The 72,089-nt window shown below is 44.7% G+C and overlaps 1 protein-coding gene and 1 long non-coding RNA gene across 2 annotated transcripts; one reads left to right on the top strand and one right to left on the bottom strand.

Moving 5' to 3' along the window:
• Positions 1–49,097: 49,097 nt before the first annotated feature.
• Positions 49,098–52,786, bottom strand: LOC140720154 (nuclear factor 7, brain-like). Its single transcript, XM_073035039.1, has 5 exons — positions 52,783–52,786; positions 52,132–52,286; positions 51,353–51,448; positions 50,703–50,936; positions 49,098–49,124 (listed from the first exon to the last, which is right to left on the bottom strand). The coding sequence occupies exons 1-5, from the start codon at positions 52,784–52,786 to the stop codon at positions 49,098–49,100; spliced, it is 516 nt and encodes a 171-aa protein (XP_072891140.1).
• Positions 52,787–54,616: 1,830 nt separating this feature from the next.
• On the top strand, positions 54,617–69,414 carry LOC140720132 (uncharacterized). Its single transcript, XR_012097114.1, has 2 exons — positions 54,617–54,854; positions 68,059–69,414. It is a non-coding gene; the product is annotated as an uncharacterized lncRNA (long non-coding RNA).
• The last annotated feature ends 2,675 nt before the right edge of the window (positions 69,415–72,089 follow it).

Genomic DNA, 72,089 nt, shown 5'->3' with positions numbered 1-72,089 from the left:
GAGTATCCACAGCAGCCAGAAACACGGAATCCATGAATATCCCAGCAAAGTCAATATGCACATCCATCCACAATGAAGACGGCCATTCCCACAAGCGTAATGGAGCCTGTAGGGGTGCATTTTAAACTTCGTGGCATCCCAAACAGCTTTTGTCCAAGTCTTCAATCTATCTCCCATTCCTGGCCAACACATGTAACTCCCGACGAGACTCTTCATCTTCACTGTATCCAGTTGTCTTTCCTGCAGAGTTTCTAACACCCTGGTGCACAGTTTAGAGGGAACCACGAGGCACATCAGCTTTCTTTGACATACCAACAGTTGGTCTCATCTCTCTGAGAGCGCTGCAAACATAGGGCTGCCTATGAGCTGGCCATCCTTGCATGGTGATTTCATAGACTTCCGACAATCCTTGTTTCTCTTTCTGTTACTGAATGTGTTACTGGAGTTGATACACCAATGAAGTCCCAAAACATCAACTGCACTCTTTTCCATAGATGCTGCCTGGCCTGATGAGTTCCTCCAGCATTTTGTGTGTGTCGCTTGGACTTCCAGCATCTGCAGATTCTCTCATTTTCCTTTAAAAAGGGAGTATGCCTTATGAAAAGGGAGCTTTGCATATGAGAATAGGATTGAGTGAACACGGCTTTTCCTCCTTGGAGCGACAGAGGATGAGAGGTGACCTGATGGAGGTGTACAAGATTATTATGGGTGATGAACAGACCTGATGGACAATGGGGTACAGAGTTAATCATCCCCCCCCATGAGAAACACGAACTATTACTGTTGCTATGCTGACCATGAGAAAGAGAGATGGAAAAACAAGCAAGAACATCGGCGACAGGTAAGAGAGAGGGGGAAATTGCTGATTAACCGTATTGTGACTCCTTTTTGAATTATTTACTGTTTCGCTGCAAGGACAATAGTTTGCTCATAAACATTCCTCAGTGGACTGAAGGAGTGGCCTTATTTGGTGGACAGAGTCATTCAGGAGTGATGGACAGCTGAGTCCCCGTGCGTAGGGATAAAAGACAGGTCTGGAGAGACACCCTCCAGACCCGCCAGTGGACACTGATTGAGTGTTGGAACCCACAAGAAAGGTGGGGGCTTCGGAGACCGAACCAGGAGGTCGGTCAGTAAAGCTCACAGTGTTAAAACAGGGCCGGTGGGGACTTGTGTGTGTGTGTGTCCACTCATGCCAGAGCGACGAGTCCACCACAGAAGAACGGTCTAGCAGAAAGACGGAGAGGTCATAACTGAATGACCACATCGATACGACGGATTAAGAAAGCAAAGGAAGGTTTGCCTGACTGTAGCTGTTACATCTCGCTCGCTCGCTCTCTCTCTCTCTCTCTCTCTCTCTCTCCGATGACAATACAACAACCATAATTACATCAGCACTCGTGAACTGAACTGAACTTTATACTTTTCTATGACAATTTATTTACCCCTAGACATCGATAGAGCTTGTTTATTATTGATTATTATTATTCCTACACTTTTAGGTTTGTTACTGCTAACTTGTTTTATATGTATATTTGCATTATTGATATGGTCTTTGCTTATTTTTATTAATAAACACCTTTAGTTTGTTACCACCAGACTCCAACCAATTCTTCTTTCTCTGCTGGTTAGACACCCAGTTACGGGGCAGGTAACAAGATAATGAGAGTCATTTATCGTGTGGATAGTCAGAGGCTTTTTCCCCAGGGCTGAAATGGCTAGCACGAGAGGGCATAGATTTAAGATGCTTGTAAGTAGGTACAGAGGAGATGTCAGGGGTAAATTTGTTTACGCAGATTGTGGTGAGTGCTTGGAATGGGCTGCCGGCGGCAGTGGTGGAGGCGGAAACAATAGGGTATTTTAAGAGACTCCTGGATGGGTATATGTAGCTTAGAAAAATAGAGCGCTATGGGTAAGCCTAGTTTGTTCTAAGGTAGGGACATGTTCGGAACAGCTTTGTGGGCCGAAGCGCTTGCATGGAGCTGTAGGGTTTCTGTGTTTCTATGTTACATACCTCGAGCAGACTAAGCAAACACACAGGCCGGTATCCTAGCAACAGTAAGGACTTGCAGCCGAAGCAGACAGACAGGTTTGGTAAAACAATGCCGAGCACTGTTGGGGGTTGGGCAGAACACTCCGGGAGGGGGAGGCACAGAATCCCAACTTTAAACGGAGCCCGTCTGAGGATCAAACAGCAGATTTCCTTCAGAAAGCCTCAGGACAGGGCGGCACTGTGTTGTCTCTCCCAGTCCATCAGTAATAACCGCACTAGCTGAACGTACAGGTAACTTCAAACATTAAAATGAGGTCAATGAGGAGAAAGATCCCAATAAAGACTCTTGGGGGACCTGGATAATGAAGACGTGTATCCACGAGGAGGTTGACAAACCTAGAGGGATATTCTCCCTGCTGCCCACATCATCACATCCTTACAATGTAGCTGGTCGGGTGTTTAAGAATGTGTATGGAGTTTTGGACTTCATTAGTCGGGACATTAATCTCAAGGGCCATGTGACTGTACTTCCTTCGAAGGTTGGCGTCATTCAATGTTTGTAGTGAGATGCTGAAGATGTTCTATAGGTCAGTTGTGGAGAGTGCCCTCTTCTTTGTGGTGGCGTGTTGGGGAGGCAGCATTAAGAAGAGGGACGCCTCACGTCTTAATAAGCTGGTAAGGAAGGCGGGCTCTGTCGTGGGCAAAGGACTGGAGAGTATAACATCGGTAGCAGAGCGAAGGGCGCTGAGTAGGCTACGGTCAATTATGGAAAACCCTGAACATCCTCTACATAGCACCATCCAGAGACAGAGAAGCAGTTTCAGCGACAGGTTGCTATCGATGCAATGCTCCTCAGACAGGATGAAGAGATCAATACTCCCCAATGCCATTCGGCTTTACAATTCAACTGCCAGGAGTAAGATAGGTTAAAGTGCCGGGGTTAGGACTCAATGTATTTAAGTAAACTACTTAAGAACTTTTTAAAAGCTATTATTAATGCTTTTTGAGAGGGTGATTTTAGATGCATATCATATTTTTACTGAGTTCTATCTATCTATCTAGTTAGACAACACTGAGAGTTTTGTGTCAGTTCTGGTCTCCTCCTGATAGGAAAGTCGTGGAGGTTTTAGAGAGGGAGAGTAGGAAATTTACCCAGGGCATTGTTTTGTTTCAGCCAGTATGCGGGTGTACGGCTGAATCACGGCAAACTGGAACTTGAACTTGAAGCGGTCGGGGAAAGGCTGTAAACATCCCTCACCATAGACGAGCCAGTTCTACATTAACCCTCCATCTCCCTCGGCAGATTCCAACACTTCTGAATGTGAGGACATTGGAGGATTCCCTCAAAGCAGCTGCACAGGTTGATAGAGCGAAAGGCCATGATAGAAAGGATCACAATGGGAACATTAGGCCCATCGAGTCTGCCTGCCATCCCACCATGACTGATTTCTTCTTCTGTGCACATTCTGTTTGATTTCTGATCCTCAGGGTTCTTCCGGGCCCGTGTCCGTATGTTTACGCAGTGGACAGAAGCTTCTGGAATGATGAGCTCGATTGTTGTTACCTGTGAGACTGGCCACACTCAGGGGGGAGGACTGATCATCAGCAGACACCCTCCCATCGTGATGTAGGAGCCACGAGCCATATTTAAATGAAAAAAACACAAATTTTATACAAACAAATAAAAATAGCCGTATCACACTGAATCGTTGGTCACTGATTCCTACCCGCTTTACCCTGGCCAAAGCAGCGTGAGGGAGAGAAATGTGGGACACACCGTTAAAGAGTCGCTACTGACCGTGAACATAGAATTATAGAACCAAAAACAGGCCATTCATCCCACCTATCAGACGCCAAACTACCGTGCTGCCTCGACTCATCGACCGGATGTGTCGCTCCCCAAATCCCAGCCCTCATTACCTGTGCAGATCACTCTGAAATGTGGAAACCGAAGCCGCATCCACCACTTGCGCTGGCAGCCCGTTCCACACTCTCACCCCCTGAGTGAATGTTCCCCACCTCACCTTCCCCTTCGGCACTTCAATGGAAAAACGTCTGAAATAGCCTCTCACATTTTTGCAAGAGCGACCAGCCCCATTTATTTGGCAGCAGGACAGACCATCTTTGATTACCTAGAACATATATGTCAAACTCAAGGCCCGCGGGCCGGATGGAATTATCTTTGGCCCGCGAGATAATATCTAATTACTATTAAAGCTGGCCCCAGTAATCGAAGCGCCTATGGCGTATTATATGGCTAATGCTAAGTTTATTCAGGTACCAGGTTTACGACACTATGAAATGAAACACCACAACAAATACAAGCATCTGGACAAGAAACAGAAACTCCAGAAGGTAGAAGAGTTGAAAAGAAGTCTGGCGTCACAGCAGGCTATGTTCACAAAAGCCAAAACACAAAGTGAGGCTGCTGTAAAGGCTAGTTTTATTGTGGCAGCAGAGATGGCTAAATCAGCCCGGCCCTTTACCGAGGGAGAGTTTCTGAAGAGCTGCATGATGAAGGTGTGTGACGTCGTGTGTCCAGACAAAAAGCCGATGTTGGCTAATGTAAGCCTGAGTAGAAATACGGTTGCTGATCGCGTTTGTGAGATAGCCACTGATTTAAGAACACAGTTGATTGAAAGAAGCAAAGACTTTATTGCATACTCGCTTGCTGTGGATGAAAGTGCTGATATGACGGACACTGCACAGCTGGCTATCTTCATCCGAGGAGTGGACTCCAATTTGTGCGTTACAGAGGAAATATTGAACATTAAATCGATGCACGGGACAACATTAGGTCTACATTTGTGTTTGCTAATGCTTGATTTCAAACGGTTTATTAATGGAAAAGGTATGGCTCCCAAAACAATCTTAGCCGAAATAGCATCTTTTCTTTCTCGTTGCCTACTTTCTTGTAATCTACGACTGTAAGTTAATACCAATCATAAAAAGAATGCTTGCTAGGCAATCTGCTTCACAAAAAACGAAATTCGTAAAGTGAATCAATTTTAGATATAGCAGAGACTGAGACACATGAGAGCAGGTTGAAAAAATGAAGGCAACGAAAGCTGTGGGAGCACGCGCGCGTGCACAACTGATCCGGCCCGCATGAAGTTGCATTTTTCTCAATCCGGCCCGTGACCTAAAATGAGTTTGACACCCCTGACCTAGAAAGTTTATTCTAGACTGCACCTAAATTGCGTGTGTAAGGAGTGTGTTGATCGAGCGCTGCCCGTCACAAGCCGAATGGCCGAATCCTGCTCCTGCACCTTATGGTCTCCCATCGTCGTGGAGCCTCAAATGCAGCTGCACGTGTTGATAGACCGAAGGGCCATGAGATAAAGGAGCAAAATTAGAACATTAGGCCCTTCCAGTCTGCCTGCTATCCCATCATGACTGATTTCTTCTCCTGTGGAAACTATTTAATTTCTGATCCTTAGAGTTCTCCCGGGAGTTAAAAATAACTAGTGACCTTAATTCCAAAATTTTAGTTTATCTTAGAGTACAAACAAACATACAAATTCTCAGCAAACTAAACAAAGAGCTGAGAACGATGGCAAGAAGTGTAAGGCAAAAAAGTCAGTGCTTCTGAAAAATCTATCCCTTCTATAATAAGATAAAGGAACTCACCTTTGATTCACTGACGATGAATTAATTAATTAAATTCTTCTCCTGCTTCCAGCCGGGTACAGGTGTCAACTTTAACCGATGTTTCCATTACAAACTCTGCCATCTTCATCGGGGATGATGCCTGGGCATGTCTATTCCAGTGGTATATATATTTCCGTCAGCCGCCCCTATTAGACATGCCCAGGCGTCGTCCCTGACGAAGATGCAGAGTTTGGTATTGGCATGTTGATTGAAATAGACACCTGTACCTGGTTGGAAGCCTGAGAAGAGTTTAAACGTCATCTACGCCGGGAAAGCACTGGGTCCTTTATTTTAAATTAATACGCTGCATAATTTCAGTAAATGTAGCACATGTGTAATGTGCTCATCCTTAAACAACGAAAAGTGAGAATGGTGATATATCAGTATGGAGAGGCCACTGCACAGGATTGGAAAATGTTGCAGAAAGTTGTAAACTCAGCCAGTTCCTTCATGGGCACTGGACTCCACAGCATCCAGGACACATTCAAAAGATGATGCCACAAAAAGGTGGCATCCATCATTAAGGACCCCCATCACCCAGGACATGCCTTCCTCTAATTGCTACCATCAAGGAGGACGTACAGGGTCCTAAAGAGCCACTCACTGTTTCAGGTACAGCATTTTTTCCCTCTGCTATAAGATTTCTGAATGGACAATGAGCCCATGAACAGTTGCTCAGTATTTTCCCTCTCTTTTGCACTACTTTTTAAATATAATGTTGTACATAGTTGTTGTAATTTATACTTTTTATTACTATGTATTGCAATGTACTGCTGTCACAAAACAACAAATTTCACACATATGCTGCTGATATTAAACCTGATTCTGATTCACAAACACACACAGCTGGGCTCAGACATACAACACTCCCACATTCCTCCCTTTGTGACACCCTGCTTGCTCCGTGGCCCCCGGTATGAAGCTCAAACTGTTGCAACACCTGCCCTTTAAATTCATGGCTGAGGCTGTGTTGTGTCTGTTCGCTGTTTGAGTTTGATATTAAATGAAGAGCATTGAATGGAAAGAAAGGGTTGAATACACGAATAAAGATCTCCTCTGAAGGTATATGGGGTCCTGGTGAGAGCGTACATGGAACACTGTGTACAGGTCTGGTCTCTCTCCCAGAGAGTCAGTCTGTGGGATGAAGGGAATGAAGAGAAGGTTTCCCAGATTGATTTGGGGGAAGAGGAAGATGAGGAGGTGTCCTTGGAGAGATTATATGGACAGGATAGCGGTAAGAATGATGTTTCCGGGTTGTGGTTTGGAACCAGGGATCCAGACTCAAAATCAGAGGTCAGCTCAGCAGGACAGAGATGAGGAGAAAGTTTCTCACCCAGAGTGCGGTAAATATTTTTGAATTTTCCCCACAAGGTTTCTGAATTGAAAAGGCAAATTTGGTGTCTCAGCGATGTTGGGAACTTTGCATGAAAGTGGCGCTGAGGTGAAAGGTCAGGCATGTTCCGAATGGCGATGCATCCTCCTGTTTCTTATTTTCTAAAGCACATGTTTGCCTTTGCGGTCAGAGCACCTCAGAACCATCAGCAGCCGCTGCAGTTATTTCATGTTCTCGTTGTTTATTTCCCGAGAAAGATAATAAAAAAAAACCGCTGGAGGAACTCAACGGGTCAGGCAGCAACTGCAGCGATCTGTGGGGGGAAGTGGACAATAGACATTTTGGGTTGAGACATTCCAGATGAAGGATCTCGACCAGGAAGGGCGACTGTACATTTCTCACCACAATTCTTCCAGGATGATGTTTCTTACTGCAGGTTCCAGCATGTGCAGTCTCTTGGGCCTCTCTTTTCAGAACTTGTCCCTTTCAGTCCTGCCTCAGACTGAACCAGGCTCTTCTCTCCGGCTTCATTTCTGTTCTGCTTCTTCTTTAGCCCATCACGCCTACGGGTCGCCAACAGCAGCTCGCCAGAGACCCCAATCCAGGGCCTGGGTTGATCGGCCCTGTGGCTTCTTTTTTCAGCACATGACTTCAGTTGTCTTCCAGGGGATGGTCCTTCCGATCCCGGGGATGGTCGTTCTGATCCCGGGGATGGTCCTTCTGATCCCAGGGGTGGTCCTTCTGATCCCAGGGGTGGTCCGTCTGATCCCAGGGGTGGTCCTTCTGATCACGGGGATGGTCCTTCTGATCCCAGGGGTGGTCCTTCTGATCCCGGGGATGGTCCTTCTGATCCCAGGGGTGGTCCGTCTGATCCCAGGGATGGTCCTTCTGATCCCAGGGGTGAGGCCTTTGGAGATTCAGTTGATGCTTCTGTCGCACTGATTTTTTTTCACAAGCCCAACCCTCCTCTTTTCACAGCCGGGATTAGGCAGTCCAGGGCTACGTTTTCTTTACTGTTCCCACCTGTTAAACATTTTTCTGATCCCACCCTGATACGGAAATAGCCACGTTTTTCCCCAATGAACACATCCAGCAAAACCACTGTCAGTGCCCGACACTGCAGCGTGCAGGGGATCAGCAGCTCCCCGAAAGTGAAAGCATTCTGAATCAGGAAAGTGCTGGAGTTAACATGGCTTCAAAAGGACAGGCCAACAGTTGGAACAAGGAGGAAATTTGTCCCGTCTGTCTGGATTTCTTCACCGATCCGGTGTCACTGGAGTGTGGACACAACTTCGGTCACTCTTGTATCATACGGTGTTGGGAAAGGGAGCAGAGAAACTCCTGCCCGGAATGTAGAGAGGTGTTTGCTGACTGTACCCTCAGGGTGAATCGGGCCTTAGCAAATCTGGCTGAAAAAGCTCAAAATCTAAACCTGAATCTGAAAGGGAAGGAAAGTAAACGTCACTGTGAGGAACATGAGGAAGAACTGAAGCTGTTTTGTGAAACGGACAAGACACTGATCTGTCTGATCTGTAGAGATGCGCAGGAACACAGAGAGCACCGCTTCATGCCGATTAAAGAAGCTGTTAAAATCTACAAGGTAAAATCAACCTGAATTCAATACTGACCCCATCGTCAAGTGAATCTCCAAAGTCCGACCTACCGCAACACGAGCCTCTATATCCAACTTATCCTGACATCTTTCACCATCTCCAGCCGGATTCTACCACCAAACACATCTCTCCCTACACCCAGCCCACTCAGAATCGCTGTCTACGTCACTCCTTTATCCACTCGCTCCTCTCCCTCCTGGCACTGACACCTGCAAGCGGGACAAGTGCTACACCTGTCTCCTGCTGCTGTTATGTATTGAACCAGAGGTGATTAGGTAAAATAACCCTTAGGAGACAGTGCTCACAACATGACTGAGCTCAACTTGAAATTTGATAAGGAGAAAGTAAAGTCTGATGTTGTAGTATTTCACTGGAGTAAAGGAAATTACAGTGGTCTGAAAGAGGAATTGGCCAAAGCAAACTGGAAGAAGATGCTGGCAATGATGACAACAGAGCAGAAATGGTGTCAGCTTCTGGGAAAATGAGGAAGGTGCAGGATCGATGTATTCCAAAAACAAATAAATACTCAAATGGCAAAATAGTACAACCGTGGCAGACAAGGGAAGACAAGCTATTGTAAAGGCAAACGAGAGAGGCTACAACAAATCAAAAATTAGTAGGAAGACAGAGGATTCAGAAGCTTTAAATACCTACAGAGAGGAACTAAAATAATCATTGGGAGGAGAAGAATGAAATTTGAAACCAAGCTAGCAAACGATATCAAAGTGGATAGTAGAAGTATTTTTCCCAAGTCGGTAAATAAAATAAAAGAGATGAGAGTGGTAACAGGATCGCTAGAAAATGAGGCTGGATATACATTAACGGGGGACAAAGAGATGGCAGATGAGCTAAATGAGTACTTTGCACCAGTCTTCACCGTGCAAAACACCAGCACTGTGCCCGGTGTTGAAGGGTTCGAGGGAAGAGAAGTGAGTGCAGTTACTGTTACAAGGGCCAAGGTGCTCAAAAAGCTGAAAGACCTAAATGTACATAAGTCACCCGGACCAGATGAACTGCACCCTAGTGTTCTGAAAGAGGTCGCAGTAGGCATTCTGGAGGAATTTGAAATGATCTTTCAAAAATCATTTGACTCTGGCATCATGTCAGAGGACCTAAAAATTTCAACTGTCGCTGCACTCTTTTAGTAAGGAGGAAGGCAGCAGAAAGGAAATTATAGATAGATAGATAGATAGATAGATACTTTATTCATCCCCATGGGGAAATTCAACTTTTTTCCAATGTCCCATACACTTGTTGTAGCAAAACTACTTACATACAATACTTAACTCAGTAAAAAAAAATATGATATGCATCTAAATCACTATCTCAAAAAGCATTAATAATAGCTTTTAAAAAGTTCTTAAGTCCTGGCAGTAGAATTGTAAAGCCTAATGGCATTGGGGAGTATTGACCTCTTCATCCTGTCTGAGGAGCATTGCATCGATAGTAACCTGTCGCTGAAACTGCTTCTCTGTCTCTGGATGGTGCTATGTAGAGGATGTTCAGAGTTATCCATAATTGACCGTAGCCTACTCAGCGCCCTTCGCTCAGCTACCGATGTTAAACTCTCCAGTACTTTGCCCACGACAGAGCCCGCCTTCCTTACCAGCTTATTAAGACGTGAGGCGTCCCTCTTCTTAATGCTTCCTCCCCAACACGCCACCACAAAGAAGAGGGCGCTCTCAACAACTGACCTATAGAACATCTTCAGCATCTCACTTAGATTCACCTCTGTGGTTTCGAAGATGTTGGAGTCAATTGTTAAGTATGGAAATATGGAATACTTCGTGACACAGAACAAGGTAGGACAAAGTCAGTATGGTTTCCTCAAGGGAAAATCTTGCCTGACAAACCTGTTGGAATTCCTTGAGGAGTTACAAGTAGTATAAAGGGGATGTAGTAGATCAGGGGTGTCAAACTCATTTTAGGTCACGGGCAAAATAGTGAGAATTCCTTCTTGAGCTGACTGAAGACTTGAAAATGATTCTGAAACTTACTTTCCAGCAGTGATATTTTGTCCTTATAGCTGTCCATGTTGTCATTATTACCATGAGCGACACACACAGACTGCAAAGAGGGGAAATGAGCTGGGTTGCTTCGGGACAGTTGCATCTCCCACAGGCCTAATTTAATTTGAAAGGCACAAATGCTGTCGTAATATTCCGTAACAAGTTTGTTTGGGCCTTGCATGTTAACGTTAAGCACATTTAAGTGCTCTGTTATATCCACCAAGAATGCAAGATCGTGAAGCCAGTCTGGGTCATCGAACTCTGCCACTGGCTTCCCTTTCTCATCGATGAATAGTCAAATTTCCACACGTAATTGAAAGAAAATGTTTGAGCGCAACACCTCTGCTCAACCAGTAGACTTCAGTGTGGTAGGGTAGGCCGTGTCCAATATCACTTTTGGTGCCAAGAGTCGCGAAGGTCATTTTTAACACCCCCCCCTCCCCCGTCAGCCAGTCCGCAAGAATATTCTCAACATTAAACTGGTCCACGGTACAAAACAGAGTGGGCACCTCTGGCGCTTATGCATTATTTCTACTTCTGGGTTGTGGGATTTTACTTCCGGTCTTTTCTGCCCCGGTGCGCATGCGTGTGACTAATCTATTTGGAGTCGATCTCGCCTTTTACTGAGGCCGAGGTAGTAGATGTTGGGCTTATAAAGGTTGGTGACCACTACCCTAGAAAATGACACTGGAGAGGAGAAATGTGACAAAGGACGTAGCAGAGGTACTTATTTAATATCGTGTGTCAATCCTCACTGTGAATGATAACAGCTGTACGTCAGAAATGTGAGAGTGTCAGGGGAGAGAAATGAGTGCTGTTGCTAATACTAAGGAGAGAGTGCGTGGGAAGATCGAAGGTCTGAAGGTACCTGGACCAGGTGGACCACACCCCAGTGTTCAGAAAGAGTTAGCTGAAGAGAATATGGGGACATTAGTGATGATCTTTCAAGATTCACTAGATCATTCAAGATGACTGGAAATTGCAAAGGTCACTTCACTCTTTAAGAAGGCAGAGCAGCTGGGGAAAGAAAATTATAGGTGAGTTAGTCTGGATGTGGTGTGCTTGGGAAGATGTTGGAGTCCAGTGTTAAGGACGAGCTTTGGGGTACATGGAGACACATGATAAAATAGGGCAAAGACAGCATGCCTTCCCTTAAGGGGAAATCTTGCCTGACAAATCTGTTGGAATTCTTCGAGGAACACAAAGCCAAGATAGACAGAAGGATGATTTGGATGACAGAATTGTTGCCTTTGTGGCCAAGCTTGCAGACGATATGAAGATAGGTGAAGGGGCAAGTAGTGCTGCAGAAGCTCGGAATCTGGGGAAGGACAGAGACAGATCAGGAAATGGGCAAATAAGTGACAGATGGATTATCGGGTAGGGAAGTCGTGCATGCACTTTGGTAGAAGGAATAAAGGCATAGACAATTTTGTAAACAGGGAGAAAATTCAAAAATCAGAAGAGCAAAGGGACATGGGTGTCGTTGTGCAGGATTCCCTCATGGCTAACTTGCAGTTTGTGTCAGTGGTAAGATCGGCAAACTCAATGTTTGCTTTCATTTTGGGAGGATTAGAATACAAGAGCAAGGATGTAATGCTGAGGTTTTATAAGGCATTAGTCAGACCACACTTGGAGTATTGTCAGCAGTTTTGGGTCCCTTATATCGGGAAAGATGTGCTTGCATTGGAAAGGGTCCAAGAGGTTCACAAGAATGATTCCGGGAATGAAAGTGTTAACATATGAGACATATTTGTTGGTTCTGGGCCTGTACTCACTGACGTTTAGAAGAATGGCTGATTTATTATCCCCCTTAACCCCATTCTCCCGCCTCCTCCCCATAACTTTTGAGACTCTGACTAATCAAGAAGTTTACCTATCAACTTGTGCTTTAAAGATCACACATGAGAAAATCTGTGGATGCTGGTGATCCAATCTACACAGGTCCTGATGAAGGTCTTGCCTGGTCTCCTGTCTGGAGAGAGTTGATGTCTGGAGGATGTGGGTGGGTCGAGGACCAGATGGCACAGCCTCCGACTGGAGGATGAAAATCTGCGGATGCTGGTAATCCAAGCTACACAGGTCCTGATGAAGGTCTTGCCTGGTCTCCTGTCTGGAGAGAGTTGATGTCTGGAGGATGTGGGTGGACCAGATGGCACAGCCTCCGACTGGAGGATGAAAATCTGCGGATGCTGGTAATCCAAGCTACACAGGTCCTGATGAAGGTCTTGCCTGGTCTCCTGTCTGGAGAGAGTTGATGTCTGGAGGATGTGGGTGGGTCGAGGACCAGATGGCACAGCCTCCGACTGGAGGATGCTCATTTAGAACAGAGATGAGGAGGAATTCCTTTCACCAGAGAATAGTGAATCTGCAGCAGGCAGCTGCGGAGGACAAATAATTGTGTATACTTAAACTAGATTAACACACTCAAAATGCTGGAGGAACTCAGCAGGCCAGGAAGCATCTATGGATAAGAGTAGACAGTCGACGGCTTGGGCTGAAACCCTTCAACTGGACCTGTGTTTCTTAAGGATCTGTGCATTTTCATCCTGTGTCCTAATGAGGGGTTGTGGGCGATTGGGTTGTGGGAAAGGGGACAAAGGAATAATCATCCCCCATCTTTGTTCCCCTCCAACTTCTTGTTACGTTTACACACACAGTTCACCCACAGGCTTTCCACCCCTCCCCCTCCTGGTTCTGGTTCAATCGCCCGTTCATCTTTCCCATACTGGTTCCCATTATCACCTCCTTTACTGTCTCGAACCTTCAACTTCCCACTTCACACTCACAAATGAATGTGAACATTGAATCAAGGGCCTGTTCCTATGCTGTACTGTTCTATGTTCTCTGTTCCCTCTTTAGAAGAATGGGAGCAGATCTCAGGGAAACACAAAATTCATTTAGGGATCAACAGGGTGGATGTTTCCCCTGTCTGAGGAGTCAAAGGTCAGGGGTCACTGTCCGTTTGGAATTGTCAGCACGGGGGTGCGTACAGCATAGAAATGTTCCCTTTGACCCATCGCCTCTGTGCTGATCTATTTACCCATCTACATTCTTCCCATTGGCCGGCATTAGGTCAGTCTCCCTCTGTGTCTTGCCTGTTGAAGTGTCTGTCCAAGTGTCTCTCAAACACAGAGGACGGGAGGCCTGTGACCTGCAGAGGTCGGTGCTGGGGCCGGGTTGTTTGTCATTCATATTAATGATTTGTATGAGAATGTAGATGACACAGTTAGTAGGTTTGTGGGTGACACTAAAATTCATGGTATAGTACACCGGGCTCTTGATCAACTGTAGAGTTGGGTACAGTGACAATGTTTTAAAATACATCTTGCCAGGGATGTGGATAAGAAAGGTGGAAAGGAATAATGGGCAAATGGGACTAGCTCATTAAAGCAAGCTGGTCGGCACGAACAAGTTGGGCCAAAGAGCCTCTGTGACCTCCTGTTTAAATCCATTCACTCATCCCCTTCCCATCTTAATCCACCCCTTTCCCGCACTCATTTCTGCTGTCTCTCTCCCCTATTCATTTTTGTTCTTGAGGGAAGATGACGACCTGAAACGTAGACTGTCCATCTCTCTCCACACATGCTGCCTGACCCGCTCGGTTCCTCCAGCATTTTGTGTCTGTTTGATTGGGAAATCTCTGCTCTCCATCCAGCGGAAAGATATTGGAGAGATATTCGTGGCCCACCCGCTTCCCTGGGAAAGGCAGCCTGTCAGCAACCCGACTGCGCCTAGGGCCCACGGGGTTTCCACTGGTCCTGGAGACACTTTGCCCGAGTGTTCCCCCAATCTCTGGGGCAGCGCTGCCTGAGTCTCCCCACAATGCCCAGGGACTCTCTAATTCTCTGCTTCACCCCCAGTCTCTGTCATCCTGGATGTGGAAACGGTGAATCCATGGATCGAGGTGTCCGAGGATCGGAAGAGTGTGAGATGTACCCCGACCTGGAGGAATCTCCCTGAGACCGGGAAGAGATTCACAAATCGGGCTTGTGTGCTGGGATTGGAGGGATTCACATCCAACATTACTGGGAGACATTACTGGGAGGTGGAGGTGGTGGGGAATCAGGACTGGTATCTAGGAGTCGCCGCAGGGTCTGTGGAGAGGAAGAGAGGGGTCGGACTGGGTCCGGAGACCGGATTCTGGGTCATTGGGCGTTTTGGTGACGTGTTACATCGGGATTGTGACGTGTCCCGTGATCTCACCTCCCCCGAGTCCCGTCTCGCTGCCGGTCCCATCCCCGGGAGGGTGGGAGTTTATCTCAGTTACGAGTCCGGGACAGTTTCATTTTACAACGCGGAGACCAAGTCCCATCTCCACACCTTCACTGGGAATAAATTCACGGGGAAACTTTATCCTTACTTTGCGACTGGGGATGAAAACCAGTGGCTGAGAATCTGCTCCGGTTCCGCTCCGGGTCTGTAAATGGGTCGGGTCCTGGGACCGGCGTCAGGAGTAAGATCACTGTAAATGTAAATATGCGGAGAGTGAAATAATCATGAGATGAGAATTGTTGATCCATTAATTTTAACTCGTTCACCGCGTCCAACAACAGAATAGAATAGTGTCCTAAGCTCCCCCGGGTCCTACAGTCCACCCGAACTGAGACAGGTTAAATGGGACAAGTGGGAGTGGTGTTGACTGGGAAAGACAGTGAAGATTGTTCATTAAGTTCATCTGCCATTTCTTTGTCCCCCATTACTACTTCACCAGCATCATTTTCCAGTGGTCCAGTATCAACTCTCATCTCCCTTTCACTCTTCATGTAACTGAAAACTAAACTTTCAGTAACCTGATTTATATTACTGGCCAGTTTGCCCTCACATTTTGTCTTTACCATTCTTATGGCTTTTTTCATTGCCTTTTGTTGGATTTGAAGACCATCCCAACATCCCACTCACCTTTGCTACCTTATATGCCATTTCCTTAGGCTTAACACAGTCGTTAACTTCCCTTGTCAGAGACGGATTCCTACCCCTGCCATTCGAGAACTTCTTCGGTGGGACATGTCTCTCCTGCTATTCCCACATCCGTCATCCTCCTCTGTTAAGCCGTCATCCCCAGAGTAACGTCCCGATACAATTGGGACGTTTCCATTATTATATGCCTTTGCCTGTTCAATACTGTGAATTAATTTAAATTCAGTCCTATAACTTAATAAAGTTATTATCTGAAAACTATCAACCCCTCAAAGATTGTACTGAAGGCTGCATTTGATTTTTTTCACCCATATCTGCTTCACACTGAAATAGTATGTGTTTAAAAGTTTCATAATGACAAAATGTACACAACATTTATATGAAGCAAGGTTAGTAGAGCTGGGACCTTTTTCTTTGGAGCATAGAAGAATGAGAGGGGACTTCATAGAGGTCTAGAAGATTATGAGAGGCATAGATAGGGTGGATAGTCAGTACCCATTTCCCAGGGCACCAATAGCAAACACCAGAGGGCATAGGTACAAAATTAAGGGATGGAAGTTTATGGGAGACATCAGGGGTAAGTTTTTTACACAGAGGGTTGTGAGTGCCTGGAATGACTTGCCAGGGATGGTGGTGGAGGCTAAAACATTAGGGGTATTTAAGAACCTCTTGGACAGGCACATGGATGAAAGAAAATTAGAGGGTTATGTGGTAGTGTGGGTTTAGTACTTTTTTTTAAGGATTATATGGGTCGGCACAACATGAAGGGCTGAAGGGCCTGTTCTGTGCTGTAGTGTTCTATGGTTCTATGGTCCTATGACACAGAATGAAGTTTTCTAATTAGATACAAGGCATAATTAAGCATAGTGTTGGCAATTCTAAGTCTTGTCAATATCATTCCTTCCCTTCCTGTTTTAAGCCCTTCTTCCAAAAACCCAACTTGTTTATGTATTCTGTAAAGGCATCAGTCCTTATGTCAATTTTCCTACAGATCTTGCCATAAGTCCTTAACTCTTAACCCTACCATCCCCTTAGCTTCTGATTTGCGAAGTGGAATGTCTATATCCTCAGTTGAACTTCTAACAGGTTTTGTTGCTAAACAGTCAACCCCATCATTTCCCTCAACAGTGCGATGTGCAGGGCCCATAAGGTGCAGACATATGAACCGAACTTTGTATATGTAATAATGCTTGATGAGTTTCCAACAGTCAATCTGACCTACTGCTAGAATGTCCTGTTTTAAGGCTCATCGAAACCGAAAGAGAATCTGAACAAATTACAAGTTTGCAAGGACCAATTTCCTCCACCCACTGTAACCCTAAAATCAAAGCAAAGAATTCTGCTCCATAGACCCACAAATGGCTGGTAAGTGATTTCTTTATCATTACCTGCAACTCAAAAAATGAAAACAGACACACCAACATTCCCAGTTAAATGATGTTTTAATCCATCTGTAAAATGCTGACCGTATGATAATAACTTTCATGAATATACTCATGAACCAACAGACTCTCAGGCAGAACAGAATCCAGTTGTGTAACCTAAAATTAACAAGTCATTGGAAAAAACAACAGAGTGGGGTTACCGAGAAAGCTACAGTGGAACTTACTGTATCATCCGATACACCCATATTCCCAGCGTGATAAGAACCCAGCCACCCAAAACTAAAAGCATTCTTCTTGTGATGTTCCCAACCACCCTTTAGCACAGGATGTTCAATCCAATTTGTTAATATCAACTTCCACCTCTGTCCCTGTAAGGGCAATTGTCCCATTTCAACCAGTAAAGCCGAAACAGGGGACGACCTGACTTAACCACAACACAATCTTAAAGCACGAAATGAATCACACCCAAACATCATAAAGTTGAAGAGGAAGGTGATCTATAAACCACAAACATAATCAAGAACAGATCCAATTAAACAAACGAGATTGGTCAACAAATATTTTCATGTAACACCCCAGAATACTCACAGAGATAACAAAGAGTATTTAAAGTTTCTTTACATTTATCAATTATTTTCTGATTCGGTGCTTCTATGTCAGCTTATTATCGATCCACATGCCTGGAAATCTCACCACTGACACCTTTTAAGGAGTTTGACCATATAATTTCCAATCAAGTGCAGGTCTGCTAATCCTGTTTGTAAAGCACATAATTTGTGTTTTTGCTACTGAAACCTTAAATCCCATCTATTCGCCGACTGTTCGACCTTACTAATTGTTAAAACATCCTATGTACAATAAAAGTGAAATTTCTACCTCTAATCCATAAACCTCCATCATTTGCATATAGGGATTTACAGAATGAAAAACCTATGAAAAATATTATTAATTATAATATAAAATAATAAATACTGCCTGTGGGATCCCAGTCTCAATCTCATAACAACCTGAATATAACTTTCCCACCCATACCTGACACAAAACGTTCAATTAAAACAACTCAAAGTTAGATAATAGCTCCTCCATCCTCATTTCCACAATTTCATAAAAATTCTTTCCTTCCATAAATACCATCTGCCCTTTGAATAGTGAAAATACTGCTGATACAACATCTATATTTAACTGGCTTTACTAATACCATCTTCCAAATATAAAAATGAATTCAATGTCATACTTGCCCACCCAGACCTTTACAAGACATACAAATAGAAACAATCAGAAAAAATTGTACAATAGCCCTCTCAATTGCATTTCCAAATATTAATCAAAAGTCCATCCTTCAATAAATATTATTTGCCTTTTCAATATGAAAAATATTGCTATTACAACATCTTTATTTAACTGTACTTTCCTAATATGATCTTCCAAAGCCAAACTGATTCCAATGTTATTTAAGGCAGAGATTGCTAGGTATCTGAGTAGCCAGGGTATCAAAGGTTATGGTGAGAAGGTGGGGGAGTGGGACTAAATGGGAGAATGGATCAGCTCATGATAAAATGACAGAGCAGACTCGATGGGCCGAATGACCGACTTCTGCTCCTTTGTCTTATGGTCTTATTCTACCGTTCCAAATTCCCCTCTGATAATACGTGAAATTACCTCTTTTATCGAAAATATAATTCAAACACTCGATTACCATACATTCCACAAGATTACATAAATGAGACTTTAATGATATTGGACTACAAGAAGGAGGATCAGACGGGGAGATCCAGGTTTTAGAATGGGAACTACTACAACCATTTTCCATGAGAAGAGTAGATGGCCAAACCCTCAAATACGATTCAGAAATTTAATATTTTCACAAAAGAAAATTACACACATACCTGTTGAATCAAGGTTTTCTACAAGTTCATGATACATGTTATTCCCATTCACAACACTATACTCTACTCCTTTCCTTATAAAATTGACAACACCACCCCTCTACCAACTAACCTGTCAAGCCAAACGACGATACAACCCTGCACAGGAATGAAACTTAAAATGTGCAGGTTTCCTGAACAGATATAACATCGGAAGAATCTGACAAATCAGAAATAAACTGTTAAAAGTGTTGATCATGTAAAATCAGGCTTCTTGCATTTCACTTCAATATTTGAAACCCATTACATATCTTACATATTATATTACATATCAAGTAGACTGGGATGCAGAAACCCCCACAAATCAGAGCTTCATTCACAGCTTCCCACAAAACACCAGTTACACCAAGATACCTTTCTGCAGCTTTCACAATAATTTTAATTTCCTCAGTAGGATGAGATGTCTGATCAGTACAATTCACCACATTGGTTATAAACATCACAAACTTCATTTTATCCAGCAGTGAAGTATCTTTGGTGAGAGAACTGTGATGCCGGCATATATCCACTGACGTCACAGTCTGTTCTCTGAGTGGGATCACTTTATCCAGTTTACCTGCTCTGCTTGCTGTACTTGTCCTTGAACAGGCCCTTCTGCTCACTGTGTTGTTCTGAATCAATTGAACTGGTCACCTCATGCCTTACTAAACCAATCGCTTCTGCCTACACAAGGGACACATCCCTCCATTCTCCTCACATTCACGTGGTATCTAATAGCCTCTTTCGCATCTGCCTCCACCACCACCCGATATTCACTCCAGACACCCAGCACGATGGGAATGAAAAACAAAACTTGAAACGCAAATCTCCTTTAAACATCCTGAGTCAGGTTTTTAACATCATTGTCTTTTCTAATTGTATTTTTTTCCCAACAGCAGCTATGCAGAGAAAAGATACAAAATGCACTAAGTTACAAAATACTTCAATAGTGCAAAAAGGTCCAATGAGGATGTGTTCCCCCTTTCTCCTAAAGTGCATGCCCATTGGCATTGGACATTTCCTCCTTAGAGAAAAAAATCCCGGCTGTCTACCCTGTCTGTGTCTCTCACATTCCTGTAAACATCTGTCAGACCTCCCTCAGTCTCTGCCACTCCGGAGAAAATTCCCCGAGATTGTCCAGTCTCACTTTATCCAGGCAGCATCCTGTTAAGCCTCTTCCACTCACCATCCAATACCTCCGCATTATTCCTGTCTTTGAATGCAATTCTCCTGATGTGATTAAACTAGAGATTTATACAACTGCAACATAACTGCCTGAAAATGGAACCACTATCTGGGAGTTATGAACTCGGATTCCAAGATCCCCCTGTAGATCAACACAGTGCAATATCACCCCATGAATATAACAGCAAAGAGTTAATGCTGAGGCTTTATAAGACACTAGTCAGGCCGCGTTAGGCTCCATATCTCAGACAGGATGTGTTGTCATTGGAGAGAGTCCAGAGGAGGTTCAGAAGGATTATTTTGGGAATGAAGGGGCTAAAATGAGGAGCACTTGGCAGGTTTGACCCCGTGTTCACTGGAACTCAGAAAAATGCGGGGGCATCTCATTGAAACCTACCGAGTGTTGAAAGGACTGGATAAGGTGGATGTGGAGAAGGTATTTCCTGTGGTGGGGCACAGCCACAAAGTTGAGGGGCCACCTTTTCAAACAGAGGTAAGCAGCTTATTTTTTTTATTAGCCAAGGTGTATTGGATCTGTGGAATGCTCTGCCACAGACTGCGGTGGAGGTCGAGTGTGTGGGTATATTCAAGGCGGAAGTTGATCGTTTCCTGATCGGTCAGGGCATCAAAGGATATGGCGGGAGGTCAGATATCTGGAATTGAGTGCGATCTGGGATCAGCCATGATGGAAAGGTGCCTGACTCAATGGGCTGAATGGCCTAATTCTGTTCCTATGCCTTATGGACTTATGAACACAAGCCCCCTCAATCATGATGAATCTCCTCTGCACTCTTCCAGCACAAAACATCCTTTGTACAGAATGCTAAGCGGAACTGAATGCAACTTTTCAAGAACGTTGTCAAGTCAGGCAGCATCTGTTGAGGGGAATAGATTCGATGGTTGGGACAGAACCCCTCCCTTACGGCACTAACACAGGCCCTTTGGCCCAACCTTTCCATGCTGTCCTCCTGTCCATTTAAACTAATCCCTCTGCCTGTCTTTGACACAGAACACAGAAATCTACAGCACATTACAGGCTCTTCAGCCCACAATGTTGTACCGACCATGTAACCTACTCTAGAGACTGCCGAGGATTTCCTGATCGTATATCCCTCTATGTTTCTAAGCTCCATGAACCTATCTAAGAGCCTCTTAAAATATCCTATTGTATCCACCTCCACCACCGTTGCCAGCAGCCCATTCCAGCACCCACCACTCTCTGTGTAAGAAACTTACCCCTGACATTCCCTCAGTACCGACTTCCAAGCAGCTTAAAACTACGTCCCCTCGTGTTAGTCACTTCAAGCCTGGGAAAATGCCTCTGGCTATCCACATGGACAAAGCCTCTCATCATCTTATTACAATTACTTATGTACAGGTTAGGAGAAATATAGCTTCAACATCACCTCACAGCTCTTGAACTCAATCCCACGGTTGATGAAGGCCATCACACCAGACATTTTCCTAACAACACTGCCAACCTCCACAGCAGCTTTGAATGTCGTATGGACATGGACCCCAAGATCTCTCTGACCCTCCACACTGCCAAGAGTCTTACCATTAATATTATATTCTGCGTTTAAATTTGACCTGCAGAAATGAACCTCTTCATCTGTGTTGAACTCCATCTGCCACTTCCCAGTTCTGCATCCGAGGTGAGGAAATAGATTGCTGAGCCTCTGGCTAGGATCTTTATGTCCTCACTGTCCATGGGAATGGTACCGGAGGATTGGAGGGAGGCGAATGTTGTCCCCTTGTTCCAAAAGGGTAGTAGGGATAGTCTGGATAATTATAGACCATTGAGCCTTACATCTGTGGTGGGAAAGCTGTTGGAAAAGATTCACAAAGATAGGATTTATTGGCATTTAGAGAATCATGGTCTGATCAGTGATAGCGTGGCTTTCTGAAGGGCAGATTGTGTCTAACAAGCCTGATGGAGTTCTTTTAGGAGGTGACCAGGTATATAGATAAGGGTAGTGCAGTGGATGTAATCTACATGGATTTTAGTAATGCATTTGATAAGGTTCCACACGGTAGGCTTAATCAGAAAGTCAGAAGGCATGGGATCCAGGGATGTTTGACCAGGTGGATTCAGAATTGGCTTGCCTGCTGAAAGCAGAGAGTTGTGGTGGAGGGAGTACATTTGGATTGGAGGGTTGTGACTAGTGGTGTCCCACAAGGATCAGTTCTGGGACCCCTACTTTTCGAGATTTTTATTAACGACCTGGATGTGGGGATAGAAGGATGGGTTGGCAAGTTTGCAGAAGGCACAAAGGTTGGTGGTGTTGTGGATATTGCAGAGGATTTTCAAAGATTGCAGAGAGACATTGATAGGATGCAGGAGTGGGCTGAGAAGTGGCAGATAGAGTTCAACCTGGAGAAGTGTGAGGTGGTACACTTTGGAAGGACAAACTCCAAGGCAGAGTACAAAGTAAATGGCAGGATACTTGGAAGTGTGGAGGAGCAGAGGGATCTGGGGCTACATGACCACAGATCCCTGAAATTTGCCTCTCAGGTAGACAGATTATTTAAGAAAGCTTATGGGGTGTTAGCTTTCAAAAGTCGAGGGATGGAGTTTAAGATTCGCGATGTAATGATGCAGCTCTCTAAAACTCTGGTTGGGCCACACAAGGAGTACTCTGTCCAGTTCTGGTCACCTCACCATAAGAAGGATGTGGAAGCATTGGAAAGGGTACAGAGGAGATTTACCAGAATGCTGCCTGATTTAGAGAGTATGGATTATGATCAGAGATTAAGGGAGCTAGGGCTTTACTCTCTGGAGAGAAGGAGGATGAGAGGAGAAATGATAGAGGTATAGTTGATATTATGGGGAATAGATAGAGTGGACAGCCAGCGCCTCTTCCCCAGGGCACCACTGCTCAATACAATGCTCAGGACATGGCTTTAAGGTAAGGGGAGGGAAGTTCAAGGGGGATATTAGAGGAAGATTTTCTACTCAGAGAGTGGTTGGTGCCTGGAATGCACTGCCCGAGTCAGTGGTGGAGGCAGATACACTAGTGAAGTTTAAGAGTCTACTAGACAGGTATATGGAGGAATTTAAGCTAAGGGAGGCAGAGTTTAAGGATCGGCACAACATTGTGGGCCGAAGGGCCTGTACTGTGCTGTATTGCTCTATGTTCTATCTATTTCTAGCTGGAATCTCTCTTTTAATTTAATTTTTTTATTGAAGGCACGACACAGTACAGAAAACGTAATGCCTTACATTTTCCTCCATTTTGCTTTTATACCTTACCCCTAAACAACACAACGTCATCAGTGGGGCATTCTGGGAGTTGTAGTCATTGTCCTCGCTCGCTCCCTGTCAGAGCATGTTTCGTCAGCCACCACAGACGTCACCGAAACAGACCCACCGAGGCGCGAAGGGGAATCACACCCGTCCTTGTGGGCGCCGAGGCCGGCTACACCGACAGAAGCTATTCGCTGATCTCTGCCATGGCGATGGAGCGGAAGAGGAGGGGCTGATCATGTGCCGATTTCCTCCAGACTATCGTAGCTCAGACGTAACACTGACCCCTGCTGTCACTGGCTGCAGTGCCTGTCACTCAAATGGGAACTCAGAGGGTGATTAGTTTATGTGAACGCCAGTCAGCCTTCCTGACTTTATGAGTTCGGATCTGGATTTATAACGGGACAGGAAGCAAATTGGGAGAAATGTGAGTTTTTATGTGATGGTGCATCAGTCTCCGAGTTACATTATTAACAATAAAAGGGCAAAGGCCGTGGTGAGGAAGTAGGTGATTTACTGGAGTTTATATGGAGATAATATTGGAAGGGATATCAAACTTGGAATTGTTTGGGATATGGTTTAGAAAATGGGGGGGATTTGTGGGGATCATAATATTCCAGTGTTGATTAATGAGGGTAAAATGATTGTTACTGAAACAGGGAAGGTTGTGTTACTGGTTGGGTCATTTGCAGAGATTCATAATCAGGATAATTTAAGTGAAGTTAAACAATGTAGGAATATGTTTTTCAGTGAATACCCTGATGTGCTGGAAGTCAGCTGTAGTAATGATAGTATCACTGATGGAGAGATTTCTTTGTATGAATTTAAGAAGTCTATTAATAATGCAGGTCAGGTGTTCCCAGGAAAGAGTGATATTTGAAATTGTAATTGTATATAATTCGCTTTTGTGAAATTATTAAATGTTTGAATTGTGCATCTACTTTCCTCATGGAAAATGGAAATGGTAGTGCCTATTCTAAAACCTGGTAGATCCCCATTTGATCCTTCTAGTTAAGGGCCGATATCGTGAATGTCTCATTTATGTAAACTTATGGAATGTATGGTAATCAAGCACCTGAGTTATATTTTGGAAAGAGTGGTGATAAAGTGTTTTATTAGAGTGGATTTTGGAAGGGTGAAATGACATTAGATTCAGTTTGAGGTTTGGAAGATGATATTTGGAAAGCACAATTAAATAAAGATGTTGTAATAGCAGTATTTCTTGATACTGAAAAGGGAAATGATATGGAAGAAAGGACTTTTGATTAAATTAGGAGTGAGGGGGACATTGTATAATTTTTCTGAGTTTGTTTTGGATGGACTGTACCGGTCTGCATGTTATGTTTGTGTTTCTATGAGATAGAGAATGTGATCCCACAAGGCAGTATTTGTAGCCCTTCATTATTTAATATTATGATTAATGATATTTTCTCTGAGATGGGAAAATGGGATACCCTGGGTAAATCACAATATACAGATGACGTAGCTTTATAGATTAGAGGTATTAATTGCAATTTACAATTAATAGGTCAAACAGTGGGCAGATTGATGAGGATTTTAAGCTTTCAGTCGTTAAACACATTACGTGGTTTACAAACAGGATTAATAGACTTGCACTTGATTTTAAGTTATGTCATTAATATCTTGAAGAAGTGTCAGTGGTAAGATTTCTCAGTATGTGGATGGATAATAAGCTGACGTGGAAGCACCTATCAGTAAAATCTCCTCAGACATCTATGTGTGTATTCTTGGGTGCAACATGAAAATCTTTGTTGACCAATTATATTTGTTTAATTTGATCTGTTCTTGATTATGTCTGTGTGGCTTATGGATCAGCTTCATCTTCAAATTAAACTCCTGTGGAAGTTTGGCTGGTCAGCAAAAAACAGAGAGTGGGAATAAAGGGATCCTATTCTGGTTGGTTGCTGGTTACCAGTGGAGTTCCACAGGAGTCAATTTGTGGTACAATTACAGACTTTAAGATTGTGTTCTGGTGTGGTAATGTTGTCTCCTGTTTTGGCTTTACTGATTGCAATGGGACAATTGCCCTCAAAGTAACAGAGGTTTAAGTTGATGTCAACATACTGGATTAATTTGCGGGGGCAAGGAAATGATCATCCTGTTAAAGGTGTGCTGGAGGACGGTTGGGGACATCACAAGAAGAGTGTTTTTTGTTTTGGGTGGCTGGGTTCTTACCACGCTGGGAATACGGGTGTATTTGATGATACAATATGTCCCACTGCAGCTTTCTCTGTAGCCCCACCTTGTTTTTTCCAATGACTTCAGTTGAATTTAGGTTACACGATCGGATTCGGTTCTGCCTGAGAGTCTGTTGGTTCATCAGTATATTAACGAAAGTTATTGTCATACAGTAACACTTTTTACAGATGAATCAAAAGATAATTTAACTGGGGATGTTGGTGTGGCTGTTTTTGTGTGCCTGAATTGCAGGTAGTGATAAAGAAATGACTTATAGCCATTTATCAGCATAGGAAGCAGAATTCTTTCCCAACAGTATAGGCTTACAGTGGGTGGAGGAAATCGGTCCTTATAATTTGCTCAGAATACATTTCGGTTTTGCTGAGTCTTAAACAGGTCATTCTGGCAGTAAGTCAGATTGACTGTTGGAAACTTGTCAAACGGTATTTCATATATAAAGTTTGATTTATATGTCTGCACATTATGGGCCCTGAACATCACACTGTTGAGGGAAATGATGATGTTGACTGTTTAGCACCAAAAGCTGTTAAATGTTAAGCTGTGGATATAGACCTTCCACTTAGCAAATTAGAAGCTAAAGGGTTGGTAGTGTTAAGAATTAGGGGTTTATGGCAAGACGTAGGATAATGGACATAAGGACAGACACCTTTACAGAATACATAAACCTGTTGGGTTTATAGAAGAAGGGCTTAAAACAAGGGAAGGAATGATATTGACATGACATAGAAATGTCCACACTATGCTTAATTATGCCTTGTAACTAATTGGAAAACTTAATTCTGTGTCGTGTACATTTTGTCATTATGAAACTGTCGAAACACATACTATTTCAATGTGAAGCGTACAAGGCTGAAGAAAAATCAAATGCAGTCTTCAGTACAATCTTTGCGAGGGTAGAAAGTTTTCAGATAAAAACTATTAAATTATGGGACTGACTGACTTTAAATCAATTCACAGTTTGAGCTGGAAAAGGCATTTAATAGACAGATAGATAGATAGATAGATAGATACTTTATTCATCCCCATGGGGAAATTCAACTTTTTTTTTCCAATGTCCCATACACTTGTTGTAGCACAACTAATTACATAATTACAATAATTGTGTTAAACCTAAGGAAATGACATATCGGGTAGCAAAGGGGAGTGGGATGTTTGATTATTGGGATGCTCTTAAAATCCAACAAAAGGCAACGAAAAAAGCCATAAGAATGGTCAAGACGAAATATGAGGGCAAACTGGCCAATAATATAAATCAGGATACTAAAAGTTTAGTTTTCAGTTACATGAAGAGTGAAAGGGAGATGAGAGTTGATACTGGACCACTGGAAAATGATGATGGTGAAGTAGTAATGGGGGACAAAGAAATGGCAGATGAACTTAATGAACAATCTTCACTGTCTTTTCCAGTCAGCACCGCCCCCACTTGTCCCATTTAACCTGTCTCATTACGGGTGGACTTTAGGACCCGGAGGAGCTCAGGACCCGCCGCCCGCGGCTGCTGCTGAATCCCCGGTGTTTCTGTTCAGTTGACGGATGCGGTGAACAAGTTAAAATTAATCGATCGACAATTCTCATCTCGTGTTTATTTCACTCCATAGAACCATAGAACACTACAGCACAGAAAACAGGCCATTTGGCGCTTCTAGTCTGTACGGAAACTTTATTCCGCTCGTCCCATTGACCTGCACCCAGTCCGTAACCCTCCAGACCTCTCCCATCCATGTATCTATCCAATTTATTCTTAGAACTTAAGAGTGAGCCCGCATTTACCACGTCAGATGGCAGCTCGTTCCACACTCCCACCACTCTCTGAGTGAAGAAGTTCCTCCTAATGTTCCCCCTAAACCTTTCCCCTTTCACCCTAAAGCCATGTCCTCTCGTATTTATCGTTCCTAATCTAAATGGAATGAACCTACTCGCATTTACTGTCTATATCCCCCATAATTTTGTAAACCTCTATCAAATCTCCCCTCATTCTTCTACGCTTCAAGGAATAAAGTCCTAACCTGTTCAATCATTCCCTGTAACTCAACTCCTGAAGACCTGGCAACATCCTAGTAAATCTCTGCACTCTTTCAATCTCTCCAACCTCTCCATGGATTCCTCATGTCTGAACTTTCTGAACTAACCTCCCATGTGGGACCTTGTCAAAGGCCTTACTAAGGTTTATGTAGACAACATCCACAGCCTTTCCTTCATCTACTTTCTTGGTCACCTCCTCGAAAATCTCTACAACATTCATTAAACACGATCTACCACGCACAAAGTCATACTGACTATCCTTAATCAGCCCTTGGCTGTCCAAATATTTGTAAATCCGATCTCTGTTAACATCTTACAATAATTTACATACTACTGATGTCAGGCTCACTGGCCTGTAATTACCTGGTTTACTATTGGAGCCTTTTTTAAACAATGGAATAATAAGAGCTACCCTCCAATCCTCCGGCACTGCACCCGTGGCTGAGGACATTTTAAATATTTCTGTCAGGTCCCCTGCAATTTCTACTCTAGTCTCTCTCAAGGTCCGAGGAAATATCAAGTCAGACCCAGGGGATTTATCTACCTTTATGCGCTTTAAGGCAGCAAGCAACTCCTCCTCTTTAATCTACAAATGTTCCATGACACTACTGCTTGTTTCCCTTCCTTCCATATACACTATGCCAGTTTCCTGAGTAAATACTGATGCAAAAAAAAAAACTGTTTCAGATCTCCCCCATCTCGTAAGGCTCCACACATAGACGACCACTCTGATCTTCTAGGGGACCAATTTTGTCCCTTACTATCCTTTTACTCTTAATATACTTGTAGAAACCCTTCAGGTTTTCCTTCACATTATCTGCCAAAGCCACCTCATGTCTTTTTTTTCTTCCTGATTTCCTTCTTTAGTATTTTCTTACGTTTTCTATACTCTTTAAGTAACTTATTTGCTCTTTGTTGCCTCTAACTGCTATACACTTCTCTCTTTTTCTTAACCAGATCGCCAATATCCGTTGAAAACCAAGGTTCCCTATGCCTGTTAACTTTGCCTTTAATCCTGGCAGGAACATGCAAACTGTGCACTCACAAAATTTCACATTTGGAGGCCTTCCACTTACTGAACACATCCTTGTCAGGGAAAAAAAAACTTATCCCAATCCACTCTTCCTAGGTCCTTTTTCATTTCCACAAAATTAGCCCTTCTGCTATTTAGAACCTCAACTCGAGGACCAGGCCTATCCTTATCCATAATTAACTTGAAACTGATGACATTATGGTCACTGCACCCAAAATGTTCGCCTACACATACTTCTGTCACCTGACTGTCTGGTTTCCTAATAGGAGATCAAGTATTGCATCCTCTCTCGTAGGTACCTCTATGTATTGATTTAGAAAACTTTCCTGAAAACATTTCACAAGCTCTAAGCCAATTAGCCCTATTACAGTTTGGGAGTCCCAGTCAATATGTGGAAATTTAAAATCCCCTACTATTACAACTTCCTGTTTCTTACATCGGTCTACTATCTTTATACAGGTTTGCTCCTCCAATTCTTTCTGACTATTGGGCGGTCTATAATACACCCCTATTAGTGTGGTCACACCTTTCCCGTTCCTCAGCTACACCCATATGACCTCTGTAGACAAGCCCTCCGGGCTGTCCTGTCTACGCACAGCTGTGATATTTTCCCTGACTAGTAATGCCACTCCTCCCCCTTTCATCCCTCCCCCTCTATCATGTCTGAAACAACGAATATTTCTATCATGTATAAACCTTAGGTGAGAGGTTATCTTTTTGTATTAATGTATTAAAATAAATTATAAATTCTACCTATGGAACCTCTTACTAAAGGATTCATATACAAAATAGTATCCAACAAATCAGATTCTTGCATATATGGAAACTTAGATAATTATTTTTGTAAAAAAATGTCTAACCTGAAGATATTGCAGTAAGTGTGTATGAGAGAGAGAATATTTGCTAATTAACTCTTCAAAAGTCATCAATCGACCATCATAAAATAAATGAAAATAAAAATAAATAAATCTGCAAAAAGAAAAACAGATCCCCTTAATCACTAAAGATTAAACAAGATTGGGAGAGAACTTAATATGACCTTTGTTAATGAAGATGGTCAATTCTTCTTTGATATGTGCCAATCAGTGTTTAATACAAATTAAAATTGTTCACTGTTACTATTTAACAAAGGACAGACTATCCAAAATATTTCCTTACATAGACAATTATTGCAATAGGAGTAAAACTGAAGTAACCACTTTTTCACATATGTTCTGGTCATGTTCCTCATCAAAATCTTTTTAGAAATCTTTGTTTTCCACAATTTCTAAAGTTCTGAAAATTAATTTACAACCTAAAGTACAAACCTATGATTTCTGTCTATACATGCAGTCCTCGCATGACCTTTATCCTCCTCCACCTCACTATCTGCTCTAACATTCTGGTTCCCCTCCCTCTGCAAATCTAGTTTAACCCCCTCCCCCCCGAGCAGCACTGGCAAATCTACCCGCAAGGATGTTAGTCCCCCTCCAGTTCAGGGGCAAACCGTCCCGTAGGAACAGGCCCCACCTTCCCGGGAACAAAGCCCAATTGTCCAGAAACATGAAGCCCTCCCTCCTGCACCATCTCCTTAGCCACGTATTTAGCTGCACTCTCCGCACATTTATATTTACAGGGACTTTACTCCTGACGCCGGTCCCGGGACCCGACCCGTTTACAGACCCGGAGCGGAACCGGAGCAGATTCTCAGCCACTGGTTTAAATCCCAGTTCGCGAAGAAAGGATAAAGTTTCCCCGTGAATTTATTCCCAGTGAAGGTGTGGAGATGGGACTTGGTCTCCGCGTTGTAAAATGAAACTGTCCCGGACTCGTAACTGAGATAAACTCCCACCCTCCCGGGGATGGGACCGGCAGCGAGACGGGACTCGGGGGAGGTGAGACCGGACACGTCATAATCCCGATGTAACACGTCATAATACCGCCTGATGACCCAGAATCCGGTCTCCGGACTCAGACTGAACACTCCCTTCCTCTGCACAGACTCTGCGGCGACTCCCAGATACCAGCTCCGATTCCCCGTCACCTCCACCTCCCAGTAATGTCTCCCCGATGTGAATCCCTCCGATCCCAGCACACAATTCCAGTGTGTGAATCTCTTCCCGGTGTCAGGGAGATTCCTCCGGGTCGGGGTCAATCTCACACTCTTCCGATCCTCAGACACCTCGAGCTCCGGACTCGCCGTTTCCACATCCAGTGTGACAGAGACTGGGGGGAGAAGCAGAGAATTAGAGAGTCCCCGGGGATCGGGGGGAGACTCGGGCAGCGCGGCCCCGGGGATCGGGGGGAGACTCGGGCAGCGCGGCCCCGGGGATCGGGGGGAGACTCGGGCAGCGCGGCCCCGGGGATCGGGGGGAGACTCGGGCAGCGCGGTCCCGGGGATCGGGGGGAGACTCGGGCAGCGCGGCCCCGGGGATCGGGGGGAGACTTGGGCAGCGCGGCCCCGGGGATCGGGGGGAGACTCGGGCAGCGCGGCCCCGGGGATCAGGGGAGACTCGGACAGGGCGGCCCCGGGGATCGGGGGGAGACTCGGGCAGCGCGGTCCCGGGGATCGGGGGGAGACTCGGGCAGCGCGGTCCCGGGGATCGGGGGGAGACTCGGGCAGCGCGGCCCCGGGGATCGGGGGGAGACTCGGACAGCGCGGCCCCGGGGATCGGGGGAGACTCGGGCAGCGCGGCCCCGGGGATCGGGGGGAGACTCGGGCAGCGCGGCCCCGGGGATCGGGGGGAGACTCGGGCAGCGCGGCCCCGGGGATCGGGGGGAGACTCGGGCAGCGCGGCGCCGGGGATCGGGGGATACTCGGACAGCGCGGCCCCCGGGATCGGGAGGAGACTCGGGCAGCGCGGCCCCGGGGATCGGGGGGAGACTCGGGCAGCGCGGCCCCGGGGATCGGAGGGGGAGACTCGGGCAGCGCGACCCCGGGGATCGGGGGGAGACTCGGGCAGCGCGGCCCCGGGGATCGGGGGGAGACTCGGGCAGCGCGGCCCCGGGGATCGGAGGGGGAGACTCGGGCAGCGCGACCCCGGGGATCGGGGGGAGACTCGGGCAGCGCGGCCCCGGGGATCGGGGGGAGACTCGAGCAGCGCGGCCCTGGGGATCGGGGGGAGACTCGGGCAGCGCGGCCCCGGGGATCGGGGGGAGACTCGGACAGCGGGGCCCCGGGGATCGGGGGGAGACTCGGTCAGCGCGGCCCCGGGGATCGGGGGGGGGGGGGAGACTCGGACAGCGCGGCCCCGGGGATCGGGGGGAGACTCGGGCAGCGCGGCCCCGGGGATCGGGGGGAGACTCGAGCAGCGCGGCCCTGGGGATCGGGGGGAGACTCGGGCAGCGCGGCCCCGGGGATCGGGGGGAGACTCGGACAGCGCGGCCCCGGGGATCGGGGGGAGACTCGGACAGCGCGGCCCCGGGGATCGGGGGGAGACTCGGACAGCGCGGCCCCGGGGATCGGGGGGAGACTCGGACAGCGCGGCCCCGGGGATCGGGGGGAGACTCGGACAGCGCGGCCCCGGGGATCGGGGGGAGACTCGGGCAGCGCGGCCCCGGGGATCGGGGGGAGACTCGAGCAGCGCGGCCCTGGGGATCGGGGGGAGACTCGGGCAGCGCGGCCCCGGGGATCGGGGGGAGACTCGGACAGCGCGGCCCCGGGGATCGGGGGGAGACTCGGACAGCGCGACCCCGGGGATCGGGGGGAGACTCGGGCAGCGCGGCCCCGGGGATCGTGGGGAGACTCGGGCAGCGCGGCCCCGGGGATCGGGGGGAGACTCGGGCAGCGCGGCCCCGGGGATCGGGGGGAGACTCGGGCAGGGCGGCCCCGGGGATCGGGGGGAGACTCGGGCAGCGCGGCCACGGAGATCGGGGGGAGACTCGGGCAGCGCGGCCCCGGGGATCGGGGGGAGACTCGGGCTGCGGGGCCCAGGAGATCGGGGGGAGACTCGGGCAGCGCGGCCACGGAGATCGGGGGGAGACTCGGGCAGCGCGGCCCCGGGGATCGGGGGGAGACTCGGGCTGCGGGGCCCAGGGGATCGGGCGGGGGGAGACTCGGGCAGCGCGGCCCCGGGATCGGGGGGCGCGGCCCCCGGGATCGGGAGGAGACTCGGGCAGCGCGGCCCCGGGGATAGTGGGGAGACTCGGTCAGCGCGGCCCCATGGATCGGGGGGAGACTCGGGCAGCGCGGCCCCGGGGATCGGGGGGAGACTCGGGCAGCGCGGCCCCGGGGATCGGGGGGAGACTCGGACAGCGCGGCCCCGGGGATCGGGGGGAGACTCGGGCAGCGCGGCCCCGGGGATCGTGGGGAGACTCGGGCAGCGCGGCCCCGGGGATCCAGGGGAGACTCGGGCAGCGCGGCCCCGGGATCGGGGGGAGAATCGGGCAGCGCGGCCACGGAGATCGTGGGGAGACTCGGGCAGCGCGGCCCCGGGGATCCAGGGGAGACTCGGGCAGCGCGGCCCCGGGATCCAGGGGAGAATCGGGCAGCGCGGCCACGGAGATCGGGGGGAGACTCGGACAGCGCGGCCACGGAGATCGGGGGGAGACTCGGGCTGCGGGGCCCAGGGGATCGGGCGGGGGGAGACTCGGGCAGCGCGGCCCCGGGGATCGGGGGAAGACTCGGGCAGCGCGGCCCCGGGGATCGGGGTGGGGGGAGACTCGGGCAGCGCGGCCCCGGGGATCGGGGGGGAGACTCGGGCAGCGCGGCCCCGGGGATCGTGGGGGGGAGACTCGGGCAGCGCGGCCCCGGGGATCGGGGGGGGGGGGGGAGACTCGCGCAGCGCGGCCCCGGGATCGGGGGGAGACTTGGGCGGCGCGGCCCCGGGGATCAGGGGGAGACTCCGGCAGCGCGGCCCCGGGGATCGGGGGGAGACTCGGGCAGCGCGGCCCCGGGGATCGGGGGGAGACTCGGACAGCGCGGCCCCGGGGATCGGGGGGAGACTCGGGCAGCGCGGCCCCGGGGATCGGGGAGAGACTCGGACAGCGCGGCCCCGGGGATCGGGGGGAGACTCGGGCAGCGCGGCCCCGGGGATCGGGGGGGAGACTCGGGCAGCGCGGCCCCGGGGATCGGGGGGTTTTCCGCTGGACGGAGACCAGAGAGACCCCTGACCCTTGACTCCTCAGACAGTGGAAACATCCTCCCTGACTCCTGCCTGTTGACCCCTGAAAGAATTTTGTTTCCATGAGATCTCATCTCATTCTCCGAAACTGGGAACAGAGAACATAGAGCAGTCCAGCACAGGAACAGGCCCGTCATACAATGTTCACATTCATTTGTGAGTGTGAAGTGGGGGAGTGTGATGGTTTGAGACAGTAAAGGAGGTGATAGGGGAGAGGGGAATGGCAGATTGAACCAGGAGGGGGAGGGGTGGAAAGCCTGTGGGTGAACTGTGTGTGTACACGTAATGAGAAGCTAGAGGGGGCAAAGATGGCAGATGAGGATGGCTTTTTCCCCTTTCCCACAACCCCATCCCCCGCAGCCCCTCATTAGGACAGGGGATGAATTTGCAGGACCCTTAAGCAACACAGGTCTTGATGAAGGGTTTTAGTCTGAACCGTCGACAGTTTACTCTTTTCCATAGAAACTTCCCGGCCTGTTGTTACCCCAACAATTTTTTTTTTAATTGAATTTTCAAATAGGTTACAGAAAGAAAAAAAACCCTTCCCCCTCCCCCCAACATCCCGATAGAGAAAAAAAAAGAAGAAAAAGTAAATAATGAAAAAAGAATGCCTGGATATCGGAAGATCCCCACATGATCCATGGAATTCATAATAGCTTTAATATGTATATTTATTTATTTCCCCAGATAACCAATAATTTTATCTTCGGAGCACCTATATATTTAATCCTATTTTTTGTAAATAAGGGCGCCAAATTTTCAGTAATATTTCATATTTATCTCTTAAATTATAAGTAATTTTTTTAGTGGAATGCAGCTAAAAATTTCATTTTTCCCACAATCTATACTTAAGAATGAATCCGATTTCCAAGTAACTGCAATAGCCTTTCTGGCTACTGCCAATGCAATTTTTATGAATTTTTTCTGATGTTTATTCAATTTGGATTTTGATTTTATCCCTTCAATATCGCCTAGTAAAAAAATATTGGATTGTGTGGAAGTTGTATTCCAATAATTTGTTCCAGTAAAGCTCTTAAATTTGTCCAAAAAGGTTGAATTTTAGAACAAGACCAAGTAGAGTGTAAAAAATTACCAATTTCTTGATTACATCGAAAACATTGATCAGATAAATTTGAGTTTAATCTATTTATTTTTTGTGGTGGAATATATATTTGATGTAAAAAGTTATATAGTACTAATCTTAGTCGAACATTTATTGTATTTGTCATACTGTCAAGACATAATCTTGACCAACTTGTTTCATCAATTTTAATATGCAAATCAGTTTCTCATTTTTGTCTTGACTTATGAATTCCTTGTTTAATTGCCTGTTTTTGAATCAAATTATACATACCAGAAATAATTTTCTAAATATTTCCTTTATGAATTAAAGTTACTATTTCATTAGGTTTCAGCAATAACATTGTTTGACCCAGTTTACCTCTTAAATAAGTCCTTAATTGGAAATAACAGAAAAGAGTGTTATTTGATATTTTATATTTATTCCTTAATTGGTCAAATGACATTAATATACCTCCTTCAAAACAGTCTCCTATATATCTAATCCCTTTGTGAAACCAGTTATATAAAAGTTGATTATACATTGTAATAGGGATAAATTTATTTTGAATTAAAGGTCTCTTTGCTAATAAAGATTTATTTATCTCATCATCAACATTTATCTTATTCCATAAATCAATCAAATGTTTTAGTATAGGAGATTCTTTCTTTTCCCGTATCCATTTAGATTCCCATTTATATATAAAATCTTCTGGTATATTTTCTCCTATTTTATCTGATTCTATTCGAATCCATGCTGGTTTATCTTCATCAAGAAAAGATGCAATAAATGTAAGTTGATTTGCTTTGTAATAATTCTTAAAATTTGGAAGTTGTAATCCTCCTAGGTCAAATTTCCATGTCAATTTTTCCAACGATATTCTTGACATCTTACCTTTCCAAAGGAATTTCCTCACACATTTATTTAACTCTTGAAAAAATTTCTGTGAAAATTGTATTGGTAATGTTTGGAATAAATATTGTAATCTCGGGAATATATTCATTTTTACAGCATTGACTCTACCTATTAATGTTATTGGTAACATCATCCATTTATCAAGATCCTCTTGAATTTTTGTCAATAATGGCAAATAATTTAATTTATATAAATTCTTTATATCATTATCAACTCTTAGTGGTAGAATTTCACTTTTATCCCAATTTATTTTGTACCCTGATATTTTCCCATATTCTTCCATTCTAGAAGATAATTTACGCAACGAATGTAATGGGTTAGTTAGATAAATCAGAACATCATCAGCAAATAAGTTAATCTTATATTCCTCCAGATTAACTCTGAAACCCATAATATCTGAGTCAGTTCTAATTAATTCAGCTAATGGTTCTATCGCCAACACAAATAAAGCAGGTGATAATGGACAACCTTGTCTAGTTGACCATGTTAACTAAAATTATGTTGAAATTTGGCCATTTGTCACCACTTTAGCTTTGGGGTTAGTATTTAAGGTTTTAATCCATTTTATAAAAGATACTCCTAATCCATATTTTTCCAATACCTTAGATAAAAAATCCCATTCCAATCTATCAAGTGCTTTTTCTGCATCCAAAGCAACTGCTACACTCATTTCTTCCCTCTTTTGTGCCAAATAAATTATGCTAAGTAACCGAGTTACATTATCTGCCGATTGTCTATTTTTAATAAATCCTGTTTGGTCCATGTGTATTAATTTTGGTAAGTATTTAGATAATCTGTTAGATAAAATCTTTGCTATTATTTTATAATCCGTGTTCAACAAAGAAATAGGTCTATATGATGTTGGTTTTAAAAGATCTCTGTCTTTTTTTGGCAATACTATTAAAACAGCTGTCGAAAAAGATTCTGGAAGTTTATGCGTTCTTTCCGCTTGGTGTGTTAGCTCCATAAAAGGAGGAATTAATAAATCTTTAAACTTTTTGTAAAATTCAGGCGGAAAACCATCTTCTCCTGGAGATTTATTACTCTGAAGTGATCCTAGAGCTTCTTCGACCTCTTTTAATGTAAAAGGCACATCTAATCCCTTCTGTTCTTCCAAATTTAATTTTGGGAGAGTTATTTGTGATAAAAACCTTTCTATCTCAACAATATCATTTTGTGATTCTGATTGATACAATTCAGAATAAAAAATTTAAAAGTTTATAAAGGTTTATAAATAATTTTATTTACAGTTGTTCTAATTGCATTTATCGTTTTGGAAGCCTGGTCTGTTTTTAACTGCCAAGCCAGAATCTTGTGTGATCTTTCACCTAGTTCATAATATCTCTGTTTAGTTCTCATAATTGCTTTTTTCTGTTCGGTATGTCTGAAGTGTATTATATTGTAGTTTCTTATTAACAAGTTGTCTTTGTTTTTCTTCTGTCATATATCTTTGAGATTCTTTTTCTAATTTTGTAATCTCTTTTTCCAATTGATCTATTTCTACCATATATTCCTTCTTAATTTTAGAAGTATAACTTATTACCTGGCCTCTCAAATATGCCTACATCGCTTCCCATAATATAAATTTATCGTCAACTGAATGTGAGTTTGTATCTAAAAAAACTTGAATCTGTTTTTTATAAAATCACAAAAATCTTGACGTTTTAATAATATTTAATTAAATCTCCATCTGTAAATCGATTTCTCCTTATCCATCAGTATCATTGTCATTATCAATAGGGAATGATCTGACAATATTCTTGCTTTATATTCCATATTTTTCACTCTATCTTGAATATTCGCTGATAGTAAGAAAAAATCTATCCTTGAATAAGTTTTATGTCTAGTTGAATAAAGTGAATAATCTCTTTCTCTTGGGTTAATTCTTCTCCATTTATCAATCAAATTTAAATCTGTCATCAATGATAAAGTTAATTTTGTTACTTTTGGTTTAGTAACAACCTTTGTTGATCTATCTAAAACTGGGTCTAGACAAATGTTAAATTCTCCACCTATTAATATTTTATCCTGTGCGTCAGCCAAATTCAAAAAAGCCTCCTGTATAAATTTTACATCGTTTTCATTTGGTGCATAAATATTCACAAGAGTCCATAGTTCTGAAAAGATTTGACAATGTATAATTACATATCTTCCCGCAGAATCAATTAATACAGTTTGTGTTTTAATTGGTAAAGTTTTGTTGACCAAAATTCAAAAATCGCTTTTGAATTAAATGAAGCTGCTATAACATTTCCGATCCAATCTCTCTTTAATTTCTGATGTTCTATCACTGTTAAAGGTGTTTCTTGTATAAAAGCTATATCTATTTTCATTTTCTTAATGTAAGTTAAAATTCTTTTTCTTTTCACCGGTCCATTAAGCCCATTAACATTAAAACTTTAAAAAATCAGTAAATTAGTCATTATGTTTAACGTGGTTACTTCAGTCTATAATAATACATAATATTTCAACTCTCATAGTACCTTGGGGAATTATTTTAAAATTCTCCATGTTGCTATGTGTCTCCCCTCCGATCATCCAGGCAAAGAAAGAAAGATAAAAGAAAAATAAAACCCCTGCTAATTTTGTGAATGAAAAAAAAAACACATTACCCCCCCTCCGTTGTGCGGGTCATGGCAAACGCCATGATTACACACGTGAATCCCGTAGCGATCAATCCGAAGTTCCCCCAGCTCCCCCGTAACATGAAAAAAAAATATATAAGAAAAAATAATATCACTACACTCGATTAATATTTCTCAAATTTTTACCTTTCGCCCCCTGTATCATATAATTAAAAGTATATTTAAATATTCTTCTGTCCTTAATGTCCATCAACTCACTTCAGTGTCCCTGTCTTCATCTTTAATCTGTTTCACTTTTAAATCTTTACTGTGACTAGTGAATATTTGGGAGTTCTTGTGCAAACTCCTCTGCATCCCGATGATCAGTAAAAAAAATTCTTTTTCCGTCATCCAAAAGAATTATCAGTGTTGCTGGGTGGCGCAATATAAATTTATAACCCTTTTCCCATAAAACATTTTTCGCTGGCTTAAATTTCTTCTTTCTCTTCAAAAGGTCATAACTTATATCAGGATAGAAAAGAACTGCTTTCCCTTCTATCATCAATGGCTCATTTTTCTTTCTGTCATATTGGGCAGCCGCCTTCAGGATCTTTTCTTTATCTTGATATCTTAAGCATTTTAACAAGATTGGTCGTGGGTTTTGATCTTAAAGCTCTGTGGACCCTTTCGATTTCAATCAACTGGGTTCCCTCTTCCATTTCCAAATTTTCCGGGATCCATTTTTCAAAAAATTTTATTGGATCCTCTCCCTCTATCTCTTCTTTTAAGACCAACAATTTTAATATTATTTTGTCTACTAAAATTTTCAAGCACGTCTATTTTTTCCAACAGTCGTTTTCATTCTGATATCCAGGCAGGAGTATTATCTTCCATTTTCTTCACTCTCTCAATAGTGTCTCCCGTTATTTCTTCCAGGTTTTTAACTTTCTTGTCCATTTTCTCCTGTTTTTTCACCATTTTATCAAACATAGCCTTCATATTTTTAATATCTTCTTGTATTATTTTTAATTTTTTTAATCACCAAAGAAGGAACTCTTATGTGTCCAGAATATCTTCCACCTCCAATCTCTTCCTGTTGTTCTTCTTTTACCTCCTCATCTTCATCTGTATGTTCCAGAGAATCCGAATCCACCGCGGGTTCATTGTCACTTCCGCTTCCAATGGTAGCTGGGACTTGTAGTTCATGTGCTCATGTTTGCGCATGGTCTTTCCTGCGCGCACGCGTAGTTCCTGTTGTTCCTTCTTGGAGACTATTGATGCTGCGGGCGATTTCTGTTCTGTATCGCCGGATTGAGATGCACTTGAGTCCGAGGCTTCTTCATGGTGGCCGGCTTAACTTGTACTATCTTCAAAGTAATAGTTTTCTTCTTTGTCTGTTTAGGAGACATATCTAAGGAAAATCCTGAGTAGTTTAGACGTAGTTTTTAGGAAATATTTACTAACTTTTCTTCACTTAAACATTAATTTATTAGTTTTTTTTACGGGAGAGCTGGATATCCGCGTCTCGATCCCACGTCATCACGTGACGTCCCCCCCCCCAAACAATTTGTGTGTGTTACTCCGCTTTAAATATACTCAATTATTTGGCCTCCACAGTTGCCTGTGGCAGATTCACTATCCTGTGGATAAAGGAATTCCTCCTCATCTCTGTCCTAAATGGACATCCCTATAGTCGGAGGTTGTGCTTACCGTTCTCGACCCACCCACATCCTCCCAACATCAACTCTCTCCAGACAGGTGTCAGAGAGATCTGGCAAGACCCTTCATCAGGACCTTTGTAGCTTGGATTACCAGCATCTACAGATTTTCTCCTGTTTGATTATTAAAGCAGAAGTTAATAAGTAAACTTCTTGATTAGTCAGATTCTCAAAAGTTATGGGGAGGAGGCGGGAGAATAGGGTTGAGAGGGATAATAAATCAGCCATTCTTCTAAACTCCGGTGAGTACAGGCCCAGAAACATCAAACACTCCTCAAATGTTAACTCTTCCATTCCCGGAATTATTTTTGTGAATCTTCTGGACCCCCTCCAATGCCAGTACATGTTTTCCGATAGAAGGGACCCAAAACTGCTCACAATACTCCAAGTGTGGTCTGACCAATGCCTTATAAAACCTCAGCATTACATCCTTGCTCTTGCACTCTAATCCTCTCGAAATGAAAGCAAACATTGAGTTTGCCAGTTTTACCACTGACACAAACTGCAAGTTAACCTTCAGGGAATCCTGCACAAGGACACCCATGTCCCTTTGCACCTCTGATTTTTGAATTTCGCCCTGTTTACAGAATTGTCTATGTCTTTATTCCTTTGACCAAAGTTGTACCTGCTTAAGTTTGTACCTGCCAAACTCTACCTGTGCTACAAGATCCTTATTACGTCTACTGGTGCATTCAAATAAGACCATAAGACAAAACAGCAGAAGCCGGCCATTCGGCCCTTCGAATCTGCTCCACCATTTAATCATGAGCTGATCCATTCTCCCATTTATTCCCACTCCCCCACCTTCTCACCATGACCGTTGATGCCCTGGCTACTCACATACCTATCAATCTCTGTCTTAAATACACCCAATGACTTGGCTTCCACTGCGCAAGAAATTCACAGATTCACCACCCTCTGGCTAAAAAAACTTTCTTCGCATCTCCGTTCTGAATGGGCGCCCTTCAATCCTTCAGACATGCTCTCTCGTACTAGACTCCCCCACCATGGGAAACAACTTTGCCACATCCACTCTGTCCATGCCTTTTAACATTCGGCATGTTTCTGTGAGGTTCCCCCTCCTTCTTCTAAACTCCAAGGAGTACAGTCCAAGAGCGGTCAAATGTTCCACATATCTTAACCCTCTCATTCCAGGAATCATTCTAGTGAATCTTCTCTGAACCCTCTCCAATGTCAAAACATCCTTTCTTAAATAAGGAGCCCAAAACTGCACACAGTATTCCGTGAGGTTTTACCAGTGCCATATAGAGCCTCAACATCACATCCCTGCTCCTATACTGTATTCCTTTAGAAATGAATGCCAACCTTGCATTCGCCTTCTTCAACACCGACTCAACCTGGAGGTTAACCTTAAGGGTATCCTGCGCGAGCACTCCCAACTCCCGTTGCACCTCAGAACTTTGAATTCTCTCTCCATTTAAATAATAGTCTGCCCGTTTATTTCTTCTAACAACGTGCATGACCGTACACTTTTCAACATTGTATTTCATTTGCCACTTCTTTGACCATTCTCCTAATCTAGCCATCTTTCTGCAGACTCCCTGTTCCCTCAGCACTACCGTCCCCTCCACCTATCTTTGTATCGTCAGCAAACTTAGCCACAATGCCATCTATTCCATAATCCAAATCGTTGATGTACAACGTAAAAAGAAGCGGCCCCAACACGGACCCCTGTGGAACACCACTGGTAACCAGCAGCCAACCAGAATGGGATCCTTTATTCCCACTCTCTGTTTCCTGTCAATCAGCCAACCCTCTATCTACATATGTAACTTTCCAGTAATTCCATGGGCTCTTATCTTGTTTAGCAGCCTCATGTGTGGCACCTGGTCAAAGGCCTTCTGAAAATCCAAATACACAACATCCACTGCATCTCCCTTGTCTAGCCTACTTGTAATCTCCTCAAAAAATTTCAATGGGTTTGTCAGGCAGGATTTTCCTTTAAGGAAACCATACTGAGTTCTGCCTATCTTGTCATATGCCTCCAGGTACTCGGTAACCTCATCCTTGACAATTGACTCCAACAACTTCCCAACCACCGATGTCAAGCTAACAGGTCTATAATTTACTTTTTGCTTCCTTGCCCCTTTCTTAAATACCAGAGTGGCATTTACAATCTTCCACTCCTCCGGAACCATGCCAGAGTCTATTGACTTTTGAAAGATCATTGCTAATGCCTCCGCAATCTCCACAGCTACTTCCTTCAAAACACAAGGGTGTATTCCATCTGGTCCTGGAGATTTATCTACCCTTAGACTATTCAGCTTCCTGAGTACTTTCTCTGTCGTAATTGTGACTGCTCACACTTCTCTTCCCTGACACCCTTGAGTGTCCGGTGTACTGCTGATATCTTCCTCAGTGAGGACTGATGCAAATATTCATTCAGTTCCTCAGCCATCTCCTTATCTCCCATTACAATTTCTCCAGCATCATTTTCTATCGGTCCTATATCCACTCTCACCCGTTTTTTATTCTTTATATACTTGAAAAAGCTTTTAGTATCTTATTTGATATTATTCGCTAGCTTGCTTTCATAGTTCATCTTTTCCCTCTTAATGGCCTTCTTAGTTTCCTTTTGTAAGCTTTTAAAAACTTCCCAATCCTCTGTCTTCCCACTAATTTTTGTTTCCTTGAATGCCCTCTCCTTTGCTTTTACTTTGGCTTTCACTTCTCTTGTCAGCCACGGTCGCATCCTTTTTCCATTCGAAAATTTCTTCTTTTTTGGAATATATCTGTGTTGCACCTTCCTCACCTCTCGCATAAACTCCAGCCACTGCTGCTCTGCCGTCCTCCCGCTAGTGTCCCTTTCCAGTCAAATTTGGCCAGTTCCTCTCTCGTGAAACTGTAATTTCCTTTACTCCACTGCAATACCGATGCATCGGATTTCGACTTCTCTTTCTCAAATTTCACAGTGAACTCAATCATGTTACGATCACTGCCTCCTAACGGTTCCTTCACCTCAATCTCTCTAATCACCTCTGGGTCATTACACAATATCCAATCCAGTAGCTCTGATCTGGTGGGCTCAACAACAAGCTGTCCTGAAAAACCATCTCGTAGTCATTCTACAAATTCTCTGTCTTGAGATCCAGTGTCGACCTGATTTTCCCAATCCACTTGCATGTTAAAATCCCCCACAATTATCATAACACTGCCCTTCTGGCAAAACTTTTCTATTTCCTGTTGTAATTTGTAGTCCACCTCAGTGCAGCTGTTAGGAGGCCTGTAGATAACAGCCATCAGGGTCCTTTTACCCCTGTTATTTCTTAGCTCAACCCAGAAAGATTCTGCACCTTTCATCCTATGTCACCTCTTTCTAATGATTTAATATCATTTCCATGCCACCCCCCTCTGCCTACTTGCCTATCCTTCCAATACACCGTGTATCCTTGGACGTTCAGCTCTCAGAGACATGCATCCTTTAGCCACGTCTCAGTGATGGCCACAAAGTTATACCTGCCAATCTGTAGCTGTACGACAAGATCATCCACCTTATTCCTTATGCTGTGTGTATTTAAGTATAACACCTTAAGTCCAGTATTTGGTACTTTTTGTTTTGATTGCACTGCAACTCATCCCAGTGGCTGCAAATTTGCCCTATCACGTGCCTGTCCTTCCTGACATCTTTACTGCTCACTATCTTAGATTTATTTCTGTTTTCCCCCTCCTCCATTCTATCATTCCGGTTTACCATCCCCCTGCCAAATTAGTTTAAACCCTCCCTAACAGCTCTATTAAACATTCCCGCTATGGTTAAGGTGTAACCCGTCCTTTTTGAACAGTTAATACTTCCCCCTAAAGAGATCCCAATGATCCAAGAATCTGAAGCCCTGCCCCCTTCACCAGTCTCTCAGCCACGCATTCATCAGCCTGATCCTACTATTCTTGCCCTCGCTAGCACGTGGCACAGGTAGCGATCCTGAGATTATTACCCTGGAGGTCCTGCTTCTCAGCTTCCTTCCGGAAATCTCTCTTCAGGACCTTCTCCCTTTTCCTCTCTATATCATTGGTACCAACATGTACCAAGACAGCTGGCTGCTCGCCCTCTCCCTTCAGAATATTCTGGACCCGATCCGAGACATCCCGTACCCTGGCACCTGGGAGGCAGCACACCATGCGGGTATCTCTACCAGGCTCACAGAATCTCCTGTCTGTTCCCCTGACTATGGAATCCCCTATGACTACCGGATTCCTCTTCCCCTCCTTCCCTCCTGCACAACAGCGCCAGGCTCAGTGCCAGAGACCCGGTCACCGTGGCCGTCCCCTGTCAAGTCATCCCCCTCAACAGCATCCGAAACGATATACTTGTTGCTGAGGGGGGCAGCCACAGGGGTGCTCTCCACTATCCGGGCATTTCCCTTCCCTCGCCTGACAGTCACCCAGTTTTCTGACCCCTGTAGCCTAGGGATGACTACCTCCCTGTAGCTCCTGTCTATCACCTCTTCATTTTCTCTAATAAGCAGTAGGTCATCAAGCTGCAGCTCCAGATCCCTAACACGGTCTCCGAGGAGCTGCACCTCGGTTCGCCTGGCGAAGATGTGGCTATCAGGGAGGCTGGAGGTCTCCCAGGATTCCCACATCTGACACCCTGAACAAAGCACTAACCCTGCAGACATGCTAGCTAATTCTACAGGAATGAAACAAAGAAAGATAGGTCTACTCACACACTTACTTCGCCAAGCACACGAACTTTTTAAACTGTTAGCTAATGTGCCCTGCTTTTCCCCCGTCCGTCCGGGCCGATTTGCCAAGGGGAGAAAAAGAGAAAAAGAAAAAGCCTCACTCTCGCCTCTTCCCGTTACGGCCTAAGCCCGTTGAGCCAAAGCCCTACACCCTGCTGCCACCCACTCCGCTGCCCGCTGTATAGGGTGGTCATCTTTTCAAACTCTCCACGCTGCCCTGCGCAGTCTCGTCGTTCTTGTACGCAAAGTTTTTTTAAAAACTACATTCCTTCAGAATTTAGCTCCCACACCGCCCTTCTTGTCCCAATCTAAAAAACACCTTCAGTCCTGTATTCATCAGCCTATTCCATACTGTCTACATGAAATTCAGCAAGGCCTTTGATGTCGATGATAGACCACACTTGGAGCATTGTCTGCATTTCCGGTTCCCGAATATGGGGAGGATGTCATTACACTGGACAGGAGGCTTCAGGAGGATGTTACCAGGACTGGGGGCTTGGGTCAAAAGCAGAGAGTGGATAAGCTTGGGCTATTCAGCTGTAGTGTAGGATGTTCAGGTATGACCCCTTATCAAGGTAATTAATTCATAAGGAGCTTAAATAACGTTTCTTTTTACAAGAAATGGGAGTACAGAACCAGAGGCCTCGGATTGAAAGTGAGACGGGAAATTTTTCTGAGTGGTCTATCGGGTAACATTCTCATAGAGAGTGAGGTTGGTAAATGGAATTTGCCCTCGGACGCTGTAGAAACAGGTAAAAATAAACTATTTTAAAATAAATTTGGGCAGGTACACAGATGGGAAATGGTTAGAGGGATGGTGGGGGGAGCAAACACACACAAATGGGCCATGCTCAAGAAGACATCTTAGTCTTGCAGATTGATGAAGTGGGCCGTGCGTTCAACATCTGTTAAACCCTCCCAGATCATCCTCCTGAGTAATCTCACCCCGGAGTCTGTCTGTGAAGTGTTGATGTGACGTCACGTCAGAGGGCAGCGCAGTGCCACAGAACAGACAGACTGGGTAAGGATGGCAGATTTCAATCCTAAATGGAAATTTGTGCCTATTTCTGTGGCCGTGTGTCACACTTGATTGAGTTGTTTAAATGAATAAATGACTGTCTCTGAAGAGATTGGTTTCCAGGTTACTGAGGGAAATAACAATGTACATTGCTGAGGCTCCTTCAATGTACATTGAAGGCCAATCCTTCCTGTGTATGTGGGTGAGGGAGCTTTGCCAGGCCGGTTATGCTGTGTGTGCTTCTCCCGAGATGAAATCTTGACCCATGTCAATGCTTGTTGGTGTGTCTGAGCTCATTCTCTCAATGCTTCAATGTAGTGGTCTGATAACCATAAGACATAGGAGCAGAATTAGGCCATTTGCCTATCGAGTCTGCTCCACCATTCAATCATGGCTGATCCTTATTTTCCCTCCTCAGCCCCTTTACCTGGCCTTCTCCCCGTAACATTTGATGCTGTGTCCAATCTAGAACCTATCAAGCTCTGCCTTAAATACACACAACAACGTTCCACAAATTCAACAGCCGCTGGCTCATATTTCTTCGCATCTGTTTAAAATAGACGCCCCTCTATCTTGAGGTAGTGCACTCTTGTCCTAAACTCCACCGCCATGGGAAACATCCTTTCCACATCTACTCTGTCTGGGCCTTTCAACATTCGAAAGTTTTCAATAAGATCCCCTCCTCATCTTTCTAACTTACAGCGAGTACAGACACAGAGCTATCAAACGTTCCTCGTATGATAACCCTTTCATTCCTGGAATCATCCTTATGAAATGAACCTTCTGCAATGCCAGCACATCTTTTCTTAGAAAAATTGTGCACAATACTCAAGGTGAGGCTTCACCAGTGCCTTATAAAGCCTCAGCATCACATCTCTGCTCTTGGATTGAATGCTATTCTAAACCACAGATTAAAAGCTAGGAGCAACAGGCTCTGGGACAGCTTCTTCAACCAGGCCATCAGACTGCTTAACTCATGCTGACACAACTGGATTTCTATGTTATATTGACCAGCCTGTTGTACATATTATTCACCATAAATTACTATAAATTGCACATTGCACATTTAGACGGAGATGTAACAAAGATTTTTAATCCTCATGTATATGAAGGATGTAAGTAATAAAGTCAATTGAATTCAAATCAATTTCTTGTTTATTTTTTTCATCCCAATCATTCTTTCAGTTCCTCTCTGTAGATATTTAAAAGCTTCCCAATCCTCCGTCTTCCTGCTAATTTTTGTTTTGTTGTATGCCCTTGCTTTTGCCTTTACATTAACTGGTCTTCCCTTGTCAGCCACGGTTTTACTATTTTGCCATTTGAGTATGTATTTATTTTTGGAATACATCTATCCTTCACTTACCTCATTTTCCCAGAAACTGACACCATTTCTGTTCTGCTCTCATCCCTGCCAGCATCTCCTTCCAATTTGCTTTGGTCAACTCCTCTCTCAGACCACTGTAATTTCTTTTACTTCTCTGAAATACTACAATGTCAGACTTTACTGTCTCCTTATCAGATTTCAAGTTGAACTCAGTCATGTTGTGAGCACTGCTTCCTAAGGTTTCTTTTAGCTACTCACCTCTGGTTCAATACATAACACCCAATCCAGTAGAGCTGTTCCCCGAGTAGGCTCAACGACAAACTGCTCTAGAAAGCCATCATATTGCATTCAACAAACTCACTCTCTTGAGATCCTTTACTAACCTGATTTTCCCAATTGACCTGCATGTTGAAATCTCCCATGATTATCATAACATTGTCCTTTTTATCAGCCTTTTCTATTTCCAGTTGTAATCTGTGGGCCTCAACCCACTGACTGTTGGGAGGCCTGTATATGACTGCTGTCAGTGTCATTTTTACTTTGGTAGTTCCTTACCTCAACCCACAAGGATTCAACATCTTCCAATCCTATGTCACATCTTGCTGCTGATTTACCAACAGAGCCACACCACCCCATCGGCCTTCCTTCCTTCCTCCGATACATTGTGTAACCTTGAACATTCAGCTCCCAACTACAACCATCCTTCAGCCACAATTCCGTGATGGCCACAACATCATACCTGACAATCGGTAATAGTGCAACAAGATCATCCACCTTATTTCTCCTACTCCATGCATTGAGATATAGCACTTTCTGTACTGTATCTGCTACCCTTTTTAATTCTGCATCCCTAATGCACTGATACTCACCCTACTGGCTGTAATTTTCTCCTCGCATCTGTCCGCCCTATCTGACAGTCTGACTGCACGCAATCTTTGCATTTTTACCATCAGTCCTATCCCTTCACTCCAGTTCCACCCTCCCCCCCCCACCACCAAATTAGTTCAGACCCTCCCCTACAGCTCTATTAAACCTCTATGTGAGAATATTGTTCTCCCTCGGGTCCAGGTGCAACCCATCCCTTTTGAGCAGGTCATCCCTCCACCAGAACAGATCCCAATGATCCAAGAGCCTGAATCCCTGTCGCCAGCACCATCTTCTCAGCCATGTTTATCTGTCAAATTATCCTGTTTCTACCCTCACCAGCACGTGACACAGGCAGCAATCCAGAAATTACAACCCTGGGGGTGCTGCTTCTGAGCTTTCTACCAAGCTAGCCAGATTCTTTTCAGGATCTCTTTGTTTTTACTTCCTATGTAATTGGTCCCAAAATGCAACAAGTTATCTGGCTGTTTTCCCTCCCTCTCTAAATGCTGCAGACACGATCTGAGACATCCCTGACCTTGGCACCTAGGAGGCAACATACCATTCGGGTGTCCAATTCACGTCCATACATTCTCCTGTCTGTCTCCTGACAATTGAGTCCCCTGTCACTACTGCTCCCCTCTTCTGCCTCTAACAAGAGTGAGAGATGCTGATCCGGAAGGGGGAAGACCTGTGTCAGTCAGAGTCTGCACTCACAGGGCACATGAAGGACTTGTGTATTTTCCTGACAATCCCTGTCACCACACTGATACCTGCTTTTATTCCCTACAATATTATCATCAGTATTAAATTCCCAGCTCCTGTGGTAGGATTCAAATTCATGTCTTGGCGTGTTAGTGCAATGTGTCTGGAATCAGGACACAGTGGTTCATCTGCCAGTCCCGTGTATTGGTTGTATTGTGACCCTGTGCTGGTGTGTTCAGGGGTCTGACATCTCCAGCTGACCATGTGACAGTGATGCCTCCCAGTTAGTGGGGCTGATGTGGAATAAACTTCAGTTCCCCTTCAGTCCATTATGACAGCCAATCCTTGCTTCAGCTTATAAATTAATTGTGTTCCATGAACAAGGAAAAATGAATCTTTATAAGTTTTACCTCGGTTAATGGCATCAAGTGTTTCTGTCAGCACTGTATTCAACAAATAGAAGCAATCGAATTTTTCAACCGGTAGGGCCTCATCTGTCACTGACAATTCCTGGACATCATCACTGATTCTGTAAATGTTAAACTGCTGGTGATAAACTGGAATTTTGAAGTATTTTACAAATCCATACAGGGTTTCAGTAAAGAGCATGTCCTACCTCCTGTTTCGATGAGCTTCCTCCTGAAATAAATAAAAGCACAAATCTGATTAGACTTGGACTTAATGTCCACATCCTGAATTTCATCCAAATCATTACAAGGTGTTGAAAATTCCCACTCCCACAGTCACTCACACACACCAGCAATACAGAACCACGGGGTAAATTACAGGGAAAGATGCTGAAAGTTAGACCATTACTGAGAGGATGAAACTGACAGGAAAGACAGGACAAGCTGTGCATTATATCTGGATAAGATGTCAGAATGATAAAATGGAACAATTTAAGATTAGTGATGGATTTGCTTGCGCGAAGGTGGAAAAAGTATTTCATTTATGGTGAACTCGAGAGGACACAGGCGCTTGGAAGTAGTATAGAGGAGATGTCTGGGGTAAGTGTTTTGGAATGGGTGGAATGAGCTGCCAGCAATGAAGGTGGAGGTGGATGCGACAGGGTCTTTCACAAGACTCCTACACAGGTACATGGAGCTTAGAAAAATAGAGAGCTATGGGGAACTCGAGGTAATTTCTAAAGTCAGTAGATGTTCGACACAGCATTGTGGGCCAAAGAGACTGTATTGTGCTGTAGGTTTTCTTTGTTTCTATGTTTCTATTTATGGGGAGACCTTCAGTCAAAGATAAAATGCCAGGAGGTTTTAATAAACCCCACAAGAAATTTAGTGAAGAGGATGTGGAACTCAATGCCGCAGGAGTGGTTGAAATGGAACAGCAGAGATTGAATGTAATGGGGAGGCTGGATAAACACGTGAGGGACCAGGGAGTCCGGGGCATTGTTGCTGGGTGCGGTGAGTAGGTGACAGGAGGCTTGTGGCAGAGGGAAAATTGATATAAGATGGACCAAATGGCCACTGATTGACAAAGAGACCCTCACACCCACCGCACCAGACACACTCACAGCCTGTGACTGGAACTGGGTGTTAATGGGAGTATTAAAGGATATTTAATGCGGTATTTAAGGACACAATCAGCAACTCTGTGTTATGATCAGAGTAAATCATTTCAGAAAAGATTACATTCTGTCCTGGGATGTACAGAAGTTGTATAAGTCCAGTTTTGGGACAACAACAACCCTGAATAGTTGCATCAATTGTCTGGTGAAAAACAGTTTACTGCCATTTGTAAATGCTGTGTGTAGGAGCAACACGTCTGTTTTCTGTCTGCATTGTATTCTGTGTTATGTGTTTATTACGATAACCAGTCACGTGAGTGGGGACGTCGTAAAAGTGAAGGGAATAAGTTACGTATTCGTACTTTGTTCTGGGCTGTTTTGATCCTGGGACTGGCAGATGCCATATCTTTTGTTGACCGATTCATTGCAGTTTAATTTATGATTAATTATGCCGAAATATCATCGCTTAAATATTGTATGTTGCTGATAAAGGATCGAATATCTGTCTCCAACATTTTAGAATATCATTAGCGGAGTGATTGGAGGTTCATCATGCAAGGAGAACACTCTGTGTGAGGACACCAGCAGCGGCAATTGATTTGGTAGAATTGGCCGCTGTGCTTTGTTTAGTTCAAATATACCACTTCATTTAGTTCAATTTGTCAGAAGTAAATTGAAATGTAATCCCTCACCTTGAGAAATGTCACACCGTCTTTCTGATCCACCTGTTCTTTTAACTTTGAGATTTCCTCCTGAATAATCCTCATATTCACTTGAATCTTAAGAAGATTTTTCTCCATTGGGTTGAGAATCCTCTTCTCTTCTTCCCTGAGATCCCTGAGTAAACTCTGCTCTTTGTCAGTGATAATCTGGTGCAGTTCAGCAAACTGGGATGTGATGTGGGTCTGAACGCTGTGTGACTGTTTCTGTCGAATGAAAGGTGAAGATTAGTTTACTGCATTGCTGTGTTGTATTTCCTGATGACATGAAGGTGACCATTCGGTCCATTGGGGTCCATACTACTTCTGAGACATTCCCGTCAACCCCTTTCCCTCACATTTTCCTGAAACTTATTCTCCCTCTGTGACCCATTAACTCCCAGCTGATTCACATCACTCTCCTCCACCTTCACAGGGTTAATTGTAATTAAACATTCATCCAGCATGTCCTTGGAATGTGTCTGAAACTGTCATGGACACAGGGAGAGCAGGCAAACTTCACACAGACAGCAACAGAGGTCAGGATCGAACCCAGGTCACAGGAGCTGCGATACTCGGCTATTCTGCATTAAATGGGGCAAAACTCGACAGTAATATCAGAAATTCCGCTCAGGAAGCCTCACCAGAACTCCGGAAATCTTCTCTTTCTGTTGCTGCTCCTTTTCCTGGAAGTTTGATTTCTTTTTTGTGAGAGAGTCTAAGGAAGATTTTAGCTGATCCTGGAAGTCAGAGAGTGAAGGAAATAGAAACAAAGATGCATAAAAAAAAACAGGTGATCAAACCCGATTATCACACAAAATGCCGGAGGAACTCAGTGAGTCAGGCAGCATCTATTAAGGGGAAATAAACAGTCGGTGTTTCGGAATGAGACCCTTCATTAGGACTGGGAAGGAATGGGACAGAAGCCAGAATAAAAAGGCTGGGGATGAGAACCAGCTGACAGGTGAGACAACGTGAGGGGGAGCGTGGGGGAGGGTGATGAAGTGAGAAGCTGAGAGGGGACAGGTTGAAGAGGTAAAGGGCTGGAGAAGAGGGAATCTAATACGAGAGGACAATCGACCATGGAAGAACCGGGAGGAACTGGGCTGTTTGCGGTCCTGAATGGTGACGAGGGAGGAGGTTAGTAGTCAGGTGTAGCACTTGTCCCGCTTGCAGGTGTCAGTGCCAGGAGGGAGATCAGTGGGTAGGAGCGAGTGGATAAGGGCGATACAGTACGTAGAGCGCGATCCGTATAGAGAGCGGAGAGTTCGGGGTGCGGAGGTGGGCTGTGGGACGGAGAGATGCTAGAATCCAGTTGGAAATGGCGAAAGTTGCAAAGAGTGATGTGTTGGTTATGGAGGCTCGTGTGATGCTATGTAGGAGAAAGGAAATGTGTTAAGTATTAAACTAACGTTAGTTTTACCTTGTAGATTTTAACAGCTTCTTTAATCGGCTTGAAGCGGTGCTCTCTGTGTTCCTCCGCCACTGCACAGACCAGACAGATCAGTGTCTTGTCCGTTTCACAAAACAGCTTCAGTTCTTCCTCATGTTCCTCGCAGTGACGTTTACTTTCCTTCCCTTTCGGATTCAGGCTTAGATTTCGAAATTTTTCAGCCAGATTTGCTAAGGCCCGATTCACCCTGAGGGTGCGGTCAGCAAACACCTCTCTACATTCCGGGCAGGAGTTTCTCTCCTCCCTTTCCCAATACTGTGTGATACAAGAGCGGCAGAAGTTGTGTCCGCATTCCAGTATAACCGGATCAGTGAATAAATCCAGGCAGACAGGACAAATTACCTCCTCGCTCAAACTCTCGACCGGTCCCTTCCTGATTCAGAATGCTTTCGCGTTCCGGGATCTGCTGATCCCCTGCAGTACCACGACTGTCCACTACGCGCGCTGCAGACTCAGGGAATGAACATGGTTTTGCTGGAAGTGTTCAGTGGAAATTCTGGCCATTTCTATGTTGAGTGTGGGATCAAAAACACATTAAACGGGCAACAGATAAGAAAACGTGGCCATGGACTGTCTAAGCCCGGCTACGAGCGGAGGAGGGTTGACGGTATGGCTACCAACCCATCTCTAAAAAGCCCAGTGCGACACCTGGAAGACGATTGAAGGCCTGCGCTTAAAGGAGAAGCCATGTGTCCCCCCTGGGGTGGTTCACTACTACAATAACTGTGAGGTTTCCTCAGCCAACCCGGTCTCTCCCTGTCCAGTGTAGAGGATCCCTGTAGTTCCAATGGTGTCCCTGTAGTCTGGAATGTGACAGTCGGCAGCATTCCTGTACGACAGGGGTTCCCAAACATTTTCTATGCCAAAGACCAATACCAGTAACCGTGGACCCCAGGTTGGGAACCGCAGCTCTCCGGACATCTCGATGTGATGGCAGGCCAAAAAGTTTTGGGCGTCTTTCCCCGAGCTGATGATCTTCCAGCAGCTTTCGCTGTCCGTTTTCCTGCGCGTCCTGGGAACAGCCCGAGGATCAGTGAGCCTTCTGTCACGCAGCTGCTGTGGCACAGGCCGTTGCATCTTTCTCCACATATCTTCGCCAGCCCACAGTCCGCAAAGAGGTGAGTGACCGTCTCGTCCCACTGCAGTAATCCCGGGGCAGCGCGCTGTGGGAGTGATCTCCGGGCATGCGGCAAGGATCAGACTGGGAGGGGCCCTCTCGTCTCCACTGCAGTAATCCCGGGGCAGCGCGCTGTGGGAGTGATCTCCGGGCATGCAGCAAGGATCAGACTGGGAGGGACCCTCTCGTCGCCAGACAGGCGAGGTCGGTGCCTGTTGGTGAGATCTGGTGATGAGACATTCTGCCAGATGGTCTGGGCTATCTGCTCAGGGAACCTCTCCACTGTGTCCATCCAGTCCATCTCCTGCAGTAACTAGAGGACATTCCGTGCTGACCACTGTCTGATGTCCTTGTGGTCAAAGCTGCTGGTCTGAAAGAACTGTCACCAGTTTCATTAACACAAGGTTCACATGGAGAAGCTTCCTGATTGAGACAGACACAGTCTCACAGGGTATTTACAGGGTAGGGGCAGGAATGATGTTTCTCCTGGCTGGGCAGTGGAACCAGGGATCACAGACTCAAAATCCGAGATCACCTCAGCAGGACTGAGATGAGGAGGAATTTCCCCAACACAGTGCGGTAAATATTTGGAGTTTTCTCCACAAGTTTTCTAAATTAAACGGACATATTTAGGGGCTGGGCGATGATGGGAACGTTTCAGGAAAGTGGCGCTGGGGTTAATGATCAGCCATGTTCTGAGTGAGGGGCAGAACAGCGCAACGGGCCGAATGGCAACGCCCGCTCCTGTTTCTTATTTTCTAAATCACGAGTTGACCTTTGCGCCTTGTTCTCCCTTGGCCTTCAGCCTGTCGGATTGCACAGGGGAGCGGTGAGAGCTCCGGAGATCCATCAGCAGCCGCTGCGGTTATTTCATGCTCTTGTTATTTATCGCTGTTTCTCCATATTTTCATTTGCACAGTTTGTTACCTTCAGCACTCTGGCTGATCTTTCACTGCCTGCTTCTGTTATGGTTACTATTCTATACTTTTTCTAAGTATGTCCGCAGGAAAATGCCTCTCGGGATTGTATCTGGTGACTTATCTGTACTCTGATAATAAAATTTACTTTGAAATTTGAGTTTCGGGGAACTTCCTTTGATTCTGAGAAAAAACTGTGACTGACATCTCCAGCTCCCAGCAGCAGCCCGTCCTCGCACACTCACAGCCAATCAGGGACCACCGTTGGGAGAAGGATGCTCCATTTGGCTGAGGGGTGTCAGTGGGCGGGATGCTGAGCGCCCGGCCGGGCCGGAGTTTGGAACCGGGACCGAGTGAGGCCGGAGACCGGGAGCTGCGCGTCGGGTTTCGTCTGCACCACCGGCAGGTCGTGAATCCTTTCGAAGGCAGAGCTGAAGAGACTGGCGGAGATTCCGTGAGATGTTTCAGCTACACGGAGGGCGCCCGGCCTTTCCCCGCCGAGGATCGGGGCCTGTTGTCTGGAGTTGTCTCCCAGACCAGTCCCTTCCTGCTGGGAGACGGGAGCTGCCCCGCAGCGGCTGCCGATGGATCTCCGGAGCTCTCACCGCTCCCCTGTGCAATCCGAACGGCTGAAAACCAAGGGAGAACAAGGCGCAAAGGTAAACTCGTGCTTTAGAAAATAAGTAACAGGTGCGTGCCTGGCCACTCGGCCCGTTGCGCCTATTCCACCCTTTCCTCAGAATAGTCCTTTCTTTTTAAATCTTTTTATTGATTTTAAACAAACATAAATGAAACATGAATACAAAGAGCTTGAGAGTACATAATTAATAGGTTAAGGTATAAATACAAATAGATGATAATAACCTCCCAAACTCATAGTGGTTACAAAAAATGGAGAAAATAAGAAACCCTCCCCCCCAAAAAAATGAAAAAAATCCTAACCGACATGGGCCATTGCATTATATCAATTATACACAGTAGCGTCAATAACTCCGCACCTCCATCCATATAATTAAGGACAATAAAACTAACGTTTAGGAAAAGTCAATTTAGTTTATATGAAAATGTTGAATAAATGGTCTCCAAGTTTCTTCATATTTAACTGAAGGGACATAGACAACACTTGTAATTTTTTCTAAACTCGAACAAGAAATAGTTTGAGAAAACCACTGAAATATATTTGGAGGATTATTTTCTTTCCAATTCAATAGGATAGATCTTCTAGCAATTAATGTAACAAATGCAATCATCCGCCGGGCTGAGGGGGGATAAACGACTATTATCCACCATTGGTAAACCGAAAATTGCAGTAATAGGATGCGGTTGCAATTTGATATTCAGAACTGTTGAAATAATACCAAAAAGATCTTTCCAATAATTTTGCAAACAGGGGCAAGACCATAACATGTGGGTCAATGAAGCGACTTCAGAATGACATCTGTCGCAGGTTGGATTAACATAAGAATAAAATCGAGCGAGTTTATCCTTGGACATGTGAGCCCTATGAACAACCTTAAATTGTATTAGGCATGTTTAGCACAAGTAGAAGAAGAATTGATTAATTGTAAAATTTTCTCCCACTGCTCTGTGGGTATAAGACAGTGAAGTTCTTTTTCCCATTCCTTCTGAATTATTTCTGATTCTCCTGGCTGTATTTTCCTGATCATATGATAAATGATAGCTACTTAACCCTTCTGGCAAGGATTCAGAGCTAGAATTTTTTCTGTAATGTTCATTGAACATAATGTCAGAAAATACTAACATTCAAGAAATTCCTAACTTGCAAGTATCTAAAAAAATGAGTTTTAGGCTGGATAGCTGTTCAAAGGACATAAAACTGTTATCTAAAAATAGATCACAAAAACATGTTATACCTTTTGTTTTCCATAACACAAAGGCTTGGTCCATAAAAGAGGGCTGGAAAAAGAAGTTAGATATAATAGGGCTTGATTATTCAAGCCAAAGAATTTACGAAATTGAAACCATATTCTTTATGTATGTTTAACTATAGGATCAGTTTTTTGTTTATTCAGTTTAGATAAAGCAAAAGGGAGTGAAGATCCTAAAATAGAAAACAATGAGAAGTCTTGTACAGATTTACACTCCAAATATCCCCATTGTGGGCAAGGTACTATGACCGATTCTTGTGTCCAAAATATTAAATATTGAATATTAACTGCCCAATAGTAAAATCTCAGGTTTGGCAAAGCAAAACCACCTTCCTTCTTAGGCTTCTGTAAATATTTTCTACTCAATCTAGGATTTTTATTCTGCCACACATACAAGGATATTTTGGAGTCAATAATATCAATAAAAGATTTAGTTATAAAAATTGGTAATGCTTGGAATAAATATAAAAAATTGGGTAATACTATCATCTTGGTAGTATTAATTCGACCAACCAATGACAAAGATAATGGGGACCACCTGGTAACAAGTTGCTTGATTCGTTCAATTAAACGTAAAAAAACTAACTTTAAATAAACCCTTATGTTTCTTGGTAATTTTAATACCCAAATAAGTAAAATGATCTGTGACAACTTTAAATGGTAAGTGTTTATAAATAGGAACTTGCATATTTAATGGAAATAATTCACTCTTATTAAAATTCAGTTTGTAGCCAGAAAAGCTACTAAACTGAGCAAGCAAGGATGAAATAGCAGGAATAGATCTCTCAGGGTCAGACATGTATAGTAACAAATTATCAGCATATAATGATAACATGTAAGTCCCTTACCCACGGGTAATACCAAAAATATTAGGTGATTCAGGAATGGCAACGGCTAAAGGTTCCAAAGCAATGTCAAATAATAGAGGACTTAAAGGGCAGCCTTGCCTCGTACCACGGGACAACTGAAAAAAAGGAGATCTTTGATTATTGGTCAGAACCGAAGGCAAAGGTTTATAATACATTAATTTAATCCATGATAAAAATTTCAAGCTAAAATTAAAATTCTGCAACGTATTAAATAAATATAGCCATTCAACTCTATCGAACGCTTTTTCAGCATCTAAGGAAATGACATTCTGGTATTTCAGATGAAGAAGTATAAATTGTATTAATTAATTTTCTAATGTTAAAAGATGAATAACAGTTTTTAATAAATCCGGTCTGATCATCAGAGATAATTTGAGGTAATACATTTTCTAATCTAGTGGCCAAAATTTTGGTAAAAATCTTAGAATCCATATTCAGCAAGGATATTGGCCGATAGGATGCACATTCAGAGGGGTCTTTATCTTTTTTAAGAATTGGAGAAATGGAGGCATCATAAAAAGATTGTGGTTATTTAACTACAGTTAACGCATCTTTAAAAAATTTACAAAGCCAAGGAGCGAGTATAGAAGAAAACGATTTTAAAAATTCAGCAGTATAACCGTCCGGACCAGGGGCTTTACCTGATTTCATTGAAAAAGGGAGTGGGATCTCCTTTCCATACCCTGCCCGGGGACGTGCCACTCCTCAGGGTTATATATAGAACCTCTCGGGGAGGGACAGGGAGTGGGTTCCCCTTTCCAGACCCTGACCGGGGACTTGTGCTACTCCTCAGGGTTATATATGGAACCTCTCGGACAGGGACAGGGAGTGGGTTCCCCTTTCCAGACCCTGCCCGGGGACTTGTGCCACTCCTCAGGGTTATATATGGAACCTCTCGGGCAGGGACAGGGAGTGGGTTCCCCTTTCCAGACCCTGCCCGGGGACTTGTGCCACTCCTCAGGGTTATATATGGAACCTCTCGGGCAGGGACAGGGAGTGGGTTCCCCTTTCCAGACCCTGCCCGGGGACTTGTGCTACTCCTCAGGATTATATATGGAACCTCTCGGACAGGGACAGGGAGTGGGTTCCCCTTTCCAGACCCTGCCCGGGGACTTGTGCCACTCCTCAGGGTTATATATGGAACCTCTCGGGCAGGGACAGGGAGTGGGTTCCCCTTTCCAGACCCTGCCCGGGGCCTTGTGCTACTCCTCAGGGTTATATATGGAACCTCTCGGGCAGGGAAAGGGAGTGGGTTCCCCTTTCCAGACCCTGCCCGGGTACTTGTGCTACTCCTCAGGGATATATATGGAACATCTCGGGCAGGGACCGGGAGTGGGTTCCCCTTTCCCAGGCAGACGCCCGAAGGTGACCGGGAGCCACCAGAGGGGCTGATGTCACTGAGGAAAGGGAACCCATTTGAATGACAGCCCGACTGCATGCGGATTTTGGTGAATTTACCCGATAACTACAGAAAAAAGGAGAATCCCTTGCGTACTTTATAGCTCGTTTTAAGGATACGTGAGAGTCAAATGCCGGCAAACCACTGGATAGATCAGTATGTCCAGATGGCAGTGCAGACTTTTCTAAACTGTCTCAGACAAAAGCCTGCCCACTCCTTTAAGTTAACTAATCTCAATTTGCTGTGTCAGACCTGGCCCCGGGTGACATAAATTCTGATGAATATGGAGCGCAATTGACTCTTTAAAGGGACTGGGGAAAAGCGAGAGTGTGCACAGAGAACCGGTAGTGAGGAGATGGAGTTTGGGTCCTGACGAAGAACCCAGAACGGGTGGCAGGATCGTGCGGACGGTGCAGATGAAGTGGATATTTGGCTAAGGACAGAAACGGGGTTTGTAGAAAGAGGGGACATTGGGCCAGAGATTGTCGCACTGCAATCACAGACAAGAATAATAAGGGGCAGGAAGAGAGCCCGGATCACAGTAATTCTCGACAGAGTAACATATGTACTCTCCACAATCCGTTTGGTCCCGAATAGGGCAGGCCAGAGGGGACGGAGCACAGTGATACTCGACAGAGTACCACATTTACTCTCCACAATCCCCTTTGGTCTCGGATAGGGCAGGCCAGAGGGGACGGTGATACAGGCGGCTGTGATCAGGCTCACCACACAGGCAGTCTCTTTTCTCACTGCTGCAATCAGGTAGAAGGTACAAGAGCCTCAGGACTCGCCCCACCAGGGTCAGGAACAGTTACTAGCCCTCAACCATCAGGCTGTGGAGCAACACAGGATAACTGCACTCACCTGCTGTCCATAGAGATGCTCCCACAACAAATCATTGTACTGGGACTGTCTCAAAATGAGTGAAATAAGAGGTGGTTTGACTGAGACAGATCACATTCCTGTCTCAGAATTAGAGAAATACAATCTCACAGGATATTTACAGCGGAAGGGCTGGAATGATGTTTCCCATAAGGTGTGGAACCAGCGGTCACAGACTCAGAATCCGTGGACAACTCAGCAGGTGCTGAGATGAGGAGAAATTTCCTCACCCAGAGTGCAGTGAATCATTGCAATTAACTCCACAAGATTTCTAAATTGAATAGACATATCCTGGGGCTCAGCAGTGATGGAAAGTTGCAGGAAAGTGGTGCTGAGGTCAAAAGTCAAGCATGTTCTGAGTGAAGGGCAGAAGAGGCGCAAGGGGCCGAATGGCCACACCTTCTCTATTTCTTATTTTCTGAAACACGAGTTTACCTTTGCGCCTCACTGTTTCTTGTCCTGTCAGATTGAACAGGGAGCGCTGAGAGCACCGGACATCTATTGGCAGCCGCTGCGGTTATTTCATGTTCTCGTTGTTTATTTGCATTGGCGAAGTTTGTTGACTTCTACACTCTGGTTGATCTTTCAGTGATCCAGACATAGTTACCGTTCTGTAGCTTTGCTCTGTATGTTTGTAGGAGTTGTATGTGGCGACTTATATGTACTCTTTTAGTTTTTGGAATAGTCGCTTGGGGAATCTGAGGTGGAGGAGTATTTGGGGCTTATTTAAAATTATACATAGATATTATCCAAACAGTGTTTATTTGACAAGGATTAATTCTGATATTGAAACTAACTGTTCTTTTTCTGGTTTATATCCAGAGTATTTATTTCATCTGTTTTGGGATTGTGAATGTGTTAAAACATTTTGTGTTGATGTTTGTCAATTTATAGATCAATATGTTAACGTGGATTTAACTTTTTGTTTTGAAAATGTCTTATTTGGTTTTCTAATAATACCAAATCTCATAGGGATCATTTCTTTATCATAAATATTTTGTTAATTTACAGCAAATTTTATATCCATAAATGCAATCACAGCAATAAGAAAACTTCATTTATATTTTTTACATCAGACTTCAAACTATATGTTTATACTCTGAAAACTTCCCATAACCAGAAAGCTGTAAAGACTGTACAAATCTGTCAACGTTTTGGGTTATCTCTGTTTGTATTGTTTCGTACCCCTTAACTGGGTCACTTACTAGCAAAGATAGAGGTCCGTTGAAGTCTGATGATACTATTTTTAAACAGTATTTATTAGTAAAAAGACGCAAAAATAATATCAATGCAAATATACAGATACTATACGTCGTCAATACTAAATCTAAAGGTGCGGGTATAATAATAATCAATAAGAAATAAGCTGTATCGTTGTCTAGGGGATAATGAATTATCCGAAGGAAATATATAGTTCGTTCAGTTCATACAGGCTGCAGCCGTTGGGGGGAGAGAGATTTAGAGAAAAACTTGCCGACTCTTTTTATGATATCAATCCTTCGAGAGTCGTTGGGAGTTGAGTTCCCCGTTGTTAGCTAAAAACCGTTTTCCCGTGGCAAAGGCCACCGATTCCGGGGCAAATGGAAGCGGACGCACGTGGCCTTCCACCGGCTTTCGCTATTACGGGATCGCTAGCGTTTCTTCTGGTGCGTCTGAGGGGCTGTTCCCCCAGACCCTGTTTTTATCCTGACTCACAGGGTCGCAGATGTCGATCAGGTTGGGATGATGCCATCCCTCCAACTACCTCCCCCTCGGTTCATTGCCTGGGGGGGGGGGTGCTTCGATGCATCGTGCAGGATGCAATACACAAGTCCGTCTCCAAGAGACAATAGCCGGTATCAATGGGTCCGCCTTTCGGAGGCCAGGACACATTTCAACCCTTTTGTGGATTCTGCATGTCCTTCTCTCATTTCCTGTGTCCCCTGAACTGACTTAATAGTGATCTTGCGATTCTCACAAAGGAGGGGGCTACCCCATACCCTTCGGCCCCTCAGAGCTGTGGCACATTCGTAACAGTATATTTAAAGTTAATAGTTATATATCTGTTGCTGCTTTTGTGTGATTCCCTGGCTTTGTTAGCATATGTTTAGTGTTTCTGTTTTTGTTTGTGTTCAATAAAAATTTAAAAAAAATTAAAAAATAAAAATAAAATTTACTTTGAACTTTGAGCATCGGGGAACTTGCTTTGATTCTGAGAGCAAACAGTGACTGACATCTCCAGCTCCCGGCAGCAGCCCGCCCTCGGATACACTCAAAGCCAATCAGAAAATACCACTGGGAGATTCTTGCCTCCATTGGCTGAGGGGTGTCAGTGGGCGGGACGCTGGGCGGACCGAAGTTGCGAATCGGGAACGAGTGGACCCGGTGAGAGACCCGAGATTGGGAGCAGCTCCCCGGGTAAAGGCTGCAACAGCGGCCAGAGTTTTGAACCCTTCCGAGGGCGGAGGTGAAGATTCGGGCGGAGATTCCGTGAGATGTTTCAGCCGCACAGAGGGTGCCCGGTCTTTCCCCGCCGTGGATCGGGGCCTATTGTCCGGAGTTTACTCCTAGACCTGTCTCCTGCTGCTGGGATACGGGAGCTGGCCCGCAGCGGCTGCCGACGGAACTCCGGCGCAGTGAGCGCTCCCCTGTGCAAAAGGACAGGCTGAAGATCAAGGGAGAACCAGGCGCAAAGGTAAACTCGGACTTTAGAAAAAGGAAACTGGAGCAGGCCATTCGGCCCTTTGCCTCTGTTCCGCCTTTCTCTCAGAACATGCCTGATCTTTGACCTCAGCGCCACTTTCGCGCAACGTTCCCAGCATCGCAGAGCCCCAAAATTTGTCCTTCGAATTCAGAAACCTTGTAGAGTAAATTCCAAAGATTCGCTGCCCTCTGGATGAGGAAATTTCTCCTCATCTCAGTCGTGCTGAGGTGAACTCGGATTCTGTGACCCCGGTTCCTCACCACAGCCAAAGGAAACATCATTCCTGCCTCTACCCTGTCAACGCCCTGTGAGACTGTGTCTGCCTTTTATTTCTCTAATTTTGAGACAGGCCCGGTCAGTATAATCTCTCCGAGGACACTATCTCACCTCCTAAATCAATCCGGGAAATCTCTTCATTCCCTTCATCCCACAGGCTGACTCCAGGACGGAGACCAGACCTGTGCACAGTGTTCCATGTACGCTCTCACCAGGACCCCATATACCTTCAGAGGAGATCTTTATTCTTGTATTCAAACCTTCCTTCCCATTCAATGCTCTTCATTTAATATCAAACTCAAACAGTGAACAGACACAACACAGCCTCAGCCATGAATTTAAAGGGCAGGTATTGCAACAGTTTGAGCTTCATACCGAGGGCCACGGAGCAAGCAGGGTGTCACAAAGGGCGGAATGTGGGAGTGTTGTATGTCTGAGCCCAGCTGTGTGTGTTTGTGTATCAGAATCAGGTTTAATATCACCGGCATGTGTAGTGAAATTTGTCAGCAGTACATTGCAATATCTAGGAATAAAAACCACAAATTACAGTAAGTATTTATAAAATTATACTTAAAATGTATTGCAAAAAGAGAAGGCAAATCCTGAGGAAGTGTTTATCGGCTGAAATGTGGTGAAATTTGTTCCTTTCTGTCTGCAGTACATTGCAATATTTAGTAATAAACACTACAGACTACAATTAGTATGTGTAAAATTATATTTAGAATGTAGTGCAAAACGAGAGGAAAAATACTGAGGGGGTGTTCCTGGGTTCTTTGTCCATTCAGAAATCTGATGGTGGGGAAGAAGCTGTTCCTGAACCGCTGAATGTGTCTCCAGGGTCCTGTACATCCTCCTTGATGGTAGCAATGAGAAGAGGTCATGCCCTGGGTTATGGGGTCCTTAATGATGGAAGCCGCCTTTTGTGGCATCATCTTTTGAATGTGTCCTGGATGCTGTGGAGTCCAGTGCCCATGAAGGAGCTGGCTGAGTTTACAACTTTCTGCAGCATTTTCCGATCCTGTGCAGTGGCCTCTCCACACCAGGCAGTGATGCAACCAGTTAGAATGCTCTCCACAGTACATTTGTAGAAATTTGCAAGTGTCTTTAGTGACAGACCGATTCCCCTCAATCTGCGAATGAAATATAGCTGATGTTGTGCCTTCATTGTAACTGCATCAATATGTTGGGCCCAGGATAGTTCCTCAGAGATGTTGACAGGCAGGAAATGGAAACTGCTCACCCTTTTCACTTCTGATCCCACGATGAGGACTGGTGTGTGTTCCCTCGACTTCCCCTTCCTGAATCCGCAATCAATTCCTTTGTCTTCATGATGTTGAGTGCAAGGTTGTTGCAGTGACACCACTCAACTTGCTGATCTATCTCACTCCTGTACTCCTCGTCGCCGTCTAAAATTCCAGCAACAATAGTTGTGTCATCGGCAAGTTTATAGATGAGCCTAACCCAGGGGAGGGCAAACTTTTTGACTTGTGGGCCACAAAGGGTTCTAAAATTTGACAGGGGGGCCGGACCAGGATCAGATGGACAAAGTGTTTTGGTAATACACCTCATAAGAGAAAATAAAATATCATGGGATATGTAGAAAACATGTGCTTTAATTTCAATTGAAAATGAACAAATGCATTACAACAAAATATCTGTCTTTGAAGTCCCATGGTATTTAGCTATTTATTGAAATGACTTTTAAAACACTGAAAATTAAATGAATAAAATACAGCTTTTTTTAATAGTAACAGTTATTATTTTAAAGCACTGAAAATTCTGTTATCCTTCAAGATATTATCATCATCACTCTCCTCCTGACTGTCTTTATTTCAAAAACGGTAGGAGATGCAGGTCTACTTGTCCTGCTCCTTCTTATTCAATTGTCCCCTGTGCCAAAATTCAACAACGACCAGCACAAGGACAGAACAGTGACAGCGCGCCAGTATGCGGAGCGCGTTATTTGATCTGGAGCGCATTTTTTATTTTGAGAACGTACGTGCACCTGCGCACTACTCATGTCCATCACTTAACAGAAATGACATGTAACATCTAAGGGTTATTGAAAAAAATATTTTCAAATGCATTTTTTACATAACACAACGAAGAAACCTATTTTTAATTTCAGTGGGAACAGTGTTGTTGGTCTCCCTTTTTAGCCAGCGCATCAAAGTCTGGATTTAGTTTTGTTGTGGCGATTCTCAGGATGGATCTGAGGTGTTGGTCAGTTAACTTGGATCTGTGGCTGGCTTTGTTGATGTTCATGACGCTGAACGCCTCTTCACACAAATAGGTCGAACCGAACAACGCCAGCGTCCTCTGTGCCGTCCTCCGGAGGTTTGGAATCACCTCTTTACCAAGTGAAGCATAAAAGTCATTCAGTTTAAGAGAGTTGAACTTCTGTTTTAAGCCGGGGTCAGACTGAAGGTCAATCAGTTCCAGTTGTAGCTCCTCTGGTGCTGTTTCAGGATCTTGTGACAGGGGACAGGCCACCAACTGAAGCGACTTGTCAATTTTTCCAAATCAGAAAAGCGACGGCAGAATTCTCTGTGCAGCGCATCCAGTGACTCGCTGTATTTTTTCACATTTCTGCCGGCCTCTTCCAGCGTGGCTAGTGTGGGAAAATGAGTGAATAACTTATTCAAAATTTGCCTGGAGAAAAAAGCCAGCTTGGATTTAAAGGCTTTCACGTTTGTGTACATGTCATGCACAAACTGATCCTTCCCCTGTAGCTTCACGTTCAGTTCATTCATGTGTGAAAATATATCCACAGCAAACGCAAAGTCACAAAGCCAGCTCTTGTTGCTCAGCTCAGGAAATTTTCCGGCCTTCCTCAGTAACTCCAAAAATGCACCGATCTCCTCTTTGAGCTCCCATACTCGTTGAAACACTTTGCCCAAACTTAACCAGCGGACACGGGAGTGATAAAGTAGGTCCTGGTGATCCGCATCAGTTTCCTCCAGGAACGTGATGAACTGACGGTGCTGAAGTCCCCTTGCACGTATAAAGTTGACAAGTTTTACGACAGGATTCACAACATGATTCAGCTGTAATACCGATTTACATAGAGATTCCTGGTGGATGATGCAGTGAAGGAAAATAACATCCTGGTCAGGATTTTCATCTTTCACTTTCTTCCGTATTCTCCTCAGCAGGCCGACATTTTTCCCTGTCAAATTAGGAGATCCATCTGTGGTGACGTTGATAAGTTTACTCCAAGGGAGCTTCATATTTTCGATGACAGCAGACACCCGGTCATACAAGTCCTCTCCCCGTGTTTTTCCTTTCAGAGAATCCATTGTCAAAAACTCCTCCGTTATTTCAAAAGTATTGTTAATTCCTCGGATAAAAATGAGGAGCTGAGCAGTGTCTTTTACATCGTTGCTTTCATCCAGTGCTGATGAATATAACGTAAACAACTCTGCCTTTTTATTTAAGTCGCTGGTTATATCTTCATCTATCAGTTCCACACGGCGAGTCACTGTCCTGCGTGACAAACTGAATTTTTCAAATTTGTCTTTGCTCTCCGGACACAATACACCTGCTGTCTCCACCATACATTCTTTTAAAAACTCGCCTTCAGACAGAGGCTTGCTGGCCTTTGCTAATTTGAATGACAGCATAAAACTCGCCTTGGTACTTGACTCATGAATGGCAGTTTGACGGTGAAAAAAATTTTGTTGGGCCTGTAAATTAGCTGCCAACCTCTGAGCATTAGCTTCCCGTTCTTTCGTTGACTGGTTGCTAGCATAGTTGGCATGTTTTTTTGGCAAAGTGATGACTGATATTATATTCTTTAAAAACCGCCACAGTCTCTTGGCATATCAGGCATACAGCAGTTGATCGGTGTTCGGTAAAAAGATATTTAGTTGTCCAGTCCTTATTAAACACCCGACATTCTCTATCCACTTTTTTTTTCTTAGCTCCACTCATCTTTACAGAAGGGGTGAGAGGTCAAAGAGTAAAGCGCAAATGTGGAATAATACGCTGCACCTCAACAAAGGTCAATGTATATAGAGTCCGTCATCTATTGGGAAAACACCAGAATTGCGGGGAAAAAATGTTAACAAGGTGTATTAATATAATTTCATCAAGTTCTGCGGGCCGGATTAAAAAGCTTATGGCCCCTGGGCCGTAGTTTGCCCATGCCTGGCCTAACCACACAGACGTGGGTGTAGAGAGCGTAGAGCAGTGGGCTGAGCACGCATCGTTGAGGTGTGCCAGTGTTGATTGTCAGCAAGGAGGAGATGTTGTTTCTGATCCACACAGACTGTGGTCTCCTGGTGAGGATCCAGTTGCAGAAGGAGGTACAGAGGCCCAGGTTTTGGAGCTTGTTGATTACATTTGAGGGTCTGATTGTGTTGAACGCTGAGCTGTAATCAGCAGCCTGACTTGTGTATTGCTATTGTCCTGGTGATCTAAGGCTAAGTGGAGAGCCAGTGAGATTGCATCTGCTGTAGACAGATTGTGGCAATCGGCAAATTGCAGTGGGTCCAGGTCCATGGACAGACAGGAGTTGATTCTAGTCATGACCAACCCCCTCAAAGCACTTCATCACAGCTGTGTGTCTGTGTGTGTGCGTGCATGCTTGAAACAGTGATCCCAGTTTGATTCAGGAATCTTTCCTGTAGCTGGGGTGTCTCGAAAGAATGGTCATTGTGATGGGACAATCATTCTGATCGGAGCCAAATCATTTAGCCAGTCGATGCTGAACCTTTAGAAATTACAAAGCACATGTGTGTTTGAGAGAGTAATTTAAATGTAGAATTCAAAATTGACAAAGTAAGTTTATTATCGAAGTGTACGCATGTCACCATGTTCAATCCTGAGATTGTTTTTTTTTCGGATGAACTCAGTAAATCCAAGAATCATGATTGAATCAATGAAAGCCCGAACCCAACATCGTAGATAAAATACAATGTGCAAAAGACAACAAACTGCAAATACAAAAGAAAAAAATAGTAATAAATAATTACCATGAACAGGAGATGAAGAATCCGTGAATGTGTCCATGGGTTATAGGAACAGTTCAGTGATGGAGCAATTGTATTTGAGTAAGATTATCACCTCTGGTTGAAGAACTTGATGTTTGAAGGGTGATAACAGTTCCTGAACCTGGTGGTGTGGGTTCAGAGACTCCTGCACTTTCTTCCTGATGGCATCAGTGAGAAGAGATCATGTGATCATGTGATCCTTGATAGATGTAGCTTTCCTATGACAGCGCACCAGAGAAATGTGCGCAGTGGTCGGGAGGGTTTTACCCGTGATGTACTGGGCCGTATCCACTACTTTCTGTAGGATTTTCCTTTCAAGGGCTTTGGCGTTTCCATACCAGACCATGATGTAACCACTGAACATATTCTCCACACACATCTGTAGAAGTTTGTCAAGTTTGTAGATGTCATGCTGAATCTTAATAAGCCTCACGTCTTAATAAGCTGGTAAGGAAGGCGGGCTCTGTCGTGGGCAAAGTACTGGAGAGTTTAACATCGGTAGCTGAGCGAAGGGCGCTGAGTAGGCTACGGTCAATTATGGATAACTCTGAACATCCTCTACATAGCACCATCCAGAGACAGAGAAGCAGTTTCAGTGACAGGTTACTATCGATGCAATGCTCCTCAGACAGGATGAAGAGGTCAATACTCCCCAATGCCATTAGGCTTTACAATTCTACCTCCAGGACTTAAGAACTTTTTAAAAGCTATTAATGCTTTTTGAGACGGTCATTTAGATGCATATCATATTTTTTTACTGAGTTAAGTATTGTATGTAATTAGTTTTGCTACAACAAGTGTATGGGACATTGGAAAAAAGTTGAATTTCCCCATGGGGATGAATAAAGTATCTATCTATCTATCTTTGCAGGCTTCTAAGGAAATGGAGATGTTGCTGTACTTTCTTCGTAATTGCACTTCCATGCTGGGCTCAAGACACATCCTCGACAGTGATGACATTGAGGAATTTAAGGTTGCTGACCCTCTCCGCCTTTGATCTCTGATGAGGACTGGCTCACGGATCTCCTTTTTCCGCCTCCTGAAGTCAATAATCAGCTCTTGGCTCTTGCTGATGTTAAATGAGAGGTTGCCATAAGACCATAAGATATAGGAGCAGAATTAGGTCATTTGGCCCATCGAGTCTGCTCCGCCATTTCATTTTAGCTGATCCAATTTTCCTCGGCCCCAATCTCCTGCATTCTCCTGGTAGCCCATCATGCCCTGACCGATCAAGAAACTATCAACCTTTGCCTTAAATGTACATGAAGATTTGGCTTCCACAGCTGCCAATGATTCATGATCCATAGACTCCATAGATTCATTACTCCCTGGCTAAAAAAATTCCTCCTCATCTCCATTCTAAAGACACCTCTCTATTCTGAGGCTGTGTCCTTTGGTCTTAGACTCTCCCAAAATAGGAAACATCCTCTCCATATCCACTCTATTAATCCTTTTACTATTTGATATATTTCAATTAGGTCTCCTCTCATTCTTTTGAATTCCACTCAATACAGGCCCAGAGCCATCAAATACTATTCATATGACAACACGTTCATTTTGGGAATCTTTGACGTGAATGTCTTTTGGACACTCTTCAGTTTAAGCACATCTTTTCTAAGATAAGGTGTCCAAAACTACTCACAGTACTCCTAATGAGGCCTCACCATTACAAAATTTTCAACAATACATCCCTGCGTTTATATTCTATTCCTCTTGAAATGAATGCTGACATTACATTTGCCTTCTTCACCACAGACTCAATCTGCAAATTGACCTTTAGGGACAATTTGGAAAATAGCCCTTTCATTTCTTCGACCAAAGTGCATGCTGATACACTTTGCTGACACTATATTTGATCTCCCACTTCTTTGCCAATTCCCCTCATCTGTTGAAGATCTTCCATAGCCTCTCTATTTCCTCAAAACGACCTGACCCTCAACAATCTTCATATCATCTGAAAACTTTGCAGCAAGGTCATCAATTTCATCCTACACATCACTGACATTTAACATAAAGAGTTTCAGTCCCAACACAGACTACTGTGGAGCCCACTCTTCAAGAGGCTCTCTTTATACCCACTCTTTGCTTCCACTCAGTCAGCCACGGCTTTGTCCATGCTAGAATCTTTCCTGTAATACCATGGGCTCGTGGGTTGTTAAAGCAGCTTCATGTGTGGCATCATGTCAAAAGCCGTCTGAAAATCCAGGTAAACATCATCAATCGATTCTACTTAGTCCTGCTTGTTATTTCTTAAAATACTTTCAACAGGTGTGATTGGCAAGATTTTCCCTTCAGGAAACCATGCTGACTGCGGTCTATTTTATCTTGTGACACGGTACTCTCAGACCTCATCATTAATAATCGACTCCAGTATTTTCCCAATCACTGCGGACAGACTAACTGGCCTATAGTTTCCCTTCTTCTGCCTCTCTCACTTCTTGAAGAGTGGAGTGACATTGGCAATTTTCCATTCTTGCTGAACCATTCCAGAACCTTGTGATTCCTGAATGTTCATTACTAATGATCCACAATATTTTAGCCACCTCTTTCAGAACGCTGGGGTGTACACCATCTGGGTCACGTGACTTATCTAACTTGGCATTTCAGTTTCTCAAGAACCTTCACTCTGGTTCTGGTAACTTTGCAAACTTCTGACTCCTGACACCTGGAAGTTCCACCATTATTCTGGTGTCTTCCTTAGTGAAGACAGACACAACATACTTATTCAGTCTGTCTGCCATTTATTTGTCTCCCGTCACTGCCTCTCCAGCATCGTTTTCCAGCCACCCTAGACTTTATATTAGTTAAAAGTGGGGTGCGTGTGCTTTAATTGGGCAAGAATGTTGCACCGACACACCAGACAAATCTGAAAATGTAACTCACCTGATGGATTATATTTGAGAGACAGTAGATAGAATGAGAGAAGTGGGAGAGCAGTTCCACACTGATAAACCCTCAGGAAGCCGGTGGCCATTTGGGACTCTGGGAGGATGGTGGGATACTGGTTTCCATTGTACAGTTCCACAATGATAACCCGTTCAGGAAGCCGGTGGCCACTTGGGACTCTGGGAGGATGGTGGGATACTGGTTTATATGGTACAGTTCCACAATGATAACCCGTCAGGAAGCCGGTGGCCATTTGGGACTCTGGAAGGATGGTGGGATACTGTTTTACATTGTACATTTCCACAATGATAACCTCCCAGGAAGCCAGTGGCCATTTTGGACTCTGGGAGGATGGTGGGATACTGGTTTATATGGTACAGATCCACAATGATAACCCCTCAGGAAGCCGGTGGCCATTTGGGACTCTGGGAGGATGGTGGGATACTGGTTTATATTGTACAGTTCCACAATGATAACCCGTCAGGAAGCCGGTGGTCATTTGGGACTCTGGGAGGACGGTGGGATACTGTTTTACATTGTACATTTCCACAAAGATAACCCCCCAGGAAGCCGGTGGCCATTTGGGACTCTGGGAGGATGGTGGGATACTGGTTTACATTGTACAATTCCACAGTGATAACCCGTCAGGAAGCCAGTGACCATTTTGGACTTTGGGTGGATGGTGGGATACTGGTTTACATTGTACATTTCCACAATGATAACCCCCCAGGAAGCCGGTGGCCATTTTGGACTCTGGGAGGATGGTGGGATACTGGTTTACATTGTACATTTCCACAATGATAACCCCCCAGGAAGCCGGTGGCCATTTTGGACTCTGGGAGGATGGTGGGATACTGGTTTACATTGTACAGTTCCACAATGATAACCCGTCAGGAATCTGGTAGCCATTTGGAACTCTGGGAGGATGGTGGGATATTGGTTTGCATTGTACAGTTCCACAATGATAACCCGTCAGGAAGCCGGTGGTCATTTGGGACTCTGGGAGGACGGTGGGATACTGTTTTACATTGTACATTTCCACAATGATAACCCCCCAGGAAGCCGGTGGCCATTTGGGACTCTGGGAGGATGGTGGGATACTGGTTTACATTGTACAATTCCACAGTGATAACCCGTCAGGAAGCCAGTGACCATTTTGGACTTTGGGTGGATGGTGGGATACTGGTTTACATTGTACATTTCCACAATGATAACCCCCCAGGAAGCCGGTGGCCATTTTGGACTCTGGGAGGATGGTGGGATACTGGTTTACATTGTACATTTCCACAATGATAACCCCTCAGGAAGCCGGTGGCCATTTTGGACTCTGGGAGGATGGTGGGATACTGGTTTACATTGTACATTTCCACAATGATAACCCCCCCAGGAAGCCGGTGGCCATTTTGGACTCTGGGAGGATGGTGGGATACTGGTTTACATTGTACAGTTCCACAATGATAACCCGTCAGGAATCTGGTAGCCATTTGGAACTCTGGGAGGATGGTGGGATATTGGTTTGCATTGTACATTTCTACAATGATAACCCCTCAGGAAGCCGGTGGTCATTTGGGACTCTGGGAGGATGGTGGGATACTGGTTTATATTGTACAGTTCCACAATGATAACCCGTCAGGAATCTGGTAGCCATTTGGGACTCTGGGAGGATGGTGGGATATTGTTTTGCATTGTACAGTTCCACAATGATAGCCCCTCAGGAAGCAGGTGGCCATTTGGTACTCTGGGAGGATGGTCGGATACTGGTTTACATTGTACATTTCCACAATGATAACCCCTCAGGAAGCCGGTGGTCATTTGGGACTCTGGGAGGATGGTGAGACACTGGTTTACATTGTACATTTCCACAATGATAACCCCTCAGGAAGCCGGTGGCCATTTGGGACTCTGGGAGGATGGTGGGATACTGGTTTACATTGTACAGTTCCACAGTGATAACCCGTCAGGAAGCCAGTGACCATTTTGGACTCTGGGTGGATGGTGGGACACTGGTTTACATTG

This window comes from Hemitrygon akajei, unplaced genomic scaffold, assembly GCF_048418815.1.
Source record: "Hemitrygon akajei unplaced genomic scaffold, sHemAka1.3 Scf000037, whole genome shotgun sequence".
In the NCBI taxonomy this organism is placed as follows: Eukaryota; Metazoa; Chordata; class Chondrichthyes; order Myliobatiformes; family Dasyatidae; genus Hemitrygon; species Hemitrygon akajei.
Note: the sequence above shows the minus strand (reverse complement) of the source record. Positions and strands in the feature narration are given on the sequence as shown.

What these genes read in the sequence shown, in the direction of transcription:
- LOC140720154 (XM_073035039.1), bottom strand. An exon ending in AGAAGATTTCCGGAGTTCTG is followed by an intron (nt 50,937 to 51,352) that starts GTGAGGCTTCCT and finishes TTCATTCGACAG; the next exon opens with AAACAGTCACACAGCGTTCA. An exon ending in ACGGTGTGACATTTCTCAAG is followed by an intron (nt 49,125 to 50,702) that starts GTGAGGGATTAC and finishes TATTTATTTCAG; the next exon opens with GAGGAAGCTCATCGAAACAG.